General features: G+C 38.6%; 2 protein-coding genes and 1 long non-coding RNA gene across 4 annotated transcripts; all 3 read right to left on the reverse strand.

Moving 5' to 3' along the window:
* Positions 1-12,738: 12,738 nt before the first annotated feature.
* Positions 12,739-13,956, reverse strand: LOC121807140. Its single transcript, XR_006051757.1, has 2 exons — positions 13,654-13,956; positions 12,739-13,138 (listed from the first exon to the last, which is right to left on the reverse strand). It is a non-coding gene; the product is annotated as an uncharacterized LOC121807140 (long non-coding RNA).
* Positions 13,957-20,484: 6,528 nt separating this feature from the next.
* LOC121809042 lies at positions 20,485-21,703 on the reverse strand. The gene is made up of 2 exons (XM_042209592.1): positions 21,588-21,703; positions 20,485-21,499 (listed from the first exon to the last, which is right to left on the reverse strand). The coding sequence occupies exons 1-2, from the start codon at positions 21,668-21,670 to the stop codon at positions 20,485-20,487; spliced, it is 1,098 nt and encodes a 365-aa protein (XP_042065526.1). The 5' UTR covers positions 21,671-21,703.
* A 32,931-nt stretch (positions 21,704-54,634) lies between these two features.
* Positions 54,635-58,934, reverse strand: LOC121808332 (CLK4-associating serine/arginine rich protein-like). 2 transcript variants are annotated; one of them, XM_042208750.1, is made up of 13 exons: positions 58,618-58,934; positions 58,288-58,326; positions 58,070-58,218; positions 57,829-57,904; positions 57,222-57,504; positions 57,025-57,134; positions 56,869-56,916; positions 56,586-56,795; positions 56,243-56,344; positions 56,017-56,147; positions 55,703-55,844; positions 54,926-55,081; positions 54,635-54,843 (listed from the first exon to the last, which is right to left on the reverse strand). In XM_042208750.1, the coding sequence occupies exons 1-13, from the start codon at positions 58,812-58,814 to the stop codon at positions 54,819-54,821; spliced, it is 1,668 nt and encodes a 555-aa protein (XP_042064684.1). In that variant the 5' UTR covers positions 58,815-58,934; the 3' UTR covers positions 54,635-54,818. The 2 variants fall into 2 exon arrangements, with proteins under 2 accessions (XP_042064684.1, XP_042064683.1); XM_042208749.1 differs by having other exon boundaries at positions 54,926-55,084; positions 58,618-58,933.
* Between the last annotated feature and the right edge of the window lie 13,155 nt (positions 58,935-72,089).

A 72,089-nucleotide genomic window follows, 5' to 3' on the forward strand; every position in this document is an offset into this window, starting at 1 on the left:
TTCATTAACATCCATCACCCTATAGTCGAACCATCACTCCCTACAGTCAATGAATTCGGACGGTGTCCGACGGGAGTAGAATCGATCTTGTTTTCGCCCTGTAGGTGGTTTAGGCTCACCTTGAGCTATCTCGGCTAATCTCTGCCTAAATTTCTTTGCAAGCGCCACGGGAATAATGTCATCGACAGCATCTTCTATGTTGACTCTAAGCTTCTTATCTGAAATGGCCCAAACAACACATAATGAACAGAGTTTAAAGAATGATTAATGCATATATAACAACATATTATGCTTAAGTCATAATAAATAATGACTTAAGTATGTTTCTTTACCACCACAGCTAATACCAGTAGTAATGGTTAATATTCCGACTATAAAGCATATATCATGGTACATAATGCACAGTTTAAGTTCAATAATGCACATAAAAAATTTTCTTGAAACTAGTTTGTAAAAAACACAATACACTACATACACCTCTACAATGCACCATATACTGCAACATATGCTATTATTCTTTTACATAATGCATTGTATATTTAACAAGACAACATCAGATGAGATAAATCGGGATAAATACGTCCAGCAAGACAAACATGATGCATTACGAACAATTAATGAATAAAACCCTACCCATAACAAACATGATGCATTCAGTCATAACAAATAATGACTTAAGTGTGTTTCTTAACCACCACAGCTAATACCAATAGTAATGCTTAATATTCCGACTATAATGCATATATCTTGGTACATAATGCACAGGCTAAGTTCAATAATGCACATAACAATTTGTCTTACAACTAGTTGGTAAAACACACAATACACTACACACACCTCTAAAATGCACCATATACTGCAACGTATGCTATTATTCTTTTACATAATGCACTACATATTTAAAAAGACAACATCAAATAAAATAAATCGGGTTAAATACGTACAGCAAGACAAACATGATGCATTACGAACAAATAATGAATAAAACCCTACCATAATGCAGAATATAAAGCAAATAATGATAATTGTAAATGCACGTTTAATCATTTTCTATCTAATCATCAAACAGATTCCTCTGCAACAAACCAATACAACCAATGACCAATGTTAAAAGCAACATAATGCATACATCATGATACATAATGCACTGTCTAGCCTACAAAATGCACACAGAATTCTTACATACTGTATTCTGCAGCACAATATCTACTCTACATAATGCACAATTTAAAACACGCAATGAATCTCCAAACATATACATAATGCACTAATTCGAACAAACAATATATGTATATACTCTTAAGCACTACACATCTAAATACCCCTAAAATGCATTCTTTACTGCAAGTCATGAAACTAGACATCTAAATAATGCTATGCATATTCATAAAAAGTGAAAACACAGACAAAATTTTAACGAAGCAATTGACCTCAACACATTTACATAACATGGTCCAGTAATCCCCTTTTTACACTGTATAATGAGCAACAAATAGACATGCAAGTAGCAATCCTCACAAACAATAGATACGATATTGAAAAGCACAACCAACGAGTGAAATATACCTGCATCCTGTGATGCTTGAGAGCGCGGACGACCTCTTTTTGGCATATTTGATTTGACATAAACCAAAAAATATAAGATACCTGAATCGAGTCGTGGTTAACTCAACACAATGTCCAGCACTGATAATCAGAGACAACCCTAGACGAATAACTAGGTAATTCTGATTTGCAACAGCCTGGGCATATGCAAAGTTGAATGTTTTACATTTACATACCTGCGAGATTTGTTGAATATTCGACGAAACGCGTCAACGCTTGTCGATTTGTGGCCGATGTAACCACCAGTGGAGTGTAATCGCCGAAATCTGGGGCGGAGGCTGTCAGTTCATCAGCTTTGGCGAACGACTAGGGTTTTAGAGAGTGGAGGGAGTGGGGAGAGTCGAATCTGCTGCTGGAGTAAAGAAGGAGAAAAATGAGGAGTCGGGTGATTGCAAATAGCTTAAAATTCGCGATTGCCAAAAATATGGCGGTTCCATTTTCCCAACTTTACTATATTACCCCCATAATGCACAACGAAAGGTACTATAATGCAACGCGGAAATAATTATTAAGGATTAACGTGGTCCGTTGATTGAAATGATCTAACGGTTATTAGTAAGAAGAGAAAAGGATCTTAGAGTGGAAAAGGAGAATAGTGCTCCCCTATATATATATATATATATATATATATATATATATAGGGGTGTGATAAAATACAAACTCTCTAAAATACAAACTGTACAAACTTTAATCATACTCACTTAATACAATTAATCAACGGTTAATATAAGAGATTTTTCTAATGTCAACATTTTGACATCGAAAAATCAGAATTTGGACACCCCCGTCGACAGAATTTGTACACTCCATACATCCCCCCGGTTACATAATTTGTACATTCCGTTGACATCGACCCCCGGTGACAGAATTTATACAGTCCGTTGACATAATTTGTACACTCCGGTGACAGAATTTGTACACTCCGGTGACATAGTTTGTATAGTTTGTATTTTAGAGAGTTTGTATTTGATCACACCTCTATATATATATATATATATATATATATATATATATATATATATATATATAGGGGAGCATTATTCTCCTTTTCAATTCTAACATCCTTTGTTCTTCTCATTGCTAGGCGTTAGATCAACTGCATCAACGGTCTAGATTGACAATTTAAATATGACTCCGTGTTGCATTATGGAACCTGTGTGTCTGCATTATAAGGCTAAAATAGTCATTTTACATAAATAAAACTGCCAGAATTTGGAAAGGGCGAAATTGTTGGGATTTGAAACGTCCGAATCTTCATTCTCGCTCATTAAACGTTGTACACCCAATCTACACTCTCTAAACCCTATCTCCGTTCGCAGCGCTCAATTCTTTGAAGTAATCGACAGCAATTGTCCAATATTTCAGCACACATCCTCCGCCGTTGCTAACACCGAAACGCTACCGGCGACATGGTACGTGACTGTACTTCAAATATTGTGTAGGCACGAAAACTATAAATTGTAACAGCGACAATTCTCGCGGAACAATAAATTCACACCGATTTTTGTTGTTTTGTGTATAAAAGCATGCATTTTGATGGCCGACTGGGTTTTATTGTGTGTTCTGATATTTCTCTGTATTCGACGGGGTTTTATGTATTCTGGTTCTCAGAGCATTGTTTGATTTGGTTATTTACAGACAGATATAATATGCCTAAGCGAGGACGTCCACGCTCACAACCATCCCAAGTTGCAGGTAAATTTGCGGCGCTGCTGGTGGAATTCAATATCATATCTGTCGATTTTGTGGAAGGATAATTGCATGTTTGATTAATGCATTATGTATATATGTAAGTGACATTATGTGCAGTATATGATGGGGTAATGTAGGGTGCTGTGATTTTAACTTACTAGACTCAGCAAAATTATGTTTATGCATTATTTATGTTGTACTATGCATTATGTGAAATAATATTTGCATTATGCTGGCTACATTATGCATTAATACGGGTACTGACTCCGAGTGTTAAGCAACTCTGTCAAAGTTTAAATATGGTTATTGTTTGGTGTGGAAAGTGCATTATGAATCTGTAATTATGCATTTGTTGGAGTGTATGGGCTCCGCATGAGTTGTATTCTTGATATTGTATACTAGTCTTTGTGTGTAATACATGTGCATTTTTTGGGTGTAGACAATGCATTATGTATATATGTAAATGTCATTATGTGCAATAAATGATGCATTATGTAGGGTGTTGTTTTTTGTTAAACACTACACTCAGACACAATTATTTTTATGCATTATTTATTTTGGACTATGCAGTATGTAACATGATATGTGCATTATGTTGGCTATATTATGCAACTCCGTCAAAGTTTAAATGTGGTTATTGTTTGGTGTGGGAAGTGCATTATGAATATGTAATTATGCATATGTTGGAGTGCATGGTTGAGCCTGAGTTGCATTCTTGATATTGTATACTAGTCTTTAGGAGTAATACATGTGCATTTTTTTGTTTGAGACAATGCAATATGTTCTATTTTTTCTGAATAAACTCAGGCAATATTGTATACTTGCATTATTTATTTTGGACTGTGCATTATGTAACATGATTTATGCATTATTCTGTCTATATTAGGCATTAATACTGGAATTGTCTGTGATGGTTAAGCAACTCAGTCAAGATTCATATGGTTATTATCTGGTGTGGAAGTGCAATATAAATCTGTAATTATGCATTTGTTGTAGTTTTTGGTTCAGACTGAGTTGTATTCTTGATATTGGTTACTAGTCTTTGTGTGTAATACATGTGCATTTTTGGGTTTAGACAATGCATTATGTCCTATGTTTTTACTAAATAAAATCAGGCAAAATTGTAAATGTGGATTGTTTATTTTGGATTGTGCATTATGAACCATGATTTTTGCATTATGTTGTCTATATTAGGCATTAATACGGGTATTGTCTATGATGTTTAAGCAACTCAGTCAAGATTCAATATAGTTATTATTTGGTGTGGGAAGTGCATTATGAATCTGTAAGTATGCATATGTTGGATTTTATGGTTCATTATGAGTTGTATTCTTGATATTTGTTACTAGTATTTGGGTGTAATACATGTGCATTTTTTTAAGACAATGCATTATGTCCTATGAAATTTACATTATGTGAAGTGTATTATGCATTATCAAACGGTATTATAAGTATCTGTCATACAATTGTGCAGCCGGTTTAGGTAAATATTAGGAGTATAGTAAGCATATCATAGGTATTGATTGTATTTGTTAATGGCCTCAGATTAGAAACTAAGTTTCAACTTGTTGATTAAATTGACAAATACTTTATGTGATGGTAATAAGTGCATTATTTACTTTGTCCAATGCATTATGGGTAGAGTTTTATGCATTATTTGTTCTGACTGAAGCATTATTTATTGTGATAATTTTCTGATGTGTTGTGTTGTTTGGTCCATATCAGAGAAACAGCTTAGAGACGATATAGACGACAGCGGACGACAGTATACCAGTTGCGTTGGATAAAAAATTCAGAGCCATGTTGGTTGATGTAGGCCCGAGTACTTCTAGAAGTGAGGGTGAGCCGAAGCAACCTACTAGTCGAAAATGTGAACGACTCTATTGTCGGCGAACTGCTTAGGTATTGGAGGGAGAGACCTGCCAAGTTCAACTTTGAACTGTGGGTCGAGAATTATGGTCTGTAGCGAGTGATGGTTTCGACTATAGGTTGATGGAGGTTAATGAATTCCTTGATTGCTTGGTTGACTTTTCGCTTTGAAACTAAAAGTTTTCACAACTCTTTAGTAGATTGTTGATATTGGACAATATTTTTGGGAATATGAATTATGAATGGAGTACATTCCAATATTCAGCCATATACTTTGTGTCTTACGTTTATGATGTTGTGCATTTATTTAAAAAGATGTTGACATTATTATGCTATAATGCTTATCATATTCCACATAATGTAAATGACACATTAAATAATGCAATGTGTAAACCAAATAATGCACTTATTCAGAAACGTGTTATGTGCATTACGTTTATTTACTGCAGCTCGTGTATTTGAACAACGTTTGTTAGACTTAGAACATACTACACCCTAGCCCCTAGGCTTGTTAAACCCTTAGGGAAAACAAGAAACGTGCGCCAAACATCGAAACACGGCACGACTTAAATTAAACGGGGCAGGATAAATGTTCATTACATATCACAAAAAATGCATTACACAAACTAAAGTACGCAGTATACTATACAAAAATGTACATTGTGTATATCTATTTTAAAAAATACCTACGCGCTATGCATCTGCAACCCGAGATGAATTGCTGCAGCTCGTGTATTTGACAACGTTTTTTAGACTTAGAACATACTACACCCTAGCCCCTGGGCTTGACGTGCGCCAAACATCGAAACACGACACAACATAAATTAAACGGGTCAGGATAAATGTTCATTACATAACACAAATAATGCTTTACAGAAACTAAAACTACGCATTATATTACACAATATGTACATTATGTATATCTGTTTTTAAAAATGCCTACGCACCATGCATGTGCAACCCCAGACGAATTACTGCAGCTCGTGTATTTGGACAACGTTTGTTAGACTTAGAACATACTACACCCTAGCCACTAGGCTTGTTAAACCCTTCGGGACAACAAGAAACGTGAACCAAACATCGAAACCCGGCACAACTTAAATTAAACGGGTCAGGATAAATGTTCATTACATATCACAAATAATGCATTACATAAACTAAACTGCGCATTATACTATATAATATGTACATTATGTATATCAGTAAAAAAAACCTACGCGCTATGAATGTGCAACCCAGATGAATTACTACAGCTCGTGTATTTGGACAACATTATTTAGACTTAGCACATACTACACCCTTACCCCTAGGCTTGTTAAACCCTTATGGAAAACAAGAACCGTGCGCCAAACATCGAAACACGGCATAAATTAAACGGGTCAAGAGTAATGTTCATTACATATCACATATAATGCATTACAGAAACTAAACTACGCATTATACTATACAATATGCAGATTATGTATATCAGTTAAAAAACTCCAACGCAATTAAACTCCAACGCGATTGACGATCTCCACTAAGTCGTTCATAATTACTCCTCGTCGATTGGCCACTACAATCCGGCTAATGCGCCGAATCTGGTCGCTCGAGGACTCCGATTTCATATTCCTAAACAATGAATGAACTAGATTCAGAATAAAGAATACTTCTTCACATTCTAATTCTCACTAAGTTCGAAACAAAGCATCACCAAACTAGTATTAAATCACCACAGCAAACTCAAAAGCAGTATAATAAGCTACGATTAAGCAATAAACTCGGTAAGTGAATGCTGAATATATCAGCACTGACAATAACTAGTAATTGCAAATCTAAAACTGCTCTGATTTGAAAAGTAGAACCTGATTAGGTTTTTGGAGTTAATGCGGGAAGATTTGATGGCAGCACCAATCAAACTACTTCCAGTTATATATATTCCCCTAAATCCGCAGTTAAGCAAAATCAGACGAAAAATTCACAAGCAAGAGACGCAGAGGGGTATATCACAATGTGCGAGAAATACCAGGAGGCGCCGAGAACCGAAACGCCGATGGATATGGCGATTCCGATGTTATATATATTTCCCTAAATCCGCAGTTAAGCAAAATCAGACGAAAAATTCACAAGCAAGAGACGCAGAGGGGGTATATCACAATGTGCGAGAAATACCAGGCGGCGCCGAGAACCGAAACGCCGATGGATATGGCGATTCCGATTGCAGAGAATGTGTACGGAGAGATCTGAAGCAAAGCTCGCACCCATGAACTTGATGAAGTCACCATCTCTCCTTCCGAGAACTGGAAAAATCAGTTATGTGTTTAATAAAAATCAATCATGGGAATATCTTCATAAGCGTAAATTAAGAATTTTCCATAACCAACCAACATATTGCTTTCCAAATTAGCCCTTTTCGGGTTTTTTAAACATTAAATTTAATGATTATACAAACAAATTTCAGCCTTAAGATTTCGAAAATCAACGGCTAAGATCAAGAAGGAAATAGGAGGAAATATGAGAAAAGGAAATGAATACATCCCTATATATATATATATAGTTGTGATCACATGATAACCCACAATTTGTGCGATAACCCTATAACCAAATCTGGACCACACATATTTTCTAATCTTGTGGCTGAGATTCAAACTTAGATTTACTTCATAAAAAAGGCGCAGAGGGTAAATATGTCATTTCCCTCATTTAATTTCTGAATTTCGCTCAATTTCCGGATAGAATGATACTCTGAGTTGATAAAATGATAGTTTTCCGGATAGAATGATACTCTGAGTTGATAAAATGATAGTTTTGCCGGATAGAATGATACTCTGAGTTGATAAAATGATAGTTTTGTTGGATAGAATGATACTTTGAGTTGATAAAATGATAATTTTGCCGGATAGAATGATACTCTGAGTTGATAAAATGATAGTTTTGTCGGATAGAATGATACTCTATATAATGATACTCTGAGTTTGTAGCAGTGATATCATCATTTAGATACAGTGCATCTGGCTCTCGTGCTAGTGGTCTTCGTGCCCCTCTAAAAGATATAAAGAACAACTTCAAGAGAAGGTGAAAAGCTCTCATTCATGTCTGTCATTGATCATTGAATTTTAATTGACCTTTCATTATCTTTTTCTGATTTGTTTCAGGGCTAGTTAGAGATCTGAGATGCATGTTCATTGCTGCTGCTTCTTGCTTCCATTCATACAAATGTCAAGAAATCCAGAAGTCCATGATATTTTGTTCAATATCTATGAATTCCTACCTCAAGCATAGTGGTAACCTTAGTTAGGCGTGCCCTCATCATCATCCAGATATTGTAACTTTATTTTTGGGTTGATCGGTGGCCTTGATCGGAGATGTGCCAGTGCGTGGCCTTGATCGGTGGCGACATGGCGGCTGAAGAGGCGGAGGCGGCGGTGGCGCTGATGGACTCGGACGGGGACGGGTTGTTTTGTTTGGAGGATTTCGTGAAGATAGTGGAGGGAGCGGGAGAGGAAGAGAGGCAGAGCCATTTAATAGGTCAAATTTTGATATATCCGAAATGACAATTTTGCCCTTAATATATCCGAAATATGATAGTTTTATTTGATAAAATGATAGTTTTGTTAGAATAAATCTGGACCACATATTTTAAAAATGTGTGGTGGAGATTTAGTTATAGGGTTATCACACAAATTGGTGTTATCATTATAATGCATATATATATATATATATATATATATATATATATATATATATATATATATATATATAGAGAGAGAGAGAGAGAGAGTAGTGATCAAGATATAACTAATCTTAAGTGTATAACTAGAGAACAAATCTCAGCCACACATCTTAATGGAACAAATATTATTTATTTTAATAATACAAAATAGGCCAAGGGTATTTTTGGAAATTAAATTATCAAATTTAAATCAAATTATGCAGCCAAGTGCGACAAGGACAAGGCCGCCAGCTCCTCCGCCGACCTCCTCGGCGCCGCCTCCGAGTACGGAAAGCTTGACTCCACCCAGCTCTTTTCTGTGGTGATCGTGGATCCGATTGATTGATAATTTCTGAGGAGGAAAGAGCTATAACCGACGCATCGATCGGCTCATCGACGGTGCAGCAGATACTGATTCCGGGTAGATCTCTCTCGTTTGCCAACAGCCTGGAGATGTACTCCGCAGCGTCCGATGCCTGAGAATCGAAGTTCGATGAGTATTCCAACGAGAAATATCCTCCACCGGAGAAGATAATACTACTGGAAGCCTCGCCGCAGAGGAGGTCGGAGAAGCAGTCTGAGCATGACGATAGTGACATGGCGAAATCAAGCGCCGAAGACGACTCGTCATTCTCTTCGAATCATATTTTGTAGAAATTGAGCTTTGTATCGCCGGATTGGACGGTTTATCCACCGGAAAACGTAAGTGAGAGAGAGGATAAATGAGTGAAGAAGAGAGAGTGAGAGAGGGAAACACTGTAGGTTTTGGTCAGTGAAGACTTGAGATTCACTAAACATGTGATGCTTTCAATATATAAATAGCTAAAAATTAACAATCACTCTTATTGTGATTTTACTTCACTCTTGTTTACAAAACACATCACTCTTATTCTGATTTTACTTCACTCTTTTTTACAAAACACACCACTCTTTTACTTCACTCTTGTTTACAAAACACATCACTCTTATTGTGATTTTACTTCACTCTTTTTTACAAAACACATCACTCTTATTCTGATTTTACTTCACTCTTGTTTACAAAATACATCACTTTTATTCTGATTTTACTTCACTCTTGTTTACAAAACACATCACTCTTATTCTGATTTTACTTCACTCTTGTTTACAAAACACATCACTCTTATTCTGATTTAACTTCACTCTTGTTCACAAAACAAATCACTCTTATTCTGATTTTACTTCACTCTTGTTTACAAAACACATCACTCTTATTCTGATTTTACTTCACTCTTGTTTACAAAACACATCACTCTTATTCTGATTTTACTTCACTATTAGTTGCAAAACACAAAGAACAACACATAAATATGAAGTGATTTAATTCCAAACTCAAGCACCATCAAGATTCAAGAAATCAAATTCTCAAAATAGTAGTGATCAAAAATAAATCCCAGTGCAACAAACACAAAATTGAAGCAAATTAAGTGCATTATTTAGCAACAATTATCCAAAACTGAAACTCTAATCATCAAAAATCAATGATTTTTGTGAGCATGGAAGTAGAATATGACAGCAGCAGCAGTGGCAATGGCTGTGACCATCCACCTCCTTCCACCGCCGATCTCCCTAATCACCATCTCATTCTCATCAAAGCATCTCTGCATTTCCTCCTCCGCCAAATCTTCCGATTCTAATTTCTCCACAATCCTTTCCAAAACCTGGATTCGCTCATCTCTAGCATCCAATTCCACCATCAGCGACACCTTTTCCCTCAAATTCAGTGTCCGATTCCTGCAGAACATGACGGCGACGGCGACGAGAAGGTTGAATCGAGCGAATTTTGCAGAAGAGAGAAGAGAAGGTTGAATCGCGTGACGGGGTTGAATCTCCTGCCGCTGCTGCGACGACGGCGGGTACAAAGCGGCGATGAAGATGGAGAAGAGGAGAAGAGGAGATAAATTCAATTTGTCGACGTAACCTATTTTTGGCTATGCAATGACCATTATACCCCCGCCTTATTATTACGGAGTAAATTTGTGATTGAGGGAACTAATTTCTCCTTAAATTCGAAAATTACATGTATTAATAATAGCCATTGATTTTCTTGATCTTGTGGCTGTGATTTGTTCTCTAGTTATAGGTTTAAGGGGCTCTTGCCCTAGATCACTACTCTCTCTCTATATATATATATATATATATATATATATATATTGCTTGCCACCACTCACAGGCCATGCTTAACTTCATACCCTCTGTTTTGCAATTTTGAATAACACATCCCAGAAAGGAAGTACCAATAGCTATACCGACATCGTCACCTCAGGTGAGACTCTTCCCTTGTTGTTTGCCTTTACGCCTCACATTCTTAACGAGAAAAGGTTCCATGTATCTAAAATGCCCTCTCATATACTCCCTCCGTCCCAGATAGTTCGTCTCATTTTTTTTTATTTCGGTCCGTCCCACATAATTTGTCCCATTTCACTTTTTACCATTTTTGGTAGTGGACCTCATATTCCACTAACTCATTCGTGCTCAAATTTTATTATACAACTAATATATAAAAGTAGGATTTACGTTCCAGTAACTTTTTCAACTCACTTTTTATTACAATTCTTAAAACTCATGCCCGGTCAAAGTGAGACAAACTATTTGGGACGGAGGGAGTAAGTTACAAAGACGGGCGTTTTCACGAGGTCTTTCTACTTTTGTTCTAGCCGAATAATGGAATTCCATTTTAATGAAGGAGATTAGATTTATTCTGGAAGAGAGAGTGACGCATAAGGGTTATGCGTCGTTATTAACGAAACGCACAACCCTTATGCGTCTTTGGTTAATGACGCACAAGGGTTATGCGTCTTACCCTAATGACGCATAACCCTTGTGCGTCACACTGGTTAGTATTCCTGCCTGTCACGCGGGTGACCTGGGTTCGATCCCCGGCAACGGCGCATTTTTTTAAGTGATTAGTATTTGATAAAAATGAGATATTCTGAACATTTGTTTTTGGCAAATACATATTACTCTTATAAAAGAATTAATTATACAAGTTAATTGGAATTATTTTACGAATTTGATAGACACTTCGCATAAGCTTCTTTTGTTACAAACATGTCTCAAATAATTTCATTTGTATAATGGCTTTGACTTGGCCAAGCTCCATTTAAAATGAAGTAGTATTAAATCAGAATAAATGGAATCTAACAATTTTTGGAGTCACCGATGTTTTATCTATTTCAATGCTTAAATAGACTCACACAAGTTTTTGTGTCACATTAATGCATTTATAAGATATTTTCGCATTATTTTTTTTACACGTTGTGGGAATTTTATTTAAAAGAGGTCATGCTTTTGATTTTGTTTCAATGGAGTCAAACTTCATAATTTTTATTAACTTCATAAATTAATTATAGTATTGTGGAATAAGATTAATTATGAATTTAAGTATATTTCATTTAATGGTTTTGTTATAATTATAGTTACTTTTTAAAGTTTGTATTGATTTTAAAGTAATCGAGGGAGATAAACATAGACAATAAGAGTAATATGTATTTGCCAAAAACAAATGTTTAGAATAACTCATTTTTATCAAATACTAATCACTTAAAAAAATGCGCTGTTGCCAGGGATCGAACCCGAGTCACCCGCGTGACAGGCAGGAATACTAACCAGTGTGACGCACAAGGGTTATGCATCATTAGGGTAAGACGCATAACCCTTATGCGTCGTTCAACGACGCATAACCCTTGTGCGTCATTAACCAAAGACGCATAAGGGTTGTGCGTTTCATTAATAACGACGCATAACCCTTATGCGTCACTCCCTCTTCCGGAATAAATCTAATCTCCTTCATTAAAATGGAATTAAATTAACATGATTTACCAAAAAAAGAATTTTTCCGCGTTTTCACCCACCCCAGCTCGTTCTCGTAAAAGAATAGTGACATTCAAACTCAAACTAAAGAATATTACAATTGTATATATCATCATTGTTCACTTAATAGCCCAAGTAAAAAACAAAAATTGATACTACATCTTAGGCATAGATCATACCAACAACATGAAATGCTTTATGGTTTACAAGCTGAAAAGCAAAGGAAAAGAAAGATAAGTACATGCTTATAGTTTGAAGTTGGGGATAAGGGTTATCTGTGATCAAGTCTTAGATGGCTAAACCATGTTTATTTTGTAGCTACGAGGAAAGACGTTACCTTGTCCCGCCTGAGCTGCCTACTCGTTTCCAGCCTACCTATTCATTTCTTCTTCTTCACAGGCTGTTTTCGGTATGAAATTTCCTCCCAAAAAACTTCTGCAGGCAGTATAGCTGAGGGTAAAAGCAAAAGCAACTTGTATTAGCAATATGTACAAGCTAATGTTTGATTGTAGGGAGAAATAGATCATAATTAGCAATAGGACAGTGATAAAATGCAAACCGTATATACTCTACAAACTCCAAACACCTCAACACAGTGTCAAACACATTGTAAAATTTCAAGATTTTGATATCAATACAACGTCAACCGTTAGACATATTTTGTTGTTGTTATTTTGTCAATCATTGACATTTTCTAACGGTCCAGATCATAGCTTGAAGTTTGTACAGTTTGCACTTGATTACATCCCTATACATGTATATTACAACGATATGTTGTGCGTGGTTCTATTCAAGAATCCACCTTCATTTTCACCAATTTTCACATAGAGAAAAAATCAAATAAGCAATCTATAGTTTTCACACAAATAATAATACTACCTTACTAAATTTTCACAAATCATTGAAGCCCTAATCATTGAAGCCCTATTTATCAAGAAAAGGGAAATAGAGTGGAAAGGCAATACCACAAACAGTTGGTGGGCATCTATTGATCGTCATCGCGTGGCTTGGGCTTGCGGTAATTGTGCTCGATTTGCTTAGCTTTGTGAATGGCGGCGTAGAAGAGGTTGCGAAGATTAGGAAGGTTGTAATTCTGGGCTATGTAAATTCCACAGGCTGTGCCCAGTATGAATGAGAATTTGCTGTTAATCATTCCACTTTCCTTCCTCTTCTCTCTGGATTTCTTCTAGTAGATTGACGAATTCATACATCTCCGGAATTAAATATTATTCCTACTCCCTATACAATTGTTTTACATCACTAGTTAATGTTAAATAACTTGATACCAAAATAATAATAATTGAAATTTTTCTGTCTATTTATTGTCAATTATTCATTAAAATATTTAATTTATCTTTTTTAATTTTTTTACCGCTCTTCAAAGGAGAAGGAAAAAAAAAATTAAGAGCGATAAATTAAATATTTAAATAAAGAGAGATAATAAATAGATATAAATGCTCTTCATTGGGTTGGGGGTATTTTCATAAAAAAATATTTTGAAACTGTAAAATAGTAGTTCAACTGATATTACATTGAGAAACTGATAACTCGAGAAAGTTTGCGGACTAAAAAAAATTCCTTCACTCTCCACATTCTTGAGTGTCACGAGATTTTAAAATGAGTTGTTAGGTAAAATAAGCAGAGAGAAAAAATAGTTGACAATTTTATGAGGAATGAGGAGATAGTTTATTTGCAAATATAAAAAGTGGACATCTTGAGTGAGACAAACTAAAATGAAATATGAACATCTTGGATGAGACGGATGGAGTATCATTTTTCCGGTGATTTCATGTAATTGCAGTTTATTACTACTACCTCCAACTTTAAAAAGTCATGCATTTTAATATAATTATTAAAGTAAGAAAGAAAAAAAATAAATAATAGGTAAAATAAACTAGAGTTAAAAAAAACAACACACAATGAATTTGAGGTCCATATTATTAGTAGTACAACTTATAAGTTGTAAATAAATTGACGTGATTCAAAATTTTCATAAAATACAAAGTTTATAAAATTCTTATTTTTAAGGGACGTAACAAAATAGAAATAGTTACTCCCTCCGTCCCACTCAAGATGTCCACATTTTGAGTGGCATGTGATTTTAGGAGTCGTTAGATAGAGTAAGTAGAAATAAAAAAGTAGTTGAATATCTTAATGAGAGATGAGAGAGAGATTTATTTTCAAATATAGAAAATGAAAACTTGAATTGGATAAACTAAAAAGGAAATATGAACATCTTGAGCGGAACAGAAGAACTACGGGGATAGATGATTACTATATTCCTCTACCCAATATCATTAACTTTTATAGTGGACAAATATATACAATTAGCAATGAAAAATTGAAATTAAAAGAAAAAAAATTGAAGTGTTTTTGTTGAAGAATTGTACTCGGGTTCAAAAAGCTATACGTATATTTTTCAAAATGTACCAAAGGAGTACTAATACTAGCATGAATATTGGGTTGATTTATAGTTCGATGGGCCAGATTTATTTATTTTGTCTGGGTTATTATTATAGTTTGATGGGTCAGAATTGTGAATATGGGCTTTAAATATGGTAATTGTGTTGAGAAATTTTATATTCTTTCATTACTATGTTTAAAATTTTGATTGTAAATTTGTGATGCAAATATTAAGTCATGTTTTAAAATGATATCCGTGTTAAAAAAAAATTGTGTTTGATTATCTTTTTTTTAGTGAACAGATTATTATGTTGATGTTTTCAAAGAAAATTTTTTGACAGACATTTTTTACAACTTTAAATCTAATTGAAAAGGAAAGAATGCCATTACTTGTTTTGTTTTGTTTTCCAATCATCATTATTTATTTTATTTTACTTCTATTGTACTATAAAGTAATTAGATTTAATGTTTTATTCATAATATTTCATTATTATCTTCATCCCACAAAAAATGTCTCATTTTTCCTTTTAATTTATTTCACTAAAAATGTCACATTTCCATTTTATGAAAAAAATCGGCTCTCACGTTAATATAAAAATTATATTTTCTCTCTTCGCTTAACATTTAAAACCAAACCTACTAAAATCTTATATTATCCCACAAATGTGACATTTTTTGTGTATGAAGAGAATATGAAACTAGTATATAAATATGGAACTTATACTGTAACTTTTTTTTTTCCGTTTATATTCCTTCATATTTTTTTAAGAGCCAAGACACCAATTTTCAGAGTTATTTCAGGGGAAAAGAAGTCATTTTGTGTGGCCTTGCCATTTTGCTTGGGCTTACAAGATTGATAACCCATTAACTGAACACATGAAATCCATCAGATATATACTCATAACTGCCCATTTCGAAGGAAGGTGAACACCTCTTATAAAATGATGTTATATATTGTACAGAAATAAATTTCAACTAGCTAGATTTCGTATAATATAAATTTGATAAGAATATCACTTTGGGAGAAAACGTCATGGTATTGGGTTGTGAAAAACTCACACATAATAACAATCATAGTAGTGCATGACCAACACTATATGGTCAATATTAATTGTAGAGATTAAGAAATAAATAATACTCTCTACATCCTATTTTAGGAGTCTCAGTTGAAATATTCCATTAATAGTAATAGGCTCTATATTCCACTAATTTTTTCACTCACATTTTATTATAAAACTGATATATTAAAGTAGGACCTACATTCCACTATTTTTTTTCATCAACTTTCCTTTACATTTCATAAAACCGATGCCGAACTCAAATAAGACTCCTAAAGTGAGACGGAGGGAGTTAATAAGATTTCACACTTGATTTGACTAGCATGAAGTATTTATCTTAATGTGATTTCATTAGATGTCAATATCACAGTCTAGCAATGGTAGAGAATATGAATGAGTTACTTTTACAATGTATTGACTGAAGGAAGAGGGCTTTGTTTGTTCAATAATTTACCATTTCCTGTAATTTGAATCAACAAATAATACTCCATCTATATATGGATTTTTTTCATTTTGGGCAGTTCTATAAAAATAGCCCTTTCTATTTTTGGTAATTTCTTTCTCTCTAATTAGGTAGGCACGCACTAACAATACAATAACTATTTTTTTCTATCTTTTTCTTACTTTACCAATTATACATAGTTATATTTTTATGGGACGGAGGGAATAATAAATGTGTAATAAATAATTTATTTTTCCTATAAGTAATTGAAAATAATGTTATTCACACTATAAGCAGCATTTAGCATGCTTTAATTATATGCCCAACAATCACCCAGACAACACTGATAAAATACCCACAACAAGTATAGCACAAAGCCGAGGCAAACGTCAAACTAATATTTGAGAAATGGGTCTCACATTCCACTTACTTTCTCCATTTACTTTTCTTCACAAAGCCAAACAATTTCTTAAAATCTGAGCTGAGCCAAAATGTACTTAAACGATGGACCGGGGGAAGTAATAACTTGTTTATTCTTTTATCTTAATTTAGTTATCTATCCAAAAAACTCTAGTGTTCATTGCCCAAGGAAACGCCTGACTGCCTCCACCACGTCCGTCACATGTCGGACATTGCACCACCTGCCAATTCCGCCGTCCATCTCAGATCTCTCCGATATAGCTTTTCACCAAATCACAAACAAATTTTCATTCTATGAAAAACATCATAAACTATCCTAATATTCATTAAAATCAAGAACTATCCCTAATGTCGACATGATTCGTTGGACTATGTATATTTTAAATAATGCAATGGAGTCCACGTCATTAAACAAAAAAAAGTAAAAAAATCATTCCTTAAAACCCCTCTGCTCAATTTTCATATTATAGATAAGTAATTGAATTTGAAAAATACCATATGTTGATTGTAATTTGTAAATGTATTAGATTTAATCGTTAAAAGCAGAGACTCCATCACTACAATCTTTCTCGGATACTAGGGGGAAAATTACAATTGTCCATGAAAAAAGTTGGAAAACTAGGATCGAGGAGGGTCAAGAAAAGTTGCTTGAAATTTCATGTTATCAAACTAGAAAGTTGGTACGTAGCAGAGAATTGAATGATGATGATGATGATGTGATGAGTCAAAAGGAGAACCTTAGTTCAAAATGTGTATTGAGTTAATGATTATTGAGAGGAGCCGATGCCAACATAAGACCATGGAATCTTAGAAAATGTAAATGGAGCACTACTTCCTTCTACCTTTCTTTGGGCGACAGAAGATTTTATGCAATTTTATAAGAGAATAAAATAAATAAAAAAGTTAATAAAATAGAGATATTTTTTTTTAATTTTTAGTAATAGATTATCGGGTAGGACAAACTAAAAAGAAAAGTGGATTATCTTTAATGGTACAGATGGAGATGGAGTACAATTAATGGACATAAGATTCTACCATTACATTTTATGATCGAATTTATCATGTTCGAGATTATATCTATTCCAATAATAAATTCCAAGTTTTACCATACCAAGAGGCTTCTTTTTTGTAAGTTCGATTATGATTAAACCATGCTAATTTTGTATTTTAGGTTATTGTTTGCTCAACTAGAACGTTAGTTAATCCAAATGTGTTCTAAATTATGTGACGTTTGTCGTTATTCTGTTGTCTTATTTTTCCGTTGAATAAAATCTACGTACCATTTTACCTCAAAAAAGGAGCACTAAGAATTTGCTTGTAAAACAACAAAATGAAAACAAGCTATTGACTGCATCACATAGCAAATGTACTTAATAGTGAAAATTCAGTTGCAGGATCTAGTTTTTTCCAGCTTAAGAAGTATACACAGAGTAATTAAACAAATAGTAGTACTAATTAAAGGGTTAGTTGTCTATAAAATCATAAAGTTTAACTAAATTGTAGTATATGCCACACTTTTCAAAAATATATTATAAAGTTATAGAAATTTTCAATTATTTCATTTGATCAAATCTATTTTAATTTTATTCTACAGTTATAATTTCTTATGCTTGAAACAATGTAGTTTGGTATTTCGGGTCGTCATATGAATGCACATTTATATTATTATTCATTAATATAATCAAAATCGTACACTTTGTGAATTGATTTAGCATCAAATTTCCATTAAAGATAATCACTTCACTTGAGACAATTATAATTTCATAATTTATCTTTTAAATTTTGAAAAATACATAAAGTAGAGTTTGACCCAAATTCATAATTTTATAAGTAATTAATCTTAAATATAAAACTCTACGTCAAAAATAAATATAAGACCACATTGTTAAAATAAGATACCAGTAAAACACTTGACCACAACATTCTCAATCAATATAAAATCATAGGAAGCTCATAGGGGTAGCGCAGTTGTTTCGAAGGGGCAGAGTCATAAGAATGGGCAAGATCGATTCCCACTATTATCGTGTGATTGTAACACCTCGCAGGCACAAGTGTAATATCTTAGGAGGTGGGCTTCTGGAGACAGTAGGCTAACATCCATCCCCTTAGCTGATCATTGCATACTCTGATGTAATACTTTCACAATATCATTATGTCGGAATGGGAGGGTCCTCGGAGTTGGAATTTTAACTTTTTTTTTTCAAGAATATGAGAAAAAATTGATAGAGAGAGAGGAAAAATCGCTTTCAAACACAAATTGAATAGTGAAAAAGGCATGTTTTGTCTGTAAAAAGGATATAGCTTGAATAAACTTTGGGGTTGGAATGTCAGATTTTTCCAAATACCAAGAACCCCCTTACCTTAGATAGCAACAAAAAACCTATAATCCTAATATCCTATCCCTCTCACTTTTTTATATGGAAAAAAGCATTTATAGTATTTTACCCAAAAACACCACACCTTTCCTCACAGCTTACTCCTTCTGTCCCATTAGAAATGAAACATTTTCCTTTTTAGTTTATCTCATAAAAAATGAAATGTTTTCTAAAATAGAAACATCTCTATCTCTATTTTTTCATCTCTCTTACTTTACTCTCTCTTCATTAGCTCACAAAACAACACTATATAAAAACCCGTGCCGATTCCCAAATGTTGCATATTTAATGGGACGGAGGGAGTATAAAAGACACGCTAATAAATTCTCTCCACATAGCGACACGGCCCCAGTACGACGTCGTAAAACGCGGCAGATACGAAACGATGCCGTTTCCATCACTTCTTCACCATAGGCCCACCTCCAACGGCGCATTGGGACCCACCCACACAAAGTACGCACACGTGTGCGCCCCCTGGCTCGATTGCTGTGTCACCCTCCTCAAATAATCTTTTTTTCTTTTCTGTTTTACAACATTGATACAATACAAAACAATTACTCCACACTACTCCCACTACAACTTGCACCTATCAAATTCTTTGAATCCTTATTTGCAATATTCAATGAAAATCTATGCATTAATTTAAATTTATCTTATTAGGCACACTAAACATAAATTAGCTGTATGCCAATTAATTTTAGAGACATGTAGAGCGTAGTAATTATGCCTTCACACCCTAATTATTCCATCACCTTTGCAAAAACTTCCTCTTTAATTATTTTAAGAATAATGGTGAGAATAATTTAAGAGTTATCTCTAAATTAAAACTTCGCCTTTACGATTAGGAGTTAGGACCACTTATATCAAAACTTTTACTACTTCAATTTACTGGATCGATTTTGTTCGTGTATAATTAAGATAAAAATTAATAATCGTACAAATAATAAGAATTGACAAAGGTATATATATATATATCATATTATCGCTTCATTTGAATAAGTATTTATGTATACACTAATTAAAAAAAAACCGTGTTTTTCCCGATTTCCTAAACCAAAATCTGAAAATCGGAAAAAAAGAAAAAAATTGAATGTTTCTTCACCGAGAGGAAGAGAAAGATGGTCGATTGACGGAATCAGCCAGCTTCCCAATCCTGTGGGCGAGCTCAGGCGACAGCTTCACCTGCGGCTTCGGCTCCTTCTCCGCCCTAAAATCAAACCCTAACGCATCGGAGACTTCGTCGGAGCTCCATCCGGCTCTCCGGAGCGTATCCGAGAAGCGATCCGCTTTCACCAGCAGAGCATCCATCACCGCCTGATTGTCCAGCATCACCATCCCCTCCTCGAAGAACCCCGCCGCCGAGACCTCCACGATCTCCGCCACCTCTGATTCCCCCCACCCGCCCCCCTTCAGCACCGCCCCGATCCGCGCCACGTACTCCCCCACCCACTCCGGCGCCTCCGATCTCGCCTCCTCGACGCACCTCTCCGGCGAGGAAGACGACGAATTCGAGCTCCTCCGCCGCCGATCCGCCGCCGCATCGCTCCAGAACTCCACCCACCGCGCGGCCCTTCCACCGGAATCGAGGCTCCTCCGATTGTTCAGATTCAAATTCGATTTCTCGATCTCCGATTGGTTGATAGTAATTGAGATTTGATCGTGAAACAAGCTCGATTCGCGATCGAAGAAATCGGAGAGGTCGAGTCCGCAGCAGAAGATCCGATTCTCGTCGACGTAGAAGATGGGGTTCCCGGCGAGGGAAGGGGAGCAGGGGATGTAGCAGCGGTTGAAGATCGGGATGAGGAGTGGGGCCCGCTTGAGCGCGGCTCGGGCGGTTTGAAGCGCCTTCTCGGGAGAGGACGGGCGCGTGCCCCACGACTTGTGCCAGAGGGAATTGCGTGCCACGTGGAAGGAGGCTGAGGCGGCGGGGAGGGCGAGGGAGGCGCGGAGGTGGGGGCGGGCGGAGGGGGAGCGCCAGTCGGGGAAGCCGGGGGCGACGGGGAGGCCGGCGGAGAGGACGGCTTTGAGGTCGGGGGGGAAGGAGAAGCCAAACTCGGCCTCGGCGAGGGCGAATTCGGCGGCGGTGAGGCCCGGGAGGACGGGGACGGCGGAGGATTTTAAGTGGGAGATGAGTTTGTCGGCGAGGGAGCGGAAGGAGAAGAGGCTGTGGCGGGGGGGGGAGGGGGGTGGAGGGGGCGGAGGAGGAGGCGCGGGCGGAGAGGCGGCGGAGGCCGGCGAGGTGGGCCGGGTTGAGGCCGGACATGCGGCAGTCGACGTCGACCATTGTAATGGAATAGGGGATTGGATCGATGGAGTGATGAAAGAGGGGAGTGGGAGTGGGAGTGGAAATGTGGGAAAGGAGAGGGATTTATAGGAAGGAGGGAAGGGGCCCACAGTTGGATTATTAAATTTGGTGGCTTTCTTTTTCAAGGAAAGTGGGATTTATTTAGCATTCATGGCAAAATCTTGTTTATCGGATGAGAATTCATCTGTTAAGCGTAAGCGCCTCATCCCCCCCCCCCCGCCCCTCTTAGTTATGTGAATTTCTCCGAAATCAAATTTTCGCATCTCATTCTTCAATTCTAAAAATTCTATTTCACATATTTCTTCTTCCATTCATAAAAGCTGCTCTAAGTGGGTGATTACATTTTTTTTATAAAAAAAAATGACTCAACTAAGTTATGACAATCAAAATTTGAATACGATCCAACTAAGTTTGGACTGAATGAGTATATATTCAGTAATTTAGTGAGCAGATAATAACATAGATAAATAAAGTAATTAGCTCTAATGATACTCCAAATCAATCTCTTATTTTTTTTTAGAGCATCTACGACAATTTACACTAAACCCAAACTCATTTTAGTGTAAATGTCACATCAAATCGTAAATTTAAAAATCATTTTTATACTAAACTCAAATTTTAAAAAATACTCTCTATGATATACTAATTTAACTACACTAAAAAATAATCCCAAATGTTGATTTGAAATGAAAATTGCGAATAACATAGTTGAGGAGTATATATTGCATAGGTAATTATTGTAATTATTATCTGACAGACCTATATTGTTTTCAGATCATAGTTTAAGAAATTAATACTCATTACAACACCTAAAAATATTCATATTTTTTTATTTTGATCCTTTGATCTAAGTTAGTTCTTCTATTTTAGTCCATATGCGCATAGAAGATCCGATTCGTTTTACTATAAATGGTAATACACTTCCACATTTATTCCACTAACTTATTTACTCACATTTTATTTTAAACTAATGAGACTCATATTACACTAACTTTTTTTCACTGACATTTCTTGACAATCATTAAAATTCGTGTCGCTAAGATATGAGACTCATAATAGCGTACGTAAAGAGTATTTGTGATAGATTGTTATGCTATCATGACGATATGCTCTAAGAGTGTCCACAATAGTTAAGGCCAAGGCCAAGCCACAAAAACTTGGTCAGACCACAAAAAAAAAACTTGTCCACCCTAATAGTGGACAAACCCAAGCCACAAATTAATTATTTTTTTCATTCTTCGTATATTTTAATTTAACTAGAATAAAAATTATCGGATTATAATAATTAGAAAAAACATAAATTAATTAAAAAGAGTTGACAATTACAAGTAAATATATTTATTGAAAATTCAAATTTTAATTATTTCCGTAATTAGGGTGTGAATTGAAATCACAATCCTTAATTAAAAAATTGACCAATTTTAATTGAAATTTAGTTTTAGAGATGATTTATTTCTTAAATTAATGCTAAATTAATTTTTTGAAAACTAGCGTCCCCTTTTTAATTCCTCTCTCTTTCCATAATTCTCTCTCTGAACTTCATCTTCTCCAAAATGCTAAAATTAACACAAAAACTGGAAAAAATAAATCGAACCTGGGCAGGCGCCGCGGCTCTCGGCCGCCACAATAGGGCGCCCCGACCAGGCCAACTCCACGGCGCTCCCATGGGCTCCCCCCGGCGGCTCTCCTAGTCCCCAGCTATAGGGAGTCGCGGCCCAGCCACCCCCTGCCCGGGAGCCGCGGCTCCCCTATTATGGACGCTCTATTATAGTGATCGGCGCGCTCTCTATTCTAAATGTACTTTTTGTTAAAACATTAAAAAATCAAAGATGGTTTCCAAGATTCATGGTAGATCACTTAGGCCATCCACAACGTTGTCACTAACCGTGTCTTAACCGTCCCTTAAATTACTATTTGCGGGCCCCACTGTACTTTTTTACTCCATCCCTTAACTAAGGGACGAAACCTGCAACCCTCCGTCCCTTAACCGTCCCTTAAATTACTATTCATTCAATTTCATTTTTTATTTTTATTTCCAACCAAATTCAATTAAAAAAACGCACTTCATTAAAAATAAAATAAAATAAAATTACAACATAAAATAGAAATACAACTTAAAATTCAAAAAAATAAAAAAAGACATAATTAAAATACTAAAAAAATAAAAATGCATAATTTAAAATACAATTTTATAGAAAATAAAAAAACTACTCCGCCGGCGAATCATCCCCCGAAGGCGGTGGAGGTGCACTGAAGCCGTGAGGAGGCGGAATGCCAAGTTGTGCTGCCATAAACGTAATTCCGTTAAGCCAGACTTGATATTGGGCGGGAGTCATGCGGGAAGTGTCCGCCATTGTGGCGGTCATGTACATGGCCATAAGGGAGTTGGGGGGTCCCCCCGAGCCCGAGCCCGCCTGGCTTGATTCGGCTCGGCCCCTACTCCCTCTAACCGCCTTTGCCGCATTTATCCCTTGCGGCCGACTGCGCCCACGGGAGGAACCCCCGGCATCGTCTGCCGGGGTCTCAACCTCCTGCGAGGCAAACTCTTGTGGCCCGCTGCCCGAACCGCCCTCACCAGACGAGTATTGGTCACTCGCCGTGTGCTTCGTGCGCTTCGAGGTCGAGCCCGTGCTGGACCGCACACCGTCGGCCCACCTTTCCTCGTCCTTGACGACCTCCCAAACATCGACATATTTGAATTGTTTGTCGTTGTCGTCGTAGTAGACCCGTAAGCCGACCTCAGAATGTTGGCTCTCGTGGCTCCGCTTTGGTAATGAGCAACTTCATTCCTGTGGATGGCGCAGAATCGTTTGACCTCTTTGTCGACTCGGTCAAAGTGAGAGCGGAGCATCTGATATGAGCCGCGGCGGGACCCCTTCAGCTTAATCTGGTAGTAGGCCTCGGTGACCTTTTCCTAGAAGCACTTCCGGGGTTGTTGATTCCCGACGATGGGATCCTACCAGACGCTGATCCAGGCGTTGTACACCGCCAGCGTTTCTTTGGGGCCGTACGGATGCCGGCCTAGATCCTCCTCCTCCTCCTCGTCCGCCTCCGCCCTGGAGCTTCCACCGTCTCGGCCTCCTCCCCCGCCTCGGCCTTCTTCCAGAGTGGGTTCAACGGAATAATCCTCCCGAATCTGGGATAATCCTGCGAATACCGCGGGGCGGAGGGACGGGCGTATGCATCCACGTCAAAATTGGGTGGTTGGTACCCCCTCGGCGTCGACGAACCCTGGGTGCCCGACGTCGACGAACCGGAACCACCCAATGTGTTGTACATGCGAGTGGGCGTCGTCACGCTGACGCAATAAATCATTTTTTAAAAAAAATCAAATTTAATAAAAAAAATTAAAAAATTAAATACGGTCATATGACCGTTCAACTGTAATTTTAAATTTTTTTTATTATTTTTCTTTTTTTATTTTATAAATACTCCTCTTTCACATACACAAATACACATCTATTCTTCTCAAATCATCTCTCTTTCCTCTCCAATTTTCAACTAAAATCATCTATTTTATTCTTCTACCAAAGTTAATCCATTCATGGATCCATTTGAGCAGATGCGTCGAATAATGGAAGAATCACTTGAAGAAGATTGACGTAGGGAGGCGGAGGAAGCCGCGCCGCCCCAAAGACGATCCCGGACTTACATCCATCGTAACCGGGAGGAAGCCGCCGCAAGGTTAATACGCGACTACTTCTGTGATAACCTGGTATGGGATGATACCTACTTCCGTCGCCGTTTCCGCATGTGGCGACCTCTATTTCTCCACATCGCAAATATATTGGCAGCCCGGGAAGAGTTCTTCCAAGAAGGGTTCGACGCCGTCGGCCGTCCCAGCCACACGACGCTGCAGAAATGTACTGCAGCAATCCATCAGCTTGCGACTAGACAAACAACAAATTTGTTTGACGAATACCTCCACATTGGAGAAAGCACTAGGAGAATGTGCTTGATGCAATTCTGCAAAGGCGTCCGGGTAGCCTTCACCGATGAATTTCTCCGGAAGCCAAGCACGGCAGATTGTCAGTTTCTGCTCCACCTTCACGAAGAAGTGCACAGATTCCCCGGGATGCTTGGCAGCGTCGATTGCATGCATTGGTAATGGAAGAATTGCTCTATGGCGTGGAGGGAGTCATACAGGAGCGGCCACAAAGGCACCCACCCCACCGTTATACTCGAGGTCGTTTCCAACTACCGACTATGGATTTGGCATGCGTACTTCGGGGACCCCGGATCGAACAACGACGTCAACGTGCTCAACCAATCCGACCTCTTCGCCGAAGTTTTGGATGGTAAAGCGTCGGCCATCAACTTCATCGCTAACAACCGGAGGTATAAAATGGGGTACTATCTTGCCGACGACATCTACCCGAAGTGGCCAACCTTCGTGAAGACGTTCAACGGGCCGGTGAACAAAAAGCAGGCTCTTTTTGCGCAGAAGCAGGAGGCTGCTCGCAAGGATGTGAAGAGGGCGTTCGGGGTTCTCCAAGCGCGCTTCAACATTATCAAAGCCCCGGCTCGTACGTGGTTCATGGAGAGTATGGTCGACATCATGTATACGTGCATAATCTTGCACAACATGATTGTCGCCGACGAAGGACCCGAGGCGGGAAATTGGTTCGACCCAGAAACTCCCAGAAGCTCTACCGCAAGTAGTCCGCCTCGCAGTGGAGTGCATCCGTCTTTGCAAGATCGGTAGTCTATTCGGGCAAGGACACGTGATTCTACTGCCCACGCACAACTCCAAGATGATCTAATGGAGCACATTTGGGCAAAATTTGACAATCGGTAGACGCACATGATCTTTCTTCTGGTTCTTTGAGCTTGAGATTTTGAATTTAGAGAGAGTGAGCGGAAGAAATTAAATTATATATTTTAAATTTTTTAGGATTTTTAATTATGTTTTTTTAAATTTTTTAAGAATTTTAAGTTGTAATTTTATTTTATTTAATGAACTGTGTTTTTATTAATTGAATTTGTTGGAAATAAAAATAAAAAATGAAATTGAATGAATAGTTAAGGGATGAGATAAGAGACAGATAAAAGATAGATGGTTGCAGGTTCTGTATCTTAGTTAAGAGATGGAGTGAAAAGTACAGTGGGGCCCATGAATAGTTAAGGGATGAGACGGTTAAAAGACGGATAAGAGTCATCGTTGCAGATGGCCCGATGAGCACGAGCATGGAACTATTATGTCATTCAATATATTAATTTTAGCTCATATTTTTTGTGATAAAGTATTTAGAATCCCAATGAATCGAGGTGACGAAAGCAATGTATATGAACAGTTTGTTTTGTCAGTAAATTTGGAAATATCCATATCAAGTTGAAAATAAAATTTTTAAAATATCACAAATTTTAATATAAAATTAGTATAATAAAAAAATAAAATGAAAAAATATACTCCATTAGTGAATAATGACTTACCTCATAGAAAAAAAGAAATTTTCTAAATGGAAAATTTCTATTTTAAGAATTGGTTCAAAATAGAAATAGTTTTTATTTTAGGATATATAGGAAATAACCAGCAATCTAAGAGCATGCACAATGTGAGGTCCTATTCCAGCAGTTAGAAGAACAATGCGATCATCGGTATGTGTAGGAGGGGGTGGTGTGACCGTCTTCACAATGTGAAATAAAGGGCGGCATACCGTTCAGCCACGCGCTCGTCGCCTCTCGGCCACAACATGCATTAGCAGTTAGCACCACTTGCGAGGCACATAAGGCTCATTTTGGACTGTTTTAAACTAATCATTAGTACTTTTATATTTAAAGAAATTTAGTTTTCTTTCAAAAATATTTAATTCTAACGAAATTTGTCTATTGTTTTCATTTTCTAATGCTTGAATAAACTCTATTCTCTACTATAAATACCACATTCACTTCATACTTTAATCACAGCGACGTATTCTCTTTTCATCATAACTTTCTTTTTAAATGTGTATCTTATTATTAGATTATGTTCATGAAGACGAATGACAATAGTGGTACACTACCTCATTTGCAGCGACGGCGGGCACTCCCGATTCTAGGGAATAGATCCCCTGCTGTGGAGGAGTGCACCGCAAGGGATGCTGCTCCTCACACCCTAATATTTTATATTAAAAAATATAGTTCTTTTAAATTTAATTAAATTAATAAAATAATGAGGTGTGAGGAGCAGCATCCCCTGCTGTGCACCCCTCCATAGCAGGGGATCCATTCCCCCGATTCTATAATCCCCTTACGCATCCCAAAGTGTCTATAAGGCCATCCGCAATGGCGCCTAGCGCACCGCCTAGCCGAGCGCCGGCGCTAGGCGGTCCAATGCAACCGCCCAGTGGATTTCGGAATTAAAAATCGCCGAGTGCTCGGAGGTTTCGCTGCGCTGAGCGATCCGCTCGGCGCTATTGCAGTGCTCCGGATCGCCGAGCGCATCGCCCAGCGGATTTTTTAATTTTTTTTATTTAATGTTTTTTTTATGAAACTCATTCTTGGTTGTTTCTCTTTTATAGAGACATCCGTGAATGTTTTATGTTCCACTTTCGATGTGGGACAAACTCATTCTTGGTTGTTTCTCTTTTGTAGAGACATCCTTGAATGTTTTATGTTCCACTTTCGATGTGGGACAAACTCATTCTTGGTTGTTTCTCTTTTATAGAGACATCCTTGAATGTTTTATGTTTCACTTTTGATGTGGGACAAACTCATTCTTGGTTGTTTCTCTTTTATAGAGACATCTTTGAATGTTTTATGTTCCACTTTCAAACTCATTCTTGGTTGTTTCTCTTTTATAGAGACATCCTTGAATGTTTTATGTTCCACTTTCGATGTGGGACAAACTCATTCTTGGTTGTTTCTCTTTTATAGAGACATCCTTGAATGTTTTATATTCCACTTTCGATATGGGACAAACTCATTAATGAGGATGTTGTAATGTTATTTTAATTTTAATGAAGTGTATTTTTTTAATTAATGTACTTTTTAAAATTTTAATATTATTATTGAATTTTCCCGTATCTGTGTGGTAAATTTAATTTCGTATTTTGTGTGATTGTTAATTATTTGTTTTATATAATTTTGAGTGATGTGGCTAGGCTATGGCTAGGCTATGGCTGGGCTATTTGCTTGTTTTGATGATGTGGCAGGAGGATTTTTAGTGTTGATGATGTGGCAGGAGGAGTTTGTGGCTAGGCTATGGCTGAGCTTTTGCTGGGCTATTCCTATTGTGGATGGCCTAATCCCCACATGCCTGACATCGCTACGTAGTTGTTGGACAAAATTGAACTTTTCGACGACAAACTCAACGTTCGTGTATTCATCGTTAAGTGTTTCGTCACATCAACATGTGGATGAGAGGCATAGAGTCGACAATGACGAAGCGCACAAAACACACTGAGGTTTGCATCCACAAGTGCGAGCAAGTGGGTGAAATAAGAGTTGAGGTGCCGTTCGATTGGAACGAAGTTGGTGAAGCCGGCCGCATAGAGAGCGGTATCACTGCCTCATAACTCTGTGAGGTGCGTAGAAACATCAACTTTAAGATTTTGCAAAAACCTTTCTGCACTAAAACGAAATCACAGCAACCGGTTGTACTTGTACACATTGCAAGATGATTAAGGAACACTCGAAATGTTTGGGTATGTAGTTATTTAATTTTTTGTCTTTTTTTGTTCAGGATATGAATTACGTAATTTTCCAGTTTTTGAAAAATTTTGATGATATAATTTTTCGGTTTTATTATAATTTTAATTAAATAATTTAATAAAATGATATATAAATGAATAGAGGATAAAAAATACTACTATGATTTAAGAATAGTTAAAAAGAAATTGTGAGTTGTGGAAATTTTTTTATGTAAGAAATAAAGTAAAAAATTATTTTAACGGCCATGAGTAATGAATGAACGATAATGACATGCAAATGCAATAGTATTAGAACATCTCCAATAGAAATAGCCCAGTCATAGCCTAACCACAAACTCCTCCTGCCACATCAGCAGCACTAAAAACTTCTCCTACCACATCATCAGGACAAACAACTGGACAAGCAATAGGCCAGCCATAGCCTAGCCACAATAAACAAAATTATAAAAACAAATAATTAACAATCACACAAAATACGGAATTAAATTTACGACACAGATACGGGAAAACTCAATAATAATATTGAAAATTTAAAAAGTACATTAATTAAAAAAATACATTAATTAAAAAAAAATTACATTGATCTAAGAAAAAACTCATCCGCCACACGCGAGCCCCCCCGCCTCCGCCTCACTCCTCGCCGTCGTCGCCGTCGCCGTCGCCGCCGCCGTTGTCGCCGCTATCCGGGACCCCCAAATCTGCGGCATCTGAGCCCCCCACCTGTGCCGCGGCGGGATTCAAATCGGCCCGCATACTCACGAGCATTGCGTGAAGAAAACTCTTCTCCTCGGGGTCAGTTGCCGCCCTCCATTCAACTAAGATCTTGTACATCTAAGCTCACGTTTGTTGACGCGCGAAGAAGAGTAGCTCGGCTGTCGACCCGCCAACAGGGGGGATGCCGATTGGACCTCCTGGGAGTCTTGGCGAGCCCGTTGTGCCCGCCTTTGACCAACCGGGTGAGTGCGGCTAGCAAACGCAGGAGGGGACAGGAACTCCTGTACATCCTCGGAGAGGTCGTGGGAATCGGTATAGTTCAGGCGCTGCTTCTTCGGCCTGCCAGCATCGACACCTGCCCGAAACTTCTCGGAGTCCATCAGCACCTCATATCAGTTCCAGTAGGTAAACTCCTTATAAAACGCGGGCACGGGGAAGGCTTTCTCCGCCATCCTCCTGCAGTCGTCCTCAGTTTGGCCACTGGTCTTCATGCGGAGGGCGTTGGTGTACAAGCCCGAAAATCGGGAGACCCCAGCCCTGATTCGGTCCCACCCCTTCCGGCACTCCTCCCCGCTGCGTGGCCTACCCTCCGGGCAAAATGCCTTATAGGCTGCTGCTATTTTAGCCCCACAAGTTGACTATCCTCTGATTGTTCGAGGCGAGGGGATCATCGCAAACACTCACCCACGCCTTGCATAGCGCGACGTTCTCTGCGTCTGTCCACTTCCTCCGTGTTGGGCTGTCGTCATCAGCCGGCTGCGACGACTCGCCGACCACCCTATTGCCCTTCCCCTTCTTCTTCTTTGGCGCGCCCCGACCCTGCCCTACTCCCCCCGTTTGAACGGGGGTGTCCGAATCCCTGAGATCTATCCCCAACTCCTCTAAGGAGAAAGTATCACACCCAGTGAATTGCGTCTCCGATGGGGTCGATGTGTGCGAAGAAGCAGTCACAAAATCAAAACTGGGGCGATAGACGTTGTCCCCCCCGGCGTCCCCTGCATCCCCGGGTACCCCGGCATCATCTGCATCCCGGGTGCCCACCCCGGCATCATCTGCATCCCGGGTTGCATCCCCGGTACCCCTTGCCCGCCATGCATCGCCGGCCCCCCCGGCATCCCCTGCCATCCAGGCATACCACCCTCGGATGCCATCCCGAGCATCATCTGCTGCCAAGGGTACATGTTGTAGTACCCGGCCATCGGACCCCATCCACCTCCCACGGGTACCGTGGGAGTTTGAGACCCGCTCGTCCCTGGAGTTGGCTCGTTGTTGTGCTCCATTTCTCGTTGTTGCTCTTGTACAGAAATTAAGATAGAGAGAATACTCGTTAAAACAAGTGGTGCAAATGAAAATGACGTGCAAATCGCGTATATATAGTGTTTCGAAAATTAAATAAAAAAATCCGCTGGCCGATCGCTCGCCGATCCGGAGCCTGCAATGGCAGCCAGTCGATCGGCGAGCGCATCGGCCAGCGCTCGGGAATCGGCGTGCGCTCGCCGTTTTTCTCGCCAATTTGGCTCTCGCCTGCTGCAATGGTTCGGCGAGGGATCGGCTAGCCGGTCCGCTCGCCGCCATTGTGGATGCTCTTAATATTCAAATAGGTGACATGTGACATGACAGAATATGTATTTTGCAGTAAAAACGTCTAAAGTGTCACAATAGGTTGTGAAATGCAATTGATGTTTGCTTTAACTCCACCGGCTGGAAGGTAAAAGAAGGAAATCATTTATTGCAGTCATATAATATACCTTCCATAACAGACTTGTGTTTGCTTCCACAAACAGAGAAGGGATGGTACAACAATTTCAGAACAAATAATGTTTTTATTTTTATTTTTATTTTTTTATCTAAATTCCAGATATACGAATAGTTTGGAGGGAATTATGTAGATCAATTCATGTGTTTAATTGTAGTGGTAAATTGCATTCTCCACTAATTATACTCCACTCACTTTTCTTTCTCTCTCTTTTTTACTTTATCAATTATGCATTAAAATACATGTCATTTCAAATATTGTCTATTTTTTTAGACGGAGGGAGTATTATTGAGATTGTTTAGTTTACTTGACATGAATGTTTTGAAGTTATAAGAACTTTTTTTTTCTTGATAAAATAAGGAAATTGATCAGATAAGAGCATCTCCAGTGGGCGGACATCCCACTAGGACATCCACTAGGACATCCCAAAAACACCTCCTGCCACGTCACTAGGACTTCCCATCCCACTGCCACGTCACTAGGACATCCCCTCCTATGTCCGCCCTTCCCACTAGGACATCCCGCAATAAAAAAAAATCATACATTCACAAATAAAACAATTTACATTTACGGAAATAAAATTTGACCGAGAATACGAACGGGAAAAATTAACAACTTCATCGGAAAAAACATACATGATTCGAAAAAAAAATTACATACTAATAAAAAAAACTTCATACATTATCACGTCAACCCCTCCGTGTCCAAACCTCTTCGATGATATCCTGCTGAAGTCGAACATGGGCATCTGTTTGCCGCATGTCGGCAAATGCACGCAGCCGCGCGACCTCTCCATGAGGTACCCCCATATTCACATTCGCGGTGGCCACGCCGTGACTTGGACCTGCACCCGTATCATCTTCATTGGTCCACTGAGTCAGTTCCGTAGCTTCATTTTCGACAATCATGTTGTGCATTATGATACATGCGTACATGATATCGCCGATGTTGGGAATATACCACTACCGTGCAGGACCCTTCACAACCGCCCACCGACTCTGGAGCACACCAAATGCCCGCTCCACATCCTTGCGCGCTGCTTCCTGACGGCTCGCAAAGTATGTCTTCTTTTGTCCGAGCGGATGCTTGATTGACTTCACAAAGACGGGCCAGTTTGGGTATATTCCATCCGCCAAATAGTACCCCATATTATGCTGGTTGCCGTTGGCGACGAAACTGATGGCGGGACCAACGCCATTGCACTGAGCGTTGAACAGGGGCGACGACTGGAGAACGTTGATGTCGTTGTTGGACCCGGCGACTCCAAAATAAGCATGCCATATCCACAGCCGGTAGTCAGCTACAGCTTCAAGGATCATCGTGGGATGCTTGGCTTTGAAGCCGGTAGTGTACATCCCCTTCCAGGCGGCGGGGCAGTTCTTCCACTCCCAATGCATACAATCTATGCTGCCCAACATCCCAGGGAACCCGTGCACCGACCCATGCATATCTATCAGCATCTGGCAGTCTTCGGGGCTCGGACTCCGAAGATACCGCTCCCCGAATATCGCTCTCACGCCCGCGCAAAAAATTCTGCAGACACTCGACGGCTGTCGACTCGCCAATGTGGAGGTACTCGTCGAACATGTCGGCCGCGCCTCCATATGCTAGTTGTCTGATTGCGACAGTGCACTTCTGCAAGGGCGTGAGTCCGGGTTTGCCAGCTGCATCCTCTCTGATCCTAAAATACAGGTATCTTCTCTCTAAAGCACCCACGATGTGCAGAAACAGCGGACGATGCATCCTAAAGCGTCGCCGGAATAAGGCTTCCCCAAAACGCGGTTGCGGAGCGAAGTAGTCCGCATACAACCGAATATGTGCAGCAATGTGGTCACGGGGTACTTGAGTTCGACGATGGATCGGCCGAGGTACCGCCGCCTGCTGCCGCCGCTGCAACCTCTGTTGTAGCAGCCTCTCTATCGCACCTTCAACAGCGACCTCCAACTCATTCTCGCTATCACTTTCACTAGACATTCTAGATATACTTGAAATTAGAGATGTAGAGAGAGAAACTTGTTAACACAAGTGGTGCGAATGAAATAAAATTCAACGAGCCGTATATATAGAGTTTTAAAAAAAAAATTTAAAAAACGGGACGTCCGAGGACACCCGACGTCCTCACGGGACGTCCGTATCCGACCCTAAACGCCACAATGGCGGACGTCCCGGTCGCCCGTCGCGACGTCCGACCGGATGTCCGACTGGACGTACGCCATTGGAGATGCTCTAAGTAATCATAGCACATATTACCTTATATCTATTCTCGTTCGATGCACGTTTAATATTGTGAATTTTTGTTATTTTATTTATTTATTTGAAATTGTAGAGAAAATGAACAAATTGAAATTTGATTTTTACGAATTTTGTAATATTAAAATACTAATAACATTTTAATGTATTTATTAAACTAAGTACATAAAAGAAAACAAAAAGTGTCATATGTTCATCAAATAAGGATGATGAGAAAAACACCAATATTGGAAAAATATAAAAAGTTGTAATAAGCTCTTGAAAAAAAAGAGCACATGAATAAATCCAAAAGAGCGATATTTGAACACAAAACATTATCTTGGAATCTAAGTTGAATATATAGGCTTCTAATTTCAACTTGTTAAAGTATTACTACAACCTACCCCAACTAAGTTAAAGATTTTGAACTCAATTATTTAGTAGACTTTTTAAGCCACTATAAATCAAATAGCTCTCGACCGTTTAACTCACTTTCCTATCAATTCAAATTATACATATTATTCAAACCTAGCACGTGATGTAAACACTGACTCACTCCTAATAAATAAAGACGTCACCAAACCGAATCGAACCGGTTGAACCGGCCCGGAACCGTCACCGGCGGTTCCGAACCAGAACCGGAACCGTCGGCGGCGGTTCAAACCGTGACCGGAACCGCCGGTTCCACCGGGCCGGTTCAGGTTTCAATTCTAGGCGAACCGTAACCGGCGGTTCCGAACCGCCGGTTCGGCGGTTCCCGACAACTTTTCAGACCTATTTCCGACCTAACCATAGGCTTTTCATAAACCGGTCAGAAACCGCCGGTTTTTGTCAAAAAACCTTTGACGAAACCGGCGGTTTACGCGTGAAACCGGCGGTTCCGGGGCAAACCGGCGATTTCGCCGGATTTTCAAAATTTAAAATTTGAATTTTTTTTTAAAATTTAATCACAATTTTCCCCTATAAATACCCCCTCCTCTTCATTTCTACTCACCCCATTCTTGTGTTAATAATAATTTATCTTCTCAATCTCAATTTCTCTCTTCTCCATCCTCATTCTCTCAAGTTGTTTACGTTATTTGCGCTCATAATTTACTCACGTTGTTCACGTTATCATCTTCACACAATCACACTATTCTCTATTCTCCACTTTCAATTTTCATAAATATCATGTCTTCATCTCGTCGTGGTGGTGATCGGGGCAAGGGAATTTCCCAAGATCAAAGTGATACTCGTCGTCGACGTGCCCCTACTAGAGCACAAGTTGCGGAGGAGGTGTGAAGGCGAGCCGCTCTTCGAGCTCAAGTAAGTTCTAATATGTTTTAGTTTTTTTGTTAATTCATTTTTATTAAATTTATAATTTCATTTTTCATCATCTATGTGTCTATGTGTTTTATTTTTGTGTTAGTATTTTTACTTAGTTGTATAATTTTCGTAGGAGGAAGAAGATCGAAATGCGGTCTTGTTACTTGCCCTCGCCGCCAACGACGACCAACAAGGGGGGCATTCACATTCGGCTTCGCGTTTCGAGTACGATGTGAATCTATCGTCGGATGAAGGCAATGATGGATCGCATCAATTCCCCCCTTCTAGCACCGGCCAAGTAGGCGAAAATGATAATGAGGAGGCCGATGCTCCTCCTCCTTCCGCAGGACGATAAAAGAAGAAGATGTCTCCCAAGTTGAAATCCGATATTTTCACCAAACATTACAAGAAGGTCCGGGTGGTAATTTCAAATCCTAATGATCCGACCACTACTGTGGAGACAAGTGAGTTCAAAGCATACTGCAACTATTGCGATAAAGTCTATCCATTTGGAACCGGTGGGGGATATGGTACTCTCCATCGCCATTTGAAGTCAAAACACCCCGTGGAATATGGGCATACTAAGTCCCAAAGCCAAATAAACTTCCCCTCCGGCTCATCGTCTCAAACAGGTACGCCTCTATTTAAATATGACCCCAAAAATGTTACCGATGCTATGGTAAGATGGGCGGCAATGAAACATTTGCCTTTCAATTTTTTTAATGAAAAAAATATGAAGTTACTATGCACACCGCTTTTAATGTTGCTACAAAAAGAATTCCCCCCTCTACTGCTCAAAGATCTAACAACCGTCAGTTTTTTGACAAAAAAGAGAGGTTGGAAAATTTCTATCCACCTTTCGGCACAATGTTAATATTTGCTCCGATGTGTGGACGGATTCTTTCCAACGAAATTCTTACATGAGAATTTCATGTCATTTTATAGACAATAGTTGGTCTTTAAATAAACGTTTAATTGGTTTTAGACAATTTCCTTCCCCACACACCGCACAAGCAATTGCATCTCTAATTATTCAAGTTTTGAATTAGTATGAGTTATGCAACAAGATATTTTCGGTTGGTTTTGATAACGCAACCGCTAACACCGCAAGTATATCCGATTTAATTGCGGCTTGCTCCCTGGTGATAAGTGGTAAGTATTTTCACCAACGATGTATTTGTCATATTTTAAACTTATGTGTACAAGATGCTTTGTCTTTATGACAAAGACATATTCAACCTATTACTACAGCTGTATCCTTGATTCACTGGAAGCCTCAAATTGGAAAGGCGTGGAAGAAGTATTGTCACTCGAAGAAAATAAGGTACACAACTTTTAATTTAGACGTGTCTACTAGATGGAACTCTACATATGATATGTTGCATTCTACATTAGAGCATATAGAATATTTGGTTGATTTTTATAGAACTTACCCTGTTGATGATTTATATCTAACATCTTCTTGTTGGGATCAAAGCATGAGCTTATTTAAATTATTCAAAGGTTTTCGAAATGCCACTGTTGAGTTATCGGGTGTGTATTGCACATCCGTTCGTGTTTAAGAACATTGCATGATCATATCACTTGGTTTTAAAACTGCAATGAAAAATTCCACACACAATCTTGAGTTAATATGTGTTTTATATTACATGGTTGAAAAATGGCTCATGTATTTCAATGAGGTCCCAACTGTTTTTTTGCTTGCCAAAGTTTGGATCCAAAGTGGAAACTAGTTGGTACTTTCAAAATTTTAGAATTTTATTACAACAATTTGGATTCTATTGATCTTGAACCACTCCGAGCTTTGCAAACTGACGAGGACGACGACAACTATATAAACCTAGCCCAAACATTCCAAATAAACCTCCCCCACCTCCCAAGCCTCCAAAGAAGTTTTGAGTTCGACTTGCGGGCTCTCTTTCACGATTACGAAGCCAAGTACAACACTACCCACCAAGTGAGACCTAGACCCCCCGTCAAACACATAACTTTGGCTTCTTCCAAGTTGATGACCCCGACGCCCAATCCCAATTGGCGGACCTATACGACTTCAGCAGCGGAGGAAGGACGGCAAATTCGACAGGTGAGTTAGATTTATATTTTGACTCATACTTTTCATTCAATGAGGAAGAAGGAGGTCCCGTTCCCCAACAAATCGACGTCCTAGATTGGTGGGGATCACACGAGAAAGATTTTCCCATCCTTGCATCAATGGCCAAGGAGATCTTTTCGGTTCCGACTTCCACTGTCGCCGTCGAGTCCGCCTTTAGTGTTGGAGGCAACGTCTTGGACGACAGAAGAAGTAGACTCACCGGGTAAAATATGGAAGCCACCATGTTACTTGATGATTGGTGCTCCGCCTAGAGATCAAGAACCGGATTGGGACAATCAAGTAGTACAACCCGACCAAGACTACTTCCCCGACGAAGAAGAGTAGGAGCCAATTCTTCCGATCAAGCCAAAAAGGTAAGCAAGGTAAGAGAACTACGCAGACTTTGATTTCAAAATGCAATTGAACATTGAGGATACGTAGGCATCTCAACTTAAATTTTAAATTTAAGTTGAGCTTGACAGAAGAAGTAGACTCACCGGGCAAAATATGGAAGCCACCATGTTACTTGATGATTGGTGCTCCGCCTAGAGATCAAGAACCGGATTGGGACAATCAAGTAGTACAACTCGACCAAGACTACTTCCCCGACGAAGAAGAGTAGGAGCCAATTCCTCCGATCAAGCCAAAAAGGTAAGCAAGGTAAGAGAACTACCCCGACTTTGATTTCAAAATGCAATTGAGCATTGAGGATACGTAGGCATCTCAACTTAAATTTTAAATTTAAGTTGAGCTTGACAGAAGAAGTAGACTCACCGGGCAAAATATGGAAGCCACCATGTTACTTGATGATTGGTGCTCCGCCTAGAGATCAAGAACCGGATTGGGACAATCAAGTAGTACAACCCGACCAAGACTACTTCGCCGTCGAGTCCGCCTTTAGTGTTGGAGGCAACGTCTTGGACGATAGAAGAAGTAGACTCACCGGGCAAAATATGGAAGCCACCATGTTACTTGATGATTGGTGCTCCGCCTAGAGATCAAGAACCGGATTGGGACAATCAAGTAGTACAACCCGACCAAGACTACTTCCCCGACGAAGAAGAGTAGGAGCCAATTCCTCCGATCAAGCCAAAAAGGTAAGCAAGGTAAGAGAACTACGCGGACTTTGATTTCAAAACGCAATTGAGCATTGAGGATACGTAGGCATCTCAACTTAAATTTTAAATTTAAGTTGAGCTTGAGTCCTTTTCCTTTATTTTTTTTCTCCCCTTTGTTTCAAATACGTAATTTGTAAATTGTAATCAAGACTTTAAGTCTTTTGTAATTTATAATTTTTAAGTTGTAATTTATAATTTTTAAGTTGTAATTTGTAATTTTAAAGTTGTAATTTGTAATTTTAAAGTTGTAATTTGCAATTTTAAAGTTATAATTTGTAATTTTGAAGTTGTAATTTGTATCAATAAAATTGCATTTGAACATCGCTTTATTCTAATTTTATTTATGCAAATATATTTACATATTTTATTTGAATTACAAATTTACAAAATTACAATGTAAAAAAATAAAATAAAATAAAATAAACCGCCGAACCGGACGAACCGGCCCGGAACCGGATATGCACCGCCGGTTCCGGCGGTTCGCGTGAACCGGCGGTTCACGGTTCAGGAACCGGAACCGCCGAATCTTGGCCGGGCCGGTTCAGGTTCACGCCTTTCTTGAACCGGAACCGGCGGTTCCGAACCGTGAACCGCCGGTTCCCGAACCGTGGTGACGTAGTTGTAATAAGCTCTTGAAAAAAAAGAGCACACGAATAAATCCAAAAGAGCGATATTTGGAAACAAAACATTATGTTGGAATCTAAGTTGAATATATAGGCTTCTAATTTCAACTTGTTAAAGTATTACTACAACCTACCCCAACTAAGTTAAAGATTTTGAACTCAATTATTTAGTAGACTTTTTAAGCCACTATAAATCAAATAGCCCTCGACCGTTTAACTCACTTTCCTATCAATTCAAATTATATATATTATTCAAACCTAGCACGTGATGTAAACACTGACTCACTCCTAAATGTTGAAAATTTGATAATATTATAAGTTATTTATTCGAAAGAGGCATTAATTGTATGTAACCCTTAATCTTGAAATTCGTTAACAATCGTTATTAATTTATTTTCATTTAATCATTAGGTCGGTATGCGTCAACGCTATTTGTATATGTTTAGTAAATTTGAGCTTAGGTTTCTAGCATTTATACTTTTAATTTTTTTTAATGCAATACCATTTATACTTGTAATTGAACTTGCCTAAAGTTACTCATTTCGTTATCATGTGCAAAATGATTCCTAAGTTTGAAAATTATTTATTAATTATTGAGGCTTGACTATGTATATAGATGTGACCATAAAAAATTAAATTAAAAATTTGATAACTCATCTTAATCATTAATATCAGTTTTTTAATTTTGTATTATAAAATTTGACTGATATTCATGAAGATAAAAAGGATATTGAGTTTAAGATCGATATATTTTACAATACCAACCTATATTAATAAGCGAATTGATAAGTTCTCAAATTTTTGTTTTATTCAGTTCTTAATTGAGCATGAGCCTACTAAGTAAATATATAAATTTATCGTAGAATGAATATTTCTTTTTAGATTGTATTTTCTTTTGTCAGATTTAGAGTTTTATAATATTGATTTTTTGTGTTGTTTGATTGCTGTTTATATACTTATTATTACTCCATTTGTCCACTACTACAGTTGGTTTTAACATTCTAACTATACTAGGTTGTGGTTGCAGTTTTGTGTAATATTCTATTGTCTCTCTTGTCTAATCTCCTTTACAAAAAGATTTAATATTAAGCCCAATCAGAGTCTATAGACGATGGACTTGGCTCACTATTCAAGTTTTCACTAATTAGAAATTCAATTAAGTTTAAGTTCAAATAAAATACTATTATCAGTCACCACGGTAAATTAATACCAACTGCCCGTTCAATCTAAAATTACGAATAACTCGAGGCTTCTCATGTCTAATATATAAATATTTATTAACCAATTACAAGTCTGCTATTTGACTTTTAAATTAATTAACGTTTATTTTTCTTAGAGTAGTTTAATTCAGAAATTTTATTTGTTATTAATGGAATAAATTCCAACCGACCAATTTTTTGAATAAAAAACTTTCTTTCCGAACACCTCTTGAGGATAGTATCAAACCGGACTTGCTCGACACACAATTATTCATTGCAATAAAAATACTATCTCCATGTGGACATTAATTATCATCACCCAACATATCAAGATTCTAGAGTTACAAAAGACCACACCTTTTAAATGTCGAGACATTGAATTAATTGATATCGTATACTCAATATTATATCAATAATGATTAATAAACAACAATCGCCGAGACCTCCTCGTTCAATTAATAACCATGAAAGACCCATCATACTGTTCGATCTGTTCAGTGCTATACCATACCAGTGTCATTTATTTTCTAAAGTATATAAATTTATGGACTGACATTGTAACCTTTCAACTATAGGTAATTATAACCCATCTAGGTTGTGAAACATAATTTCTCTTCTGTAAAGAATCGAATGTGTCACCTACTGTGATGAATATGTCCATATCTAGTCTAATAAAGAGAAGAGTTATTTTTCTTCTTATAATTTAAAATGCAAATAAAACATTTTATAAATGAATAAGAGAAACAGTGTTATAAAATATTCATTCTCATCTTTGAACTAGCTAGAGACAATGAAATGATAATTGACGATGTAATAAGGCGTTAAGGCACATGAAATTAATTTTGATGTAAAGATAATACTATTAAGAGTACTTAAGTTATCTGAAATTTTGTGGAGCATTTTCTAAAAATAGTTGTGGGGATTATAATGTGCACAATTCAAACCAATTGATCATCATCACCACAAACTACATCCAAATCATATAAGGCTGGAAAACAATGCTTGTCCATGATGTAAGTAACAAAGTCCAATAAATATAATTCGACATATTATTATAGTATTTCATGAAAAAGGATGTAGTGAACAAAGTAGGACAAGAAATAAGATTTGTGTAGGGGTGAGAGGATATCAATGGACACATTGTTTGCTACAAAGTGAAACACCACAAAATATTGGCTGCGGCCACCGTGGAGGAGGCGGCGACCACCGCACATGAAGCGGTCTTGGTGGGCCAGCCAGCCACCATATATGGAGATGGCAGTATCACATTCTTGTCTTCCTATGCCCCACCATCCATGTTCCATCCATCTATATATATACATTACTAAAAATTTAGTGGAAGTACAAAATAAAGATGAGGCTCAATTTTCACTTCTCCATTTAGCAATTAATTTAGTTTGGTGTCAAAGAATACACACAAACAAGCACACGTATATATAGATATAATATTGTTTTGGGTGCATGAAAAAATATTACTCCCCTCTGTTCCGGCTAAGATGACACATTTCTTGGTCGACACGAGATTTTAGGAGTTACTGGTTAATGTTTTTAATTGGAGAGAGAAAAATGTAAGTATAAGTATTAAAATAGAGATAGAAAGAGAAATGGATATTTTAATTGGAGTGAGAAAAAATGATTGAGTGTATTAATTGGAGAGAGGAAGTTTTCAAAAAGTGAAATGTGTCATTTTATTTGGAATAAACCAAAAATGAAAATGTGTCATATTAAATGGGACGAGGGGAGTAGTAAGTAGTATGTTGGAATATATTCATGAACCTAACGCGTTGACAACTAAAGTATGTGGTTGTTTTAGTTGTAATTCATTATCATGAATTCGATCTCATCTGTAATTCAATTTTTTTCTTGTTCTTGGACGTGCACTTGTCACCTTTTGTCTTGTAGTGGATTAGAGAGTATGCTAATGTGCATTGAAGTATGGTGGAAATTTGTTAGTACGAGGCTTAATTTTGTATACACTTTTGAGCTTAGAATCGTGTATTCTAACCTATATGCATGATAACCCCGAGCCCCCTTACAATCTGAGGAAAGACCCTAAAATTATTTTGTGTTGGTTGAACTCATAGCATCTATGGTATAACATATTAAGTAAATCGTCCTAACATCACTGGTGAGAAATGAGTGACCGAGTGAATCCAACAGTTGGTGAAACAAGGGCTATCTTGATGAACTGACAAACTGATCAAGTTGAAAAGGAGAGGTGGAGGAATCAGAGGCTGTTGATAGCTTGAATGAACTTAAGCTTGTGGGGATGGTTGCTAGAAACTGAACTTGTTTTTTTTGCAGATATGAGTTTATGTGTTTTTCTTTGAGTCTATGTGTAAGAGTCAACTGAGTCTAGTATTTCTCTTCCAGTTTTAGAATCGGTCAAGAGACGCCATGCATTTGAAACCACTTTATCTCTTTTATCTTGTGTTTATACTTGAGGACAAGTACGGTTTAAGTGTGCGCGTTTATTATTATTATTATTATTATTATTATTATTATTATTATTATTATTATTATTATTATTATTATTATTATTATTATTATTATTATTATTATTATTATTATTATTATATTAGCCTATGTGAGCAATTTGATAATGTTCATTTCATGCATTGGTTTTTGGGTGATTTTCACATGTTAATTGGGAGATAATTCGCGAAAATTGAGTTTAAGTGTGCAGGATTGTTGCTAGATCAGTTAGATGGTGCAACTTGACCAAGCAAATGAAAACAAGGCAAATTGGACTGAAAATGCAGAAAAGCCGCCCAACTGATCAAGGAAGTTGGATGGTGAGCTGGCATTTCCAGGAGTACGAAGAGAAAGAGAAGCATAAGAGTGTCCACAATGGGGGAGCAGCGGCCCGCGGCTCGGTGCGCGGCCCCCCATTGCAGAGGCTGAGAGTCGGGGACCTAGGGCGAGAGACGTGGCTGAGCCGCGGCCCTCCATTGCATCGAGCCGCGTTTCGCGGCTGGGCCGCGGCAAATAATTTTTTTTTTTTGTTAATTTCGAAATTTTTTTATAAATATACACCCCCATTTCCATTTTTTCACTTCATTCTACACTTCCAATCCCTTCATTTTACACTCTCAAACACTACAAAAAATGCAAGGTGGAGATGGTAATTCCCCGGGGTATGGAGACTCGGGATACGGCAACTTCCCCAATCAGACGTGGAGTCCGCACTCGCCCCAATTCCGGGTCTAGCCATCCCAGCAGAGGAACTTGGTTCGCCAACCGTCGGGGTTCGAGGACTACCGACCGAATATGGACGCGATCAACAACCCGTCCCAGCAATTCCAATCCTCCCAATTCCAATACTCCCCGTCTCCTCTGTCTGAATCTGATAGATTCACATGGGAACAGTTGATGGGTACACCGGAGACCCCGACATCCGGTAGTGTGGAGATGGAGGCCCCCACCGGGTGTGGAGATGGAGGCCCCCACCGAGGGACAGCTCCAGAATGCCGAAAGCGGCCGCAGCGAAGCCGACGTACGGGCGTTATCGTATCAGTTGTTTAATACTGAAAGCTGGCCCAAGTTCACCTACTGGAATGAATACATGCTTCTCCGAGACTCCCCTCAATTCAAGGCGATCTGCGACGATGAGACCGGTCCTACTGGGAAGCGGACAAAAATCAGGGCCGACGGCACCTACAGCAGTGGTACCGACTCACGTGCATTCGACCTGAATGACGATGTGAGGGATGAGCCCCCCTCGACAATGTCGAGGCGCCAGCGCCCGCAGGGCCAACAATCCGCCATCCGGGAAGCTAGATCCGCTTCCCAAGTCTCTCGGGCGAGCGCGGAGACACCGCACCCTTCACCACCAACCGCAGCGTTGACTCAAACACTGGAGGTGCAGATGATGAAGCAACTCCAGGATAACTTGTCCTTGTACGAGAAGTCGACGTACCCTATCACCAAGATGATGTACTACGACCTCATTCTTAGGTTGAGGTCGAAGTTGGGCTTCTCCGATGGGTCGGCGACGGGCGAAGCAAGCGGCAGTGGGGCCGGTGTCGGCGGCGGTGGAGGAGGTGAAGAAGATGTGCCGGATTCCGATGACGCCACCAAGTAGTTAGCGGTGACGTTTTTTTATCTTTTTATGTTGTGTTTTTTAAAAAATTCCGTTGTAGAATTTTCCCCTAAAAAAAATACGACGAAAATTTATCTATAATTCGTAACTTTATTAAATTATGTTAGATCTCAAATTATTAGTCTACAAAAATTTAATATAGTTAAACTAAAAAATAACATTAATAAAGAAAATAAATTAAAATTTTTTTTAAAGGGCCACATTTGGTGGCCCTTGTTATTTTTGTTATAATTTTGACTTTTACCATTGTGAAGGCCACAAGAGAGCCACGAATGGTGGCCGGGCCACATTTAGTGGCCTTTGAAGGCCACCATTGTGGACACTCTAAGGTACTCTTTGCTACAAGGGCACAAAGTCAAATCAGGAGAAAGTTGCCTTGGGGATTGAAGTTAAGAGCCATCCTATAAATAGAGGGTCTTAGCAAAGAAGATATTGAACTTAATGCCACTGCCTACTTTAGTCTTAGTTAGATAGCTCTCGTTCTCGCTTCAACATCCAAGTTTGCCTTAGTTTAGCTCATTTCCAGCCATTCTTAACTTAGATTGTTCTAGATACAATCGTTCCTTTACCCTTTTTGCGCACCTAGTTTAATTTTTCAAGTGTTTTGAAGTGTTTGAACATCTTATCTGTAGAAACTCTTTCATAATCTGTTGTTTTTGTTGGATCTTGTGGTTTCGATGTTGGATCTCGCAATTTCACCATGTTGGAATCTTGTTTTATTTCACGCATTATGGAAGTTTTAGTTAGATTTTTTGATGTTGCCTTTTATTTATTCCTTGTTGGATGCTTTTTACATTTGGTAATTTAGACTCTTAGATCTAGCTTGTTTTCTTGTTTACTTAGTGTTTAGGCCATCCACAATAGGAATAGTCCAGCCATAGCCTAGCCACTGCCACATCATCAGCACTAAAAATCCTCCTGCCACATCATAAATAGCCCAGTCATAGCCTAGCCACATCATAAATAGCCCAGCCACATCAATAGCCACATCACTAATAACAATTATATAAAATGACATAATTAACAATCACACAATATACGGAATTTAATTTACGAGACATATACGGGAAACATTAATAATACTATTCACATCACTATTAAAAAATATATACAAAATGAAATAATTAACAATCACACAATATACGGAATTAAATTTAGGCCACAAAAACGAGAAAATTCACTAATATTAATAAAATTTAAAAAGTACATTAATTAAAAAAAATTACATAATTAAAAAAAAAAACTAACGACGTGCAGTCCTCCGCGCCCATAACTCTTCAATTAAATCCTTTTGGAGTCGAATATGAGCCTCCGTTTGGCGCATGTCGGCATGTGCTTGGAGGCGACCGTCTTCATCGTGGGGTACCCCACTCCGTACGTTAAGGGCGGCTACGCCGTGGCTTGGACCAGCTTCATTATCGTCGTTGGCCCAATCAGTCAGTTGTCCACCTTCATCTTCGACAATCATGTTGTGCATGATTATACATGCGTACATTATATCAGCAATGCAGTCGACGTGCCACAAACGCGTTGGCCCCTTAACTGCCGCCCATCGAGCCTGGAGCACACCAAATGCGCGTTCCATGTCCTTGCCCACCGACTCCTGCCGTGCCGCAAAGTAGGCCTTCTTCTCATCTCCTGGGCATCGGATCGTCTTCACAAAGATGGGCCACCTAGGGTATATCCCATCCGCCAAGTAGTAGCCCATATCATGTCGGTTGTCGTTGGCGACAAAACTGATGGCCGGACCGACACCCTGACAATGCTCGTTGAAAAGTGGCGACGAGTTGAGGACGTTGAGGTCGTTGTTCGAACCAGCTATCCCAAAATACGCATGCCAAATCCACAGCCGGTAATCAGCTACGGCCTCGAGGTTCATCGTGGGATTCTTTCCCTTGTAGCCGGTAGTGTACATCCCTTTCCAGGCGGCGGGGCAGTTCTTCCACTCCCAATGCATACAATCTATGCTGCCTAACATCCCTGGGAACCCATGCTGTTCCCCGTGCATCCGCAGCAAATCCCGGCAGTCATTGGTGGTAGGGCTTCGAAGGTACTGATCACCGAATATTTCAATCACGCCCTGACAGAAATACTTCATACACTCCAGGGCAGTCGTCTCACCGATGTGGAGGTACTCGTCCCACATGTCTGCAGCGCCTCCGTAGGCCAACTGCCGGATTGCCGCAGTGCACTTTTGAATAGGAGTATGGCCGGGTCTGCCAGACGCATCGTGCCTAAAGCGGAAATACAGATATCGTTGCTCCAATCCGTTAACAATACGCATAAACAGGGACCTGCGCATCCTAAAACGGCGCCTGAAAAGGTTGGCGTTGAACCACGGCTCCTGTGCGAAGTAGTCTTCGTATAGGCGTTGATGTGCAGCTACGTGATCACGATCAATCACCGCTCGGCGGTGTACCACTGGTCGAGGTCGAGGTACCGCCGGATGCAAGGCCCTCTGCATCCATTGATCAATCTCACGGTTCGTATAGGCCTCTAGCGCTTCGTTCATTTTACGCTCGTACTCCTCAGCATCCCCACCACTCCCACCACTACCACCGGTGTTACTCATTTCTAGGTGTTGATCTTGTACAGAAATTAAGATAGAGAGAGTACTCGTTAATACAAGTGGTGCGAATGAAAATGACAGGCAAGTCGCGTATATATAGTGTTTCGGAAAAAAAAAAATTTAAAAATTCGCGCTAGGCGGTTTTTTATCGCGAAATCCGCTAGGCGGTTGCAATAGATCGCCTAGCGCACCGCTTAGCGCCGGCGCTCGGCTATGCGCTATTGTGGATGCTCTTAATGTCGTAGATCTAGCTTATTTAGTGTTCGATTTCGCAGATGTGGTAGTTTGGCGTAAGATAAAAATGCAAGTTAGCTCAGTCAAGTTTTATTTTGCTCTCTAGTTGGTCAGTTAGCGTAGATCTAGCAGTTTCAACTTTCAAGTTAAATTTGGTAGTTCAGTCGCGTTTCAAGCATGCTATGTTTTGTCGCACTTGATTCATCAATGGTGTTAGTTATGCTCCGTTTTGTGTAGTTAGATGTTGAAGATGAAGTAGAATTCGTCCCAAATTCTTAAGTGCTTTTACTTTTGCTTAATTATTTTTGTCTTTGCATGCTTTAGCTTTTTCTGCTTGCTTAGCCAGATAGGGTAAGATAGTTCCAAAGTTACTAATTCACCTGCCTGGCTATTTTGGGAAACTTTTAGCTTAACCACTAAGGTGAACTCTTTAATTGCTTAGCTCAAGTTTAAAATATTTGCATGTTTTACGTTCGTACTTCTCCAATTTTGTTGGTTGGTTAGTTTAATTTCCCTTTTCATCTAGCTAATATGTCCAGTCTTCTCATTCCTCTTTTGATACTAAACATGTAACATTTCTTATACAACTTAATTAAAATTTAATAAGTGATGTTACGTTTTAGTTCCTTTAATCAACTTACAAAAACATGCTTATGTATCAAGGTAAATAGTTTTTTTTTTCTGTAACACAAGAAATCATCACTTGCTGCTATATAACTCTCAAATTTGTTAGAGAAAGAAAACATTTTATCACTAACACAAAATTCAATATTTTTTCTCTTCAAGCCCTCGTAAGACTTTTTCTTCCGTCTCTTGTACCTTCGGAAATCCAACAATCTTGTTTTCACTCAACTTCGTCCAGCATATCGGGTTTTGACATTGACATTTACATTTATAAATAAATGCTTCATATGGAACCACCTGAATGCTTGATTGTTAATTTTTGTTACCAGTATAGTATTTAGGTGAATTATTGCAGCAAAAGACGATTCCGTCCCTTGGCAGCCCCCACACTCTGGCCCGACATCATGTCAGGGGGTTAAATCAGGGTACGCAGTAGCCCGTTAAAGGGGAGACCTTAACCCACTAGCTGCTAGAAGCCCATCTTCTCAGGCCCTACACTTGTGCTTAAGAGATGGAAGCAACTACACGACAACAGTGAGATTTGAACCCGGGCTCATTACAGCAAGATCTGCCCCTTCGTTGCCAACTGCGCTTTAGGTGAATTATATAGTAGTAAATGGTGGTTTGATGTGTTGCCGGAAAAACATTTATACACTATTAGATAGACAGGTTTTAGCACGATGGTTTAGTGAATCAAAATTTAATACTCCCTCCGTCTCGCATTACTCGCACATTTCCTTTTGGGCACGAAGATTAAGGAATGAGTGATAGACAAAGTAAACAATTACGGATGTAGGTATAAATTGTTACTAAAAAAGGATAGAGTGCAAATAACTTGGGACGCCCAAAAAGGAAATAAGTGCAAGTAGTGCGGGACGGAGGGAGTATTTCATTCATCTCATAAAAATAGATACTTTTGAGATAGCACGAGTTTTAATGCACAAAAGTAAAATAAGAAAGATAGAAAGAAAAAGGTTATTGGAGTTTTGTTAATTGAAAATGTGACCTACCTTATTAGAGAAAAAAATTTAACTAAAATAGAAGATGATTATTTTTATGGGATGTATGAAAGTGAAATAATGTTTATTTTTAGGGCGAATGGAGTTTTTTAAATTCAATTATTTAATTAATAATTAATTGATGTCATATCTGTTCTAAGATATTCATAACTTTTGCATAAAAGAGTCTTGCGTTAATACATATTATTTCATTTGATCCTTTTATAGATTTTTGTTTCATTAGACCATCCACAATAACCGCCCAGCGACCGCCCAGCCGAGCGCCGGCGCTGGGCGGTTCGCTGGGCGGTCTATTGCAGCCGCCCAGCCGCTGACTGGAGAGAGAAACCGCGCAGCGCTGGGCGGTGGCGTGGCGCTGGGCGGTCCTTTCGGCGCTATTGCAGCTCCCGGATCGCCCAGCGCACCGCCCAGCGCGAAAATTAATTTTTTTTTTCCGAAACACTATATATACGCGCTTTGCTCGTCATTTTCATTCGCACCACTTGTTTTAACGAGTACTCTCTCTATCTTTCTTTCTGTTCAAGATCAACAACGGGAAATGGATCTCAACAACGAGCCTAGTTCCGGGAGTAGCGGGTCACAAACTCCGTCGATCCCTGTGGGAAGTGGATGGGGTCAGGTGCCCGGGTACTACAACATGTACCCATGGCAGCAGATGATGCCCGGGGCCCCAATGGGGGGGAGTCCGCCGGGGGGGTTTCCGCCGATACCGGGGTGGGTACCCGGGATGCAGATGATGCCCGGGGGAGCACCGGCGACACAGTGGACTCCGGGGGTCGTACCGGCGACACAGTGGACTCCGGGGGTCGTACCGGCTACACAGGGGACTCCTGGGGGGTCCCCGGCGACGGCGGGGGATGTCTATCGCCCTAGTTTTGATTTTTCGACTGGGTCTTCGCACACATCGACCCAAACACCCTTGGGGTTTGATAGTTTCTCCTTGGATGAGTTGGGGTTTGATACTCTCGGAGCTCCGGAGACTCTAGTTCAGGGGGGGCAGTGCCGGGGCGTGGCGCCCCAAAGAAGAAGGGCAAGAAGAAGGTCGGCGAGTCGTCGCAGCCGGGTGAGGAGGAGGTACGGAGGAGGTGGACGGACGACGAGAACGTCGCTCTCAGCAAGGCGTGGGTGAGTGTTTGCGACGATCCTCTCGTTTCGAACGAGCAAAGGATCGTCAACATGTGGGGCAAGATAGCAGCAGCCTACCAGAGATTTTGCCCGGAGGGGAGGCCCCGCAACGGGGAGGATTGCCGGAAGGGCTGGAACCGAATCAGGGCGGCGGTCTCCCGATTTTCGGGTTTGTACACCAACACACTCCGCATGATGAGCAGTGGCCAAACGGAGGATGACTGCAGGAGAATAGCGGAGAAAGCCTTCCCACTGAAGGGTTTATACAAGGACTTTACCTACTGGAACTGCTATCTTGTACTGAGCGAGTCCGAGAAGTTCCGAGTAGGTGTCGACTCTGGCTGGCCGAAGAAGCAACGACTGAACTACACCGGCGATTACAGCGGCAGCAGCGGAGGTTCCCACGACCTCCCCGAGACGACGCAGGAGTTCCCCACGCCGCGTTCGGTCGGTGGCCGACCTCGCCCGATTGGGCGCAAGCGCGCTCAGCAGGCGGCGAGAGGGAACGCCGGAGCTTCCCAGGAGGTCCAGTCGGCATCCCCCCTTGGCCAATCCACCCAGGAGCTCAAATTCTTCGCTCGCGCCCAAACGCGCGCTCAGTTGATCAAGACGATGGCCGAATGGCGGGTGGCGACGGATCCCGTGGAGAAGAGCGTGCTTCAAACCTTGCTCATGAGCCTGCAGGACGAGTTGGAGGCTATACGGAGGGAGACCGGTGGCGGCGGCGGCGGCGTAGGCGGCGGAGGTGACGGCGATGGTGGCGGCGGCGATGGTGGCGACGGAGGCGACGACGACGGAGACGAGGAGTGAATTGTCACTCTTTTTTATTAATGTATTTTTTTTTAAAATTAATGTACTTTTTTTAAATTATTGTACTTTTTTAAATTTTAATAGTATTATTAAACTTTTCCCGTATATGTCTCGTAAATTAAATTTCGTATATTGTGTGATTGTTAATTATGTCATTTTATATAATTGTTATTAGTGATATGGCTATTGATGTGGCTGGGCTATTTATGATGTGGCTAGGCTATGGCTGGGCTATTTATGATGTGGCAGGAGGATTTTTAGTGCTGATGATGTGGCAGTGGTTGGGCTATGGCTGAGCTATTGCTGGGCTATTCCTATTGTGGATGGCCTTAGGTCCTTGTACCAATGTAATTTGTTTTATTAGATCATTTCACATTTTGTTTATTAAGTCCTTATATTAATGCATTTTGATTAGGTTTTTATACTTTTATTTATTTTTCCTTTCTCTCTCCTATTTATTTTGCAATTAATCTAGTTGCAATATTTACTAAAGAATCGTTGAAAATTTGAAAAATTTATAGATATTGTCGTTATCAACTTACAAATTTTTTATTTTTTCAATAATTTTGAGTGGATATTACAGTTGAATTACTTTCAAAATAAATAAGAAAAAATAAAAATATATAACTTTAATTACCACTAGAAAAGTTAATAAAATTTTAAAATTCATCAAATAAAGATCCAACCAGAGAACCTCTTAAATTAAAATGTATTCTTAAGGAATAAAATAAAATAATTAGTACAATTTGTAGTTGCTATGTATGAGTTGCATTTATGAGAAATAAAAACTAAGATAGAGACGTGAAAGTGAAATACATCATCCATCGTAGAACATGACAGGCTCCTTTAATTATATTACTTTCCGTGCATGTGTGTTTGTTTTTTAATTAGTAGATTAAATTAATAATTAGTTGTGAGATTAATTTAATCCTAAAGTTTTGAGATTAATTTAATCCTAAGAGATCAACCAGCGCATGTGCTCCATCGATCTTCTAATAATTAAAATATAATGTTATTTAACTAGCCCCTAGCTTAGTAGGAACAATCAATAATGGGTCGTTACAAACCCTAATCACACTTTCTAATCTTATCTTCACTTTATAAAATTAAAAAGCCTAGTTCAACTTTTGTCATACTAACTAATAACTAATATTAGGAATTAAAGTCCCTTATTTTAATATTGGTACGTACATAATGATCTCTAATAATGAATATAGCATTACTAAAACAAGAAAATTGATTAAAATCTTGTTTTATTAAAAGACATGCATGCATATTACAACCATAATTGGGACTTTGTACTAGCTGGATATATGCATTATATGCATAGTATACCTACTATAAATAATTGAAAAGGCCGTTTGAAATATCTGAGAAGATAAAGGAGATTTTTCCAATAATTGTTATGCATTATAATAGGCATCAAATATAGTAGTAACTAACTAAGTGATAATTCGAAAGTCATGTAGGCAATATCAATGGACCAAAACTTGTCATACATACTAGCTTAGCCTTTGACTAATCGAATATTCTTTAGCCACTTTCACATACTACCTAATAGAAGAATGTAGGGATATATTTGTAGATTTTTTATCATTTGATTTGATCATTTTGATCAAAGTGTTTATTGAACATTAATGTTGGTTTTTTATCATTTGATCATTTTGATCAAAGTGTTTATTAAACATATTTGATTGAGTAAATTCAAATTGTCTAAGGATTGTGGAGCTGGTTGTTTTAACTATCACCAACTAAGACAGTGTTTGGTTTGTTAGACAATATAATAATGAGATTCACTATAAAATATGATTAATAATGAGATAAAATTTAACGTTGGTATTATAGAGGTAGACCAAGTTACATTGTGATCATGAGCCGAGCTTTTAAAGAAGAAAAATGCAACCAACAAAAGAAAAGATTAATAATGATAATTAATTATAAGTAATCATAACAACTGAATGCCCCAAAAAAGGATAGTATAGTTCGTCAAAAAAGTTATTTCAAAAATATTCACAAAACCAAATTTTAGTGGACACAAAAAGATACTTGTAAGATTGGTGCCTTCGTCTCTTAATCATAAACCTTAATAATGATGGAAGTGATTAATTAAAATCTTCATCACGTCGACAAAAGGTAAAGTGTATCGAAGTTTAGTAGATATTGGTAAAAACATCATGTATAGTATTTTTTTTAAAAAAAATCATGGATTTAAATAGACACCTATGTTATGTGTAGCTAGCTTTAAGCTAAAGTAGATAGATGAATAAATAAAAGAGGTGGGAATTGAAATGAAAGGGGTATAAGAGAGAGTGCGATGTGGTGCATGCGTGTGGTATAAATGGATGGAGATAGGATAAAGTTAAAAGGAGGCTCATTTAGGTTTAATTTTGCTTAATAAATTCAAGAAAAAATTGAACAAAGTGTGTTTATTTTTTGGTATTGTGTTCAAATTTTACCATTTTTAGAAAGAAAAAAATGAGTTCATCTTACTTTTCTCTTCGAAAACACTTGACTTTGTGAAAAAATTTATTTATGTCCTGTTAAATGGAGTATAATATTTTTCGAAATTATGATTAACCATTTTCGGAGAAAAGAAAAAGAATATATGGAAATGTTGGTGACATTGAAAACCCGTGTGTGTGTGTGTACACGGGATTCTCGAAACATGAAAAGCTAACAAAATAAAAAGATTCACATTTGCTTGCCTAAAGATTCAACTACTTTCTGCTTTTTTATCAATTAATTGGTATGTTCACATTTATTAGTTTTATTGGAAAATTATTTGCTTAATGTATGTTCTACTTTTTTTTTATCATTTTATGTCGTTTGTTCAACTTATTTATTTTATTTTTTTGATAATGGTTTATACTAATAATACACCAATATTATTAACCTAGGAGGAAAAGAGACCGTGAAAGTTCACCTTTAATTATAATACTACTAGTATTTTAATTTATCTTTCTCTTTGTCTTTCACTTAATTCTTAGCCTTTTGAAAAAAAATTCAAAAAGTACATATGTATCTTAACTCCCCACTTTCAGTTATAAATATATATTTTTTACTTTCTCAAATAAACTTTCAAGTTTCAAATATATTGATGCCACTTCTGGTTTTTGTATTTATGTTATTATCCTCGTTAAAATATTTGGATTATAAGTTGATTGTAGTGCCGACTTTTGATTTTCTTTTATGTTTTGAGTTTATATAAGTTCGTTAAATTTGTTTATTGAATAGTGGAGATTTTTCTCATATAGTTTGTCTCAACGTGCGTTCGTTATATTTTTGTTGCACCAAAATTTCGATATACAACTAGACATGTCCAAGGTTCAGAAACCGCCGGTTACAGTTTGATACTGCTAATTCCGATTCTGAAAATTCTCAAATTGGAACTGAACCTTAAGCGTATTTCGCGGTTATGGTTCGGTTTGAAAACCACCAGTTTTCCGGTGGTTTTTTGCGATTCGGACCAGCGGATTTTTGGCAATTTTTCACGGTTCCGATTCGGTTTCACGGTTTTCCACGGTTTCAGTTCCGGATTTTTTCAAACTAAACCGGCCCGCGGTTTCTGATGTTACAGTTCCGATTCCACGGTTAACCACCGGTCCACCAATTTTGCTTATTTCCAAAGCTCTACCCAGAATTTGTCAAAAAATAATATTTATTTGTTGAATCCCTTTAAAATTTAATAATTTCCGAGACATTAAAATGTACTTTTATAGAAACAAAAGAACGATTGGAAATTTGCAAAAAAGCTGCATAGGTCAATCATGAATACTTGAAAAAGCAGTTCCTATAAATACAATCGAAGATGTCCACTATTTATAGATAATAAACAAAATACTAGTAATATTTTTTACATAATTATGTGTATTCAGCCGATATAGAAAAGCAGATGATCACAGGCACAGATTCATATTTTAACATGATTGAACATGCTCACCCAAAATTCTTGATGCACTCTCTAAGCTGATTTACTTTCAATACCTTGTCCGCCTTATTCCCCTGCAATGTTAGACTAGACTGATGAGGCACCCCAAATTGGATAGCTGAGATATTAATTTAACTTGTCCAACTATCGTTGTACCGTGGAGATTTAGAGCGGGAGTAGGAACGGGAACTTGAGTAAGAGCGACAAGGAGAACGGGATCTTTGCGGAGAACGGGATCTTTGCGGAGAACGAGAACGTGAATGGTGTATCTGCAGATACCTTCCCTTGCTTGGACTCCGGCTTCGCCTGTATCTTCTGGAACACAAGACACATAGCTGCAAACTCTCAGCCATGTTCGTTTCACATAAAAAGCAGAAGACAACAAATCACAACAAAACTAGAGAGAGAGTAAGATTGATAGAATGATTATATCACACATTCTCATTCTGAATAAAAAGACGTATGAACCCATAGTCGCTATGTACTCCCTCCGTCCCAAGGTTGTTGAGTCGTTTCTTTTTCACTCGTTTTGAAAAAATGATAATAATTAGTTAAAGTGGAGAGGGAGTAATGTAGAGAAGAGTCTTCTCTATATAATTCTCTCACTTACTTTACTCTCTCTCCACTTTAACTATTTATTTTTTTCAAAACGGGTTCAAAAAAGAAACGACTCAACTACCTTGGCACGGAAGGAGTACATTTTAGAGTCCAAGAGTCCCGCAAGGCATATTTCCTATTAATTTGCATGTGTCATTCAGTAGCCCAACTCCAACTTCTCACACAGAATAGCCAACGCAGGATATTATACCAGAAGTGTATCAAACACTAAGAAAAATACAATTTTATGGACCAAAAAGAAAAAATCAAAAGCAAGTGTTCAGACATCTAAAGGCAACAGCCACAAAAATTAGCTTGAATCTGGAAAAATGTAACCTGGGAGAGCGGCTATTGCTTCTGCTTCTACTTCTACTCCGGTGCTGATATCTGCTCACTCGAGTAGTTTCTGCAAGTTTTTTAAGCCTCTGCTGCTCTTGTTCTCTTTTTTTAGCCATCTCAACTGCTGTGTCTTTTTTAACTGCAAAAGGTAGTTATGCAACATTTAAATTGTTTAAACATGCAGAGCAAAGCAACCAGGGCAGAACAAAACTAAGGGGGGATTTCATATGCTCTCTCTGTTTTTGACAACACCACCGGATGGTGGTGGAGTGAGGGCTTCACTTCAAGAATCGGCATCAAAAAAATTATACTTTGTTTGTTTAGTTGTTTGTCCATGATCCTTTTAAGTCGTTCCTGAGGTGTTTCCTTCTTCTCCCCTTGTTGCTTAGAGAGACTTCCACTAGTAGTTGCTTTGTTCAACTTCGCCGGTGCAGAGGATAGGCTGCCAATAGTTGTGACAAATTCAGCCATTGAATCTTAAACACGTATGCATTCAATACAAGACAACGGTTGGGGGTTGTACACAGAACAGAATACCTTTGTGTGGCTTTCAGTAGTTTTTCTTTTCTATCTTTGTCAAGGGATACACCTGAAGCAGGGTCCACATGCAGAGCCTCAAGTATGTGACCAGATGGTGGCCTGCGGCAAAAGAGAAGTATTAGACACATTTTCCTGTGACATATCCAACGCAGTCATATAATGTCCATTCAGGGAAACAGAGCTTCAAAAGGAAGCTCCCTTCCTCATCTCCCAGGCAAGGAGCTTGCAACTTAACAATGATCTACTATAAGCCACAAACAGTTTGTTCAAGGTAACATAAATGCAGTCTAAGCAGCAGCAGAGTAAAGTCTGTCAAGAATTAAAGGGCAAGTTCTCCGACCGGTTCAATGCATTGATTTGAGATGGAGGAGATGGTGGTGGAGAATATCCTTCCAGCTTTTGCTCCTTCCCATCACCCGAGCCCCCAAATTCAGTAATATACTCTATTTTTGGACCACTATCTTTACTTTGGTGAGTATCATCAGGGTGCATTCCATGTGCATAGCGCCTAGACTGTGAAGGAGAGTATGAACGAGATCTTGATCTTGACCTAACAATAGAAATAGGGTAATTAAATAGTTATCCATAATGGTTAATTTCAAGGTTAAATTGGCTATACTTACCTCCTAGAACGCGAGTAAGCTTCATAAGTAGGACTGCGCCTAGAGTCCCTAAAATAATTTAGGCAGAAGATACTTTCAGTTACGCAAAGATTTTTCTCATAATAATACAAGCGTATCGCTGCAATCTAAGTGGTAAAAGAAACTTTTAGCAGTTACCTGTAGGGATCATTATGAAGAACTCTAGTTCCAGTAACACGAGCAGCTTCTCTTTCCCTCTCTCTATCAGTCTGAGAGGCTTTCCTTCTCTCCTTGCGACTCAGCTTCCTCTGTATATACACCATAACACAGGATATATATTTAAAAGCCCGACTTAGTTATTACCCAGCTTTCATCCAATTAACATAAAGACTTACAATTGAAGGATCCCCTTTGATAACTTCTTTCTGCCTTCTTGCCTCCTCTTTAGCCTTTTTATCCATATATAAAAGCCATCCGTACCTCTTCACTCCAAATTCCTTAGCGATTGACTCCATTGCTTCATCATTACTATCATCACTATTAAAATCTTCCTCCTCATCTTCATCATCGTCTTCGTCACCATCCGATGACTGAATATCTTCTTGTCCATCTCCATCATATGAAAAACCAACTTGAGAATATGATCCTTTATTTGCTGGAGGCTGGGCCACATGAGGTCTATTTCCATTGCAGTTGTCAGACATTGGTCAAAAACCCAAAAGAACATGTCGCAGATAGACACTCCAAACAAAACCAAGTTAATATAAAAGGAAATATCCAGCAAAGAGCCAAAAACATGGATACGGCAATTAAAATTTAAAATCAAAGTCCTAGATAAAGTAAGAAGGTAAAACTTACCAATCTCCCAAACAAAATAACCATGACATATTGTTCACATACAAAATCTATATTGCAACTAAATGTGACATAAGAGTCTTAAACCATGTATGTCCAGAAGCACATGCAATGCTTCACACACATATATTATGGGTACAACTGCACCTGTCAGATCCAAAAGTTCCAGTGAGCTTCGCCTCCATCTCTTGGTTAACATGTTGCAAACCCTCCTCATCGGCAACTGCAAAAATTTCCTATTAGCATCCAAGAAAGTAGTTTCGACTTATCACGCAACATAAAAAGGAGCCATATCTTTTCTAAGAAAAAGTTGTTTACCTAAAGATGATACACAACTTAAAGTAAAAATAAAAAGTTGATTTGTACTACAAAACAAAAAAGTACCGACATCCTCTACGCCGGTGTTTAATTAAGTCCCGATAACGCTCAAAATTAACAAACTCTTCTAACTCTTCCTCTTCTTCAGTTTTCTCTGGAGCCCGAGATCGCCTGGAACTACTATTGCGAATAAAGTCAAGAAGAGCTCGGCCATCGAATCTGAAAAGATAATGAGATATAGTTATTCTTCCGTTCATCAAGACAGCTAATCAAGACTAGTTGAATTACCTGTCAATCAAAACATCCTGCTTGCCGTTCCAAGGTATCCTATTTAGATTCCAAAGAGTTAGGTCCATGAATTTACAAGCTAAATGAGAGGATGAAAAATATAATAATTCATGACATAAGCAAAAACAGGTCTACGCAACAAAAAGCACCTAATTAAAGTTTCACAAAGAGAGATTACAATGATTTGAAAAGAGAACAAAGCTAATAATAACGTGAATTAAAACAGTATATACTGGATTGAACACATTTGCACATATAAACCGAGGGAAAGGGGCAGATGATGATAAAATTAAAATTGAAATAAAATTAGGGAAGATGCGGAGATCGTACAGGCCCTGCTGATCTTGAGTGGCGTGGTAGAGGGCGTCGTCGCGGATGATGCGGCAGCGGGATCCGACGGCCTGGATTGACTGCTGGGGATCGCCGCGCCTCTTAGCGAGGTAAATGGCGCGGCGCTGAGCCCGCTTGCGAGCTGCGTCCATCATGTCGTGGACCTTCTTCTCCGACCTCCGTGCCTCGTGCCACATGGCGTCTGATTCAGTGTTCAGTCCGATTGAAAATCGATTTTGGAGATGAACCCTAGTATCCCTAACTTCGGTGACACGAGGGGTGCTGAAAATATAAGTCTATGCCACTTTTTTGGTTTGTTTACAAAATTCACAAGTATTTTAATCCTAAATTATAACAAAAATACTTGTTCCGTCTAATAAAAATAGAAACATTTAGGACGACAAGAGAAGGAAATACTGCATAATTTGTAAAACAAAAGAAGAAGAGTAGTTAAAATAGTGTTAACAATAGTGTGATTCATATTATCATCAACCCTAACATTTTGGGTTTGACATCACATGCCCCTAACAAAAAAATAAACACTGGCAGAGCCTAATGTTAAATATAATCAGGAATGAAGTTTTCTTAGCCATTTTTAGAACGAAAATGCTCAAATAGCTTGAAGGGCATTTTTTGGCAATCCCTAAATTCACTAACATATGAATTGTGCCACTTTTCTGTCAGCAACTTCTTATGTGATTTTCTAATAAGTTCTGCTACTTCATACATGATTAAAGTTTTGCCAATATTTATACAGAAAAAAATTTCTTATATCCCTCTATTTCTAGTTAGTGCTAACAATATTATATCATGTAGGAAATTCATTGAAACAACAAAAAATATAGAAAAGTGAAGTTATTTATGTAATCAAATCCAAATCAATAATACACAGAATAAAAAACATTTCAAATTTAATTAAATGATACAATAATTATTTTCTTGAAAACACTGACATTTAAATATTATTTCATTATATATCATCGAACTAACTTTAAGATGATTTTAATGATTAATATTTTATTAAGAATTTTAATTTAGCTAAAGCTGAAATTTTTAACATCATATGAACATTCAATCTTTAGGTATATATTTAAAAAACAAAAATCTTTAGGTATAAATTTGTTTAGTTTCTTGTCATTCATGATAAAATTGAAACATGAGTAGTACTTTGAAAATATTCAAGCATGTTATATTAGCTATTTAATCATTTGAGTTTTTTATTAATAATAGTATTTGAAACTAAGACAATTGTAAATTTATAAATTAATACTGAAAAATTTAGGATATTGTGATAATAAATAAAATTGATCCATAAATCAAGGTAAAAAACAAATAAAAATTAGGGAAAATAGAAACACAGAAAAGTATCAAAAAATGAGTTTTATAAAGAAGAAAGGGTCTCGTTTTATTATTTTCATATTAATTAATGCATATAATGATAAATTTGTATATTATAAAAAAAATAGAAAGTGTAAATAATGACCAAATTTTAATTACGTATGAAGTACCAGAACTTATTAGAAAATCACATAAGAAGTTGCTGACAGAAATGTAACAGAAATCACATGTCAGGAATATAATGGAGTGACAAAAATGCCCTTTTAGTGCCTGAGTGTCTTTTGGTCCGAAAAAACATGATTCGTGATTATATTTCACGTAGGGTCATCGGCGCTATTTTTTTTTGTTAGGGGTATGTGGTATCACAACCTAAAAAGTTAGGGACTTTTGAGGCAGTTCACTCTAAATAAAATTAATGTACTATGAGTAATAAATTCGAGAGAACTTTCTTTAAATGGGAATGGACTATTTTTATGAAATAGACAAAAAAGAAAAGAGTCTCTATTTTTATGGACGGAGAGGGTAAGCATCATCCACAATGGGGCGCCTTATAGTCCGCCCTATAGGGCGCCCTATGCTCCGCCACATCAGCATTTTATCATCCTACCCATTCACCTGTAGTGGGATGCCCTATAGGCCGCCTTATAGTCCGCCTTAAGCATTTTATTTATTTGAATATTAAAACACTACAAAAATTGGAAAAAAAAACTTCATTTCATTGAAAATTCAAACATTATAGTACGAAAAAAAATAACTACAAATTCTCAATGGCGGTTATGGTCCCAAACTTCTTCAATCATATCGTTCATGAGCTGAGCATGATCTTGTTGGTTGCGCATTGAGGTCTGTCTAAATAGAACCTCATTGTAACCCATCGGTAATCCTCGAACATGGGGCGGGGTCGTCGTGCTAGAGCTAGATCCCGCTTCATCATCGCCCCAATCGGTGACGCTTCCACCTTCGTGCTTGACTATCATGTTATGCAAGATAATGCACGCACACATGATATCGGCAACGACGTCCTTGTACTAGAAACGCGTCGGATCTTTCACTATTGCCCACCGCGCTTGGAGCACACTAAATGTCCGCTCCACATCCTTCTGCGCAACCTCCTGCTTTTGCGCAAATAAAACTCTCTTGTCACCCATTGGGCAGCTGATCGTCTTCACAAAAACAGGCCACCTTGGGTATATGCCATTGGCTAAGTAGTACCCCATATGATATTGGCGTCTGTTGGCAGTGAACTCGATGGTCGGGCCGTTACCATTGCATTGCTCGGTGAAGAGGTTGGATGAGTTGAGGATGTTGATGTCGTTGTTCGACCCCGCTACACCGAAGTAAGCATGCCAGATCCAGAGCCGATGGTCAGCGACGGCTTCGAGGATCATCGTCGGGTGGCTGTCCTTGTATCCACTAGTAAATTGGCCTCTCCATGCCGTCAGGCAATTTTTCCACTCCCAGTGCATACAATCTATGCTCCTTAGCATTCCAGGAAAGTCGTGCGCTTTCTCGTGCATCTTCATCAGGGTCTGGCAATCCACAGCAGTCGGCTTTCACAAATATGTGTTGCTATAAGCCTCCACAACTCCCCTACAAAATTTCTTCAGGCACTCGCGGCCAATTGTCTCCCCGAGGTGAAGGTACTCGCCGAACATGTCCGTCGTGGTACCGTAGGCCAACTGCCGGAGCGCAACCGTGCACTTCTGTAACAGCTTAAGTTCGGGTCTGCTGATGTCATATTCCCGATATTGGAAGTATTCATCATGTGCCTCTAACGTTTGGACAATGCTGAGAAAAAGATCTCGCCGCATTCTATAACGGCTCTGAAAAACCGTCAGGCCCCACTGCGGTTCCTTGGCAAAAAAGTCTGCGAACAGACGTTGGTGAGCTACGTCGTGCTTGCGGCGGACAAACGTCCGACGTCAAATCGGCCTCGGGATCTACTCCGCCTGGACCTGCTCCGCTGCTTCACGCTCGCACTCCATTTCAGCCAAGCATTCCGCCGCAGCCTAATGAACGCAATCGAATAAGGCCCGAGTCAAGGCCCAAGTAATGCCCTCTGAGGTACTCCAGTCGTCGTCGGCCCATTGTGGATGCTCTAATAAAATATAGAAATGTGTAAAAAATATACTCACTATGTCTCATATAAATATGTGTATTTGAAAACACACTACAATTAATGCATAATTAGTAAAGTAAGCGAAATGAGGAGGAGGATGAGAGTAATTAGAGTAATAAAATTAAGTATATGAGTAATGAGTTGGGGACAACTTTTCATAAACGTAAATGAGCTACTTTTATGAGACTGACAGAAAATGAAAGTACACATATTTTTATGGAATGATGGGAGTAATAGTAATAGAGAAAAGTACTATTATCTCTTTGTCCTACTCTAAGTGACACTTTTTTTTGATATTTTACTTTAGATGACATAATACTCCCTCTAATCTGTAATATGAATACGAAACATAACTTGAGAATTTGTTGGTTCAAATAATAAATGAAGTTCTTAATTCTTGTTTTATCTTGTTTGTAGATGGCTCCAACTGCCAAGAAGGCGAATATGGTGGTGCAAATGTTGGAGGAGATTACAAGCAATTATTTAATTGCCCGGCTTTGTATACTATATTTGGTTTTCACTAAACTTGATTAGCGTAAAAAGAGAAAGAGAACACAAATAGTCTTACCTTACAGCCTAACAAGGAGGGTACACACACAAGTTAGTCACATGAATAGGTTGGTCAATGTTACAACACGGATTGCTTAGTAATCCTTAGGATGGATAGGAATGCATTTGGCAGGCTTTGTTCCATGTTCCGGCAGTTATGCACCCTTCGTGATAAGAGGTTTGTTTATGTTGAAGAACAAGTGGTTATTTTCCTCAGTGTACGGCCCATTATCAAAAGAACCGTGTCATGGGATTCAATTTCGGGCGGTCAGGTGAAACTATTTCAACTCATGTTCACGCCATACTTCCAGCATGTTAGGTTTTGTATACCGAAAAACATGTTTCGAGCACGAATAGAATCTTGTTTGTATACAAACACTCTACAATTCACTTTTAACCTGATTCAGTATTATTCGAGTAGTTCGCACGAATTGAATCAGTATTATTATTACATTGTGTTTGCTTATGCATTTATAAGATGTTTTACAAACATTTAAATGTACAAGAAGCAAACAAGTCCAAGTCTTTGATTTAGTAGACCCGTTGTGGGCGCCTAGTGAGTCTGGTTTGATAATGTCCTCAAGAGGAGTTTGGAATTAATTTTTATTATTCAGAATCTAGTCAGTTGGAATTTATTCCATGAATAATAAATAAGAATTTCAAACTGAGTCCACTCTTGGAGTAAATAGATATTAATTGATTGACTCGATAGCAAACTTTAATTGATTAATTAATTAATAGACATTTATATCTTAAGAGCGAGAAATAATTATTTAAATCAGGATACCCGGATTACTTGTAATTTCATACTCCCTCCGTCCCCTAATAGGAGTCGCTCTTTGACCGGGCACGAGTTTTAAGAAATATAGAGAAAAGTTGGTTGAAAAAGTTAGTGGCATGTGAGACCCACATTTTTATATTAGTTTTATAATAAAATGTGAGTGGAGTGAGTTAGTGGAATGTGAGACCTACTACCATTTATGGTAAAAATGAAGAGTGACTCTTAATGGGGGACGGCCCAAAATGGAAATTAGCGACTCTTATTCGGGGACGGAGGGAGTATTTGGATAGGTAAATTAATATTATTATTATAGTGGTTGATAATAATATTCCAATTTGTGCTTAAATTAAATTAGGGCTCAATTTAATTAGATAAGCGATTGGGGTGGCCTGCCTCCAAACCTCAATAGATCCCTGAATGGGCCCAATATGTAACTTAATAAATAAGAGAATAAATTAGAGACAAAATGAACACATGAAAATCGCTTCTCTCTCTTTGGCAACATGATTTTCTTCTTCCCACTCTCTATGGGAATTTTGTCTCTTCTTTATTTAAATCCTAGATATTTTGATAAGATCAGCTCACCCTAATATTGAAATATAGTTCAGGAACCAATAAAAAGATCTATGGTCTAGTATAGAAGATCATCACGAAGAGAAGGCGCAAGCAATCGACAATTCTTTGGAGAATCAAATCGGTAACCCTAAACCGTAGAATCCATGTTTTAGGATTTATTTTCTTTGAGCATATATTATTTGCGTTCTAGCATGAAATTACGTGTTTAACATGTGAATTGATTAATCCAATAATCTGTCAAATAGATCATACGTCTGATTTATTTGTTTTGTACAAGTTTTCCGATGTGCAAGGGACTCCAAACCACAACACAACCATCATCAAAATACACACATTGTTCCTGGTCAAATCTGAGCCAATAAAAGATGATTGCGTCGATCGGAGACATTTCAAGGTATTATTCATTCTAGGATGCGACTAATTTCACTAATTGCCTTATAAACACGTTACTATTTTCAATATCTCATTACCAGCTTGATTTTGTTTCACGTCCCCACTTTCTTATTTTTCTGCAGGGTTTTCTCACAACGATGGTACTTACATTCATGTGTTGGTTCCTAACTCATATGAACCACGCTTTCGGAACCGGAAAGGACAAGTATCAACAAACACACTAGCAGTCTGAGATCAACATATGTGATTAAACTATGTCCTACCTGACTGGAAAGAATCTGCTGGCGATGCTCGTGCCCCGAGGGATGCAATCGATACGATATATCGTATCGAAAATGTTATATCTCATACCGTTACCATATTGAAAGTTTTGATATACCGAATTTCGATATGTCGAACTTTCGATATGGATAATATCAATATCATTACCATATCGATATTTCAATATATCGTACTGAAATTCGGTATACCATTCAAAACGATATATCAAAGATCGATACGTTATACCGAAATATCATACCGTTTCAAAACCTGTGTACCGAAAAATATAAACTGAAGACTGAAAAATAACACAAAAATTAATAAAACTTCAACTATATAAAATAAGCATTGCTCTTATCTCCATAATCAAAATACAACAACCAAATACAAAAAAACACCATAAAGTTTGAAACAAACTCCATCACAATAATTAGCAAAAACTAGTAATGTCTTGATCTTGATTCTTTAACACCAAACCCTTCATCTTGTTGAAATCATCTAGAAATATTAACCTACGTAATCCAAGATCAAGAGAGATGAGAGATTAGAATTCAATAATAAAATGGGCATATACAAATTAGATAGGCAACACAAAGAAGTGGACATTTAATTGACAAATTACAAACAGAAATGAGAGAATAGCCCTGACTATATTTTGCCAGAAGTGTTACATAATAATTTCCTTGTCATAGTTAACTTAGTCACTTAACTAATGGCTTAATTCTAGCCATCATCCCAAGATTTGCATACGATAATCTTCATGGCTGCCTTTGAAATATCATCTCAAAGGTTTAGATAACACCAAATTTCAGTAACAAGCCAAGAAAGCTTGCAGATAAAAGAAAAGTTTAATCACGAAGAGTCAAGCAAATTTAAAACTTATACCTCATCATTTGGTGGATCAATTAGTAGAAGATAAATATGGAGAACCATCTCAAGTCTCTTGAGTAATGGTTGAGTGACTTGGGCCTAAAAAGAAACATAAAATGTAATTAATAATATTTGACAAATGAAGTTTATAAATTAAAGAAACACTTACTTGTTTCAATTTCTTGATAAAAAAAGCAAGGTCATCATCGGTTGGATCCTTGTATAAGCTAAATTCATCCGCTTTGAGCCAATCATTGGTGTACACCAATGCCTCAACCATTGTTGGACTCAAACTATTCCTAAAAGGATCCACAACTCTTTTGCCCAAGATAAAAGCTGATTCACTAGCTATGGTTGAGCTTTGAATTGCAAAGATATCTTTTGCAATGAGCGAAAGGATTGGATACCTTGTTCCAATTCATTTCCACAATTCTAAAAGATCAAAATAGGGATTAGATTGCTTCTACATCTCATCGGCTAAGTACTTATCCACTTCATAGATATCTGTTTTAGTTGGTCTTGTGAAACTTCTTCTTAAACTCCATTATACAATTCATCAAAAAGACCCGAACCACCTAGACCAGTATCATCTCCATCACCATTATTTTCTAGGAGTGGTTTCTGAGTAACCAATGTATCACTCACTCCCTTATACTCGGCCCACAAAGTCACCAAGTCATCTTTAAATCAGTCACACTACTCTCTAACCTCTTGGTTATAATCTCCAAATCTCTTCAATTTCTTCGCACTAACTTGAAGCATTTTCAGCTTGTTCCTCTGGTCCAAAACATTGGCAATAAAAATAACTGGATTCATTTTACTCCAATCACCCCAATACTTGTCAAATTTCACCTTCATTGCTTTTGCAACCTCTAACAGAATCGGATCTGAATCATCACATTTCAATCTCGATTTGTAGAGCAAACATTGATACAAAAATCATATATGATGTAGGAGTTTTTATGCACTTAACTCTAAAGTGACATCATAAAAATTCTTGAGAAAATGAACAAATGATTTTGCATCATCCCAATCCTCTTTAAGTGGAGGTCCCATTCTTTTTTACCCTAAGTATCTCATGAAAGGAATCCGTTCGTCGGCCATTCTTTCAAACACCCTTCTATATTTCAATGCAACATCAAGCATTTTATATGTTGAATTCCACCTCGTTTTCACATCCATGGGCACCGTTGACAGACATGAAAACTTAGCAAGTACTACATACTCCCTAAATTTACTCAATCTAGAAGGGAAAGAATGAATAAACACAACAACATTTCTTATAGACTTAATTGCACAATTAAGCTCCTTCAATCTATCATTGACAATCAAGTTGAGTATATGACAAGCACATCTCAAATGCAAATATTTTCCATCAAATAGCAATGTGTTTTTAATATGCATTCTTTTCTTCAAATAATCAATCTCACTATCATTCGAAGATGCATTATCAACCACAATTGGAAATATTTTTTTCTACCCCCCATTCTCTCAAGCATAACTCAATCATTTTGCCTATTTCCTCCCCAACATGACTAGTGATTTTCATGAAATTGATTATTCTTTTGTGCAATTTCCAATCACTATCTAGAAGGTGAGCAGTGATGACCATGTCATTGATATTTTGAATTGATGTCCATGTGTTAGTAGTAATACTCACTCTTTTCCCACTTAGCACACTTTGAATTCTCTTCTTCATATCTATAAACAATTCCAAAACCATACTTATCACCTTCTTTCGGTTGGGAATCCGAAACCTTGGTTATAATTCATAGACAAGCGAAACGAATCCTTTTCCCTCAACGGCCCGAAAGGACACTTCTGTAATAACATATTAGGTGACCTTCAACTCACACCTTTTTTGATTAAAAGAGTGAGGCACTATCTGACCTCCTTTTCCCATAGTCTCCTTTGTCAATTTCAATGTGGAATCAGGTTATGAGTTTACTATAATTTTTGTACATTTTTTAGAAACTTATATGTGATGGTTTGATGGATAATTGTTTACACACAAGGTTGTTTTTATGTTTTTATGCGACACGTGTTGAGAGGTTCATTAATTTATCAAGCTATGCATTATGTGGAATCAATTTGGCAGAGGCACGCCCAATGACATAAGATGATCTTCAGTTTTGTTTATGACTCCATTAGTTCTCACTCTTGAGATGGTCATTTAAATGCTCATAATTGGGCGATATATCTCATTTGTTCCACATGCAAGATGATTTAATAATTTAAAAGTAAGTTTGCTCACAATTATATGCATTTTCTTTATTACTGATAGGGAAAATAAAAGAGATACCATACATATATATTTAAACGAGTCACGAAAATACGGAGTATGGTATAAGCGGGAAATACATGTATTTAATTTAAGACGAACAATTAACTATGTGCCCAACACGTGGAGCATATTTTTTTCCATGGGAATATCGACGACATGAACTTCTAAAAGTGACGTTAAAATTTTTTGTTGGCCACAAAAGCAGAACGAACCTACACACCGTTCCAACAGAAAGCTCATTTGCATGTCTCCCAGCCACTACTAATCCAAACATTTTCAGCTTCGATTGTTACATACATTGTCCAAGGATAATTATCAACCCAAAATGTGAATTCTTAAATTCAATCCTTGTCCTCAATATGTGTCTTCCACTGTCTATATGGTGGGTAAGATCTACAAAATGTATGTCGTACAATAGTTAACAAATACGCATACAAAAATAGTTTTTGCAATGAACAAGGAACTTACCAAACCACGCACAAAGTTAAATGTACATAAAATTATTGTATTAGATGACAAGCATTGAAGATGAGCGAAAACTAAAAGTATAATACCATTGAATAATATAATACACAATTCAAATTATGTCTGCGGGTATCGGGTTACCGTATAACTATACGGGTTGGGATTGGGTAGTATAATATTGAAGTTTTGGGTATCCGCGGGTGCCCGTTTCGACACCCCTAAGCTTCTTGTCCGATTTTGGTTATCCCAAACTATTCGGTATCCCTAGATTACACGGACTAGGAAGATCAGCTCCATACATATCAAACCACTGTTGGGGATGCCTCTGCATAGAATTATCACATTAAATGTTTGGATTTTGAAATTTGTAATTTATGTAATTAGAAGGTGTCTCATCAAACGAAAGTAGCCATCATTATGGCAAATTATCTTGGACAATGAGGGTTTCATATGATTGCTTGTTTGTTAAATGAGATCACGATGATGTTGGAGATCTACAAATGCTCAAAAGAGGAGAAAAAATGTTTAATGATAGAATACTTACGTTGGATACTCGTTCACGGGAAGTGTAGTCATTATTTCCGGATGCTAGGACACCGACGAACATCGGGATGTTGTTTACCTCCGATTTTGACCAGCTTATTGTATGCTATATAAGAAAACCTACTACAGATCATATTCTCATTCTCTTGAATTGTTCAGGCAGTCTTCAATCATCCACCACATCACCGGCTCATTTTATTGATTAACTTTTGTGCCATACCAATTTTATTCCCATTCACGTAAGTTGTGTATGGTGAATAAGAGATCCAAGAATTCCCCCGGCTGGCTTAATTGTTCATCCCAGTGACTGTGAAAAAATAGGGCTATGAAGTAGTGATTATTTCGGACAGCACAACACCAAATGAAGGACCAACCATGCCTCCTCACAAAAGTCGTCAACCGGCTTCGCCGACACTAGTGGTTAGTGAGTCCGTTTACTCTTTGATAACGGTTGACTCTAAGCTACGTCGCAGGTTGTTGGACAATGACGAACTCAATGTTGATAAGGGGTCAACTCAAGAGGCCCCCTATTGTATTTTATGTGCCAAACCACGAGGGAAGTCTGGTCCCAAGATGCTCGAAAAAGAAATCAATTAAGCCCCCAAAGAAAAACCTCAAGCCCCCTGATTCTCTCCTCGGAAGTTCGGTTACGATCATTTCAATTTGTAAATTGACTGTTTATCCTTTATTTTCTATGTAGGAATTAATTTGTGCATAATACTTCATGTTGAATGTGTCATGTTATTTACAACTTCTTGTGTTTGTTGGTGTCTAATTAATCAAGAAGTGTTTCAGCTTATTTCTTTGACTCTTTTCTTTGTTTCATTCAAATCTCTTTGAAGTGGTACCCTCTTTAATTCTTGGTTGAGTTATGAGAGTTAGGCCATCCGCAATGGGGCGGACGATGGCACGCATCGTCCGTGGCCGCCATCGTCCGCCCCATTGCGGGTGCGTGACATAGGCCGCGGACGATCGTCGCGCCCTATACTAAGGGTGCGGAGTATAGGGCGGACGATGGGCATCGTCCGCCCCATTGCGGCCTACGCGGACGATGGCCGCGGACGATAGGCCATCGTCCGCACCATCGTCCGGCCCACTGTGGGCTACGCGGACGATCGACGCGGACAATGGCACGCAGTTTCATTTTTTTATAAATAGAGTTCATTTTTAATTTCATGTCACGATTTCAGTTTCGAAACTTATTATTACATTTACATAATTACTGCGAAATGGATTCAAGTCCCAATAGTCATATGTTTAGCGAAGAGGCGCATTGGCCGGGTACAGAACCCGGTGAATATCGTTCGTTCGACGCCGACACCCAGTACGATCCCGATTTCAGTACAGAATCGTACGGGTTGTCTGACATGGAGCAGTCTTCCGATCCCGATCTCGAACCCGCCGCGACCGCTCTGCCCCAGCCAAAAAGAAGCGGAACCGGCAGCGGGCGCAGAAGTTGCCGCCTCTCGGAAATTGCGATGAGTACGCCCCCGGTCGTACGAACTACACCGACGACAAAACCCTCATTTTGGCCCGGTGTTGGGTAGATATATCGGAAGACCCGATTTTCGCGAACAACCAGAGGCAGAGCGCGTACTGGGAGTGCATCGTCGGCCTCTACAATGAGGCCAAGCCGCCGACCGCGTACAAGCGCAAACGTGAGCAACTCCGCAAGCACTGGGATCAAGTGAAGAAGCAAGTGAACTTGTACGCGGCGGAGTTCGAGAAGTCCACGCGGGCACAGAGGAGCGGCGAGAGCTTGAGCGACGTGCGCGCTAAAGCGCTGTTGTCGTACCGGTCGATGTACGGCGACTTCAAGCACGAGGCCATCTGGGCGCTCTTGAGGGACAAGCAGAAGTTCCAAGGTGGAATTCTGCACACTGGTGCGCCGAAGAGGACGAAGACCACCGAAGCTGGTTAGACGTCACCACGGTTCGGGAACCGGTGGTTCACGGTTCGGAACCGCCGGTTCCGGTTCGAGAAATGATGGAACCTGAACCGGCCCGGCCAAGGTTCGGCGGTTCCGGTTCGTGAACCGTGAACCACCGGTTCGCGTGAACCGCGGAACCGTCGGTGCAAATCCGGTTCCGGGCTGGTTCCGGGCCAGTTCGGCGGTTCGTTTAATTTTTTTTTGTAAATTTGTAATTCAAGTAAAAAATGTAAATATATTTGCATAAATAAAATTAGAATAAAGCGATGTACAAATGCAATTTTATTGATACAAATTACAACTTCAAAATTACAAATCACAACTTTAAAATTACAAATTACAACTTAAAATTTATAAATTACAACGTAAAAATTAGAAATTACAACTTCAAAATTATAAATTACAAAAGACTTAAAGTCTTGATTACAATTTACAAAATTACATATTCGAAACAAAGGGGAGAAAAAAGAAATAAAGGAAAAGGACTTGAGCTCAACTTAAATTTAAACTTAAATTTAAAATTTAAGTTGAAATTTAAGTTGAGATGCCTACGTATCCTCAATGCTCAATTGCATTTTGGAATCAAAGTCCACGTAGTTCTCTTACCTTGCTTACCTATTTGGCTTGATCGGAAGAATTGGCGCCTACTCTTCTTCGTCGGGGAAGTAGTCTTGGTCGGGTTGTACTACTTGATTGTCTCAATCCGGTTCTTGGTCTCTAATTTCGGCGGAGCACCAATCATCAAGTAACATGGTGGCTTCCATGTTTTGCCCGGTGAGTCTACTTTTTCAGTCGTCCAAGACGTTGCCTCCAACACTAAAGGCGGACTCGACGGCGACAGTGGAAGCCGGAACCGAATAGATCTCCTTGGCCATTGATGCAAGGATGGGAAAATCTTTCTCGTGTGATCCCCACCAATCTAGGACGTCGATTTGTTGGGGAACGGGACCTCCTTCTTCCTCATTGAATGAAAAGTGTGAGTCAAAATATAAGTCTAACTCACTTGTCGAATTTGCCGTCCTTCCTCCGCTGCTGAAGCCGTATAGGTCCGCCAATTGGGATTGGGCGTCGGGGTCATCAACTTGGAAGAAGCCAAAGTTATGTGTTTGACGGGGGGGGGTCTAGGTCTCACTTGGTGGGTACGGTTGTACTTGGCTTCGTAATCGTGAAAGAGAGCCCGCAAGTCGAACTCAAAACTTCTTTGGAGGCTTGGGAGGTGGGGGATGTTTATTTGGAATGTTTGGGCTAGGTTTATGTAGTTGTCGTCGTCCTCGTCAGTTTGCAAAGCTCGGAGTGGTTCAAGATCAATAGAAGCCAAATTGTTGTAATAAAATTCTAAAATTTTGAAAGTACCAACTAGTTT

Source organism: Salvia splendens, chromosome 6 (assembly GCF_004379255.2).
Source record: "Salvia splendens isolate huo1 chromosome 6, SspV2, whole genome shotgun sequence".
Taxonomy (NCBI): Eukaryota; Viridiplantae; Streptophyta; class Magnoliopsida; order Lamiales; family Lamiaceae; genus Salvia; species Salvia splendens.

What these genes read in the sequence shown, in the direction of transcription:
- LOC121808332 (XM_042208749.1), bottom strand. Translation starts at nt 58,814, where the DNA reads ATGTGGCACGAGGCACGGAGGTCGGAGAAGAAGGTCCACGACATGATG. An exon ending in TCAAAGGGGATCCTTCAATT is followed by an intron (nt 57,135 to 57,221) that starts GTAAGTCTTTAT and finishes GTGTATATACAG; the next exon opens with AGGAAGCTGAGTCGCAAGGA. An exon ending in CAAACAACTAAACAAACAAA is followed by an intron (nt 55,845 to 56,016) that starts GTATAATTTTTT and finishes TACCTTTTGCAG; the next exon opens with TTAAAAAAGACACAGCAGTT.
- LOC121809042 (XM_042209592.1), bottom strand. Translation starts at nt 21,670, where the DNA reads ATGGTCGACGTCGACTGCCGCATGTCCGGCCTCAACCCGGCCCACCTC. An exon ending in CTCTCCGCCCGCGCCTCCTC is followed by an intron (nt 21,500 to 21,587) that starts CTCCGCCCCCTC and finishes CCACTTAAAATC; the next exon opens with CTCCGCCGTCCCCGTCCTCC.